General features: G+C 61.8%; 3 protein-coding genes across 3 annotated transcripts in view; all 3 read right to left on the reverse strand.

Moving 5' to 3' along the window:
- Positions 1–3738, reverse strand: part of LOC128827400 (glutamate receptor ionotropic, kainate 5-like) — a 19796-nt gene extending 16058 nt beyond the window's left edge. Inside the window, exon 1 of the mRNA XM_054011247.1 lies at positions 3290–3738. The gene's annotated coding sequence lies outside the window, so the exon portion shown is untranslated. The remainder of the gene's footprint in view (positions 1–3289) is intronic.
- Positions 3739–8685: 4947 nt separating this feature from the next.
- ZNF574 (zinc finger protein 574) lies at positions 8686–13791 on the reverse strand. The gene is given in 4 exon segments (XM_054010413.1): positions 8686–9808; positions 9810–10432; positions 10435–11834; positions 13754–13791. Coding segments are annotated over 3 exon segments (2514 nt in total). The 5' UTR covers positions 11822–11834; positions 13754–13791; the 3' UTR covers positions 8686–9304.
- Positions 13792–25798: 12007 nt separating this feature from the next.
- On the reverse strand, positions 25799–58006 carry POU2F2 (POU class 2 homeobox 2). Its single transcript, XM_054010414.1, has 16 exons — positions 57790–58006; positions 54756–54821; positions 54531–54565; positions 54196–54252; positions 53050–53163; positions 52550–52747; positions 51772–51877; positions 51291–51382; positions 48576–48737; positions 47294–47435; positions 45959–46107; positions 30840–31016; positions 29190–29256; positions 28696–28867; positions 28342–28415; positions 25799–26943 (listed from the first exon to the last, which is right to left on the reverse strand). The coding sequence occupies exons 1-16, from the start codon at positions 57815–57817 to the stop codon at positions 26600–26602; spliced, it is 1983 nt and encodes a 660-aa protein (XP_053866389.1). The 5' UTR covers positions 57818–58006; the 3' UTR covers positions 25799–26599.
- Positions 58007–69181: the final 11175 nt, after the last annotated feature.

Raw genomic sequence — 69181 nt, forward strand, 5'->3', positions numbered from 1 at the left:
GCTCCCCCCCCCGCACCGCTCCCCGTTTGTGCCAAGTCAGCAGTGTCCTCGCGCCACCTTCACCTTGAGCACGACGTTGCTTCCCGCAGCCTGGCTGGGCGCGAGCGCAGGGGGGGAGCCAGACGCCCCCCACGGGGCAAAGGGGCAGGGGGGACGACCAGGCCTGAACCCTGAGCAGCACCAACAACTTCCCGGCCCCTGGCTGGGCACTGCTGGGGGGAAGCTCGCAGCACCAGGGTCCCCAGGGAGGGGGCGTCTCAGTGCCGTTGGAGGGGGGAGCTGGGACAGCGTCAGTTGCACAGGGACGGGGCCGTGTCTCAGGGCCAGGGTCCCAGGGGTGGATTTGGGGGGACGGGGCTGCATCTCGGGGCTGGGTTCCCGGAGGTGGATTCGGGGGGACGGGGTGGGGTTCCCAGGGCAGGGGATTCGAGGGGTCGGGGCCGCATCTCAGGGCCGGGTTCCCGGGGGAGGGGATTCATGGGGACAGGGCCGCATCTCGGGGACGGGTTCGGGGGGGATTCGGGGCGACGGGGCCGCATCTTGGGGCCAGGTTCCCGGGGGGAGGGTTCGGGGGGATGGGGCCGCGTCTCGATGCCGGGTTCCCAGGGGGCAGATTCAGGGGGATGGGGCCGCGTCTCGGGGCCGTGTCTCGGGGGGGATTCAGGGAGACGGGGCCGCATCTTGGGGCCGGGTTCCTGGAGAGGGGTTGAGGGGACGGGGACGGGTCTCGGGGCCAGGTTCTGGGGGGGGGGGGGGGGGGTTGGAGGGCTGGGGCGATGGGATGGGGCCAATCACCCATCCCTCCATGGTCCAGGAGTGGGGGGATGGGAATCCAACCCAGTCACGTGACCCCTTGATGCCCCACCAGCTGCATGGGGGAGGGGAGGGAGAAGGGGGCGGGGTCTCAGATAGCGTTGCCTGGAGACACCAGCTTCCTTCCTAGCCGTGTCCTGTTGCCCGGCAACAGCTACCGGCTGCCACAAAAGGTATCAACATCTGAGCAGGGAGATGGGGCTGCGAGCTTCCCCCCAGCAGTGCCCCAGCCAGGGCCCCCGGCGCTGCGAGCTTCCCCCCAGCAGTGCCCCCAGCCAGGGCCCTTGGCGCTGCGAGCTTCACCCCAGCAGTGCCCCAGCCAGGGCCCCTGGTGCTGCGAGCTTCACCCCAGCAGTGCTCTGAGCCGGGACCCTGGCGCTGCGAGCTTCACCCCAGAAGTGCCCCCAGCTGGGGACCCTGGTGCTGCGAGCTTCCCCCAGCAGTGCCCTCAGCAGTTAACTCACCCCCTGAACCCTCAGCACTCAGCCCCAAGGAACTGCCAGTCTGGAGACACAGCCCGTCTCCCCCCCGCCCAACACCATATCCCAGTCCCCCCCGCGCCGAAAACCCAACACCCAGACCGGGCCATGCCCCTCCCCCCCCCATAGCCCAGCTCCTGGCTAGCGACTCGGCACCAAGCCCTCCTGCCCAGGCCGCGCCAGGGAGCCGGGGGATGCTAACGTGGGGGGCACCTCTGTGCCCCCTGCAGCTGCGGGTGAGCGAGGCCTCGATCTCAGGGCTCGGAGGCAGGAGAGAGACACGGAATTGGGGGGCCACCAGGGGCCTGGGGCGATGAATATGTAGAGGGGCCCTCTTGGGGGGGAGCAAGAGGGTTTGAGTGCTGGGGGCTGCCGAGAGGGGGGAGGCCCTAGGAGAGAGGGGGCTGAGGGGTGGGGGCACATGGGGGACCCTGCGTGTGTGGGGGGTGGTTAGTCAAAGGCACCCCTCCCCCTCCCAGAGCGGGGGCAGGATGAGCATACAGACAGCCCCCTCCCCCCCGTTACCCCTCCCAGGCCCAGGGGGAAGGTGGCTCGGGCCTGTGGCCGAAGGGGGCCGGCTGATGCCCGGGGTGGGGGGATTCTGGTGAGACCCAGCAAACTCGATTCACACATGGACCCACTGAGCAGCTAGAGGGTCCCAGAGCTCACCCCGCCCCCCAGCGGGGACAGACCCCAGCCCCATTCCCTGTCCCCCTGAGCCAGCCAGTCCCCCCCGGGGCCGGATCGGGGCCGGGGCCCCCCAACGAGGACAGACCCCAGCCCCATTCCCTGCCCCCCTGAGCCAGCCAGTCCTCCCCGCCAGGGCCAGATCGGGGCCGGGGTCCCCCAGTGGGGACAGGCCCCAGCCCCATTCCCTGCCCCCCTGAGCCAGCCAGTCCCCCCCGGGTCGGATTGGGGCCGGGGTCCCCCAGTGGGGACAGGCCCCAGCCCCATTCCCTGCCCCCCTGAGCCAGCCAGTCCCCCCTGGGCCGGATTGGGGCCGGGGTCCCCCAGTGGGGACAGGCCCCAGACCCATTCCCTGTCCCCCGTGAGCCAGCCAGTCCCCCCCGGGTCGGATCGGGGCTGGGGTCCCCCAGTGGGGACAGGCCCCAGCCCCATTCCCTGTCCCCCGTGAGCCAGCCAATCCCCCCCGGGCCGGATTGGGGCCGGGGTCCCCCAGTGGGGACAGGCCCCAGACCCATTCCCTGTCCCCCGTGAGCCAGCCAGTCCCCCCCGGGTCGGATCGGGGCTGGGGTCCCCCAGTGGGGACAGGCCCCAGCCCCATTCCCTGTCCCCCGTGAGCCAGCCAATCCCCCCCGGGCCGGATTGGGGCCGGGGTCCCCCAGTGGGGACAGGCCCCAGCCCCATTCCCTGTCCCCCGTGAGCCAGCCAATCCCCCCCGGGCCGGATTGGGGCCGGGGTCCCCCAGTGGGGACAGGCCCCAGCCCCATTCCCTGTCCCCCGTGAGCCAGCCAGGCCCCCCCCGGGCCGCATCGGGGCCGGGGGCCCCCAGCTGGGAAAGACCCCGTGCCCTCCCCCCCGCTTCGTGTGCTCAGCCCTGGGTTTGGGGCTAACGGGGGGCACCGGAGGTCCCCCCAGCGGAAGGGGGTGATGGGGACAGGCCGGGGGGGGTAGGCCGAGCTGGGGGCGCCGAGGACGGAGCAGAGAGAAAAGGGGGGGCCGGGGTCTAGCGAAGGCGGGGGGGACAGCGGGCCCGGAGCAGAGCCGGGGGGGGGGGCGCAGGATACAGCCAGGGCCAGACGGGCCCAGCCCCGCGGTCTCTGCCCCTTGTCTCCCGCCCCCCCATCGCCGCCAGAGACCAGACGGGGTTCCCCTCCCCTCCCCCAGCTCCCCCCGCACCCCAATCCCCCCCATACCGCCCCCGGCCTCACATACGCGTGCGCAGAGCTTCGGCACAGGCCACGCCAAAGTGCGGGGGGGGCACGGAGCTGCCCCCCCCGGCGCCCCCAAACAGGCAGGAAAGTAGCGAGACTTACGGAATCCGTGATCGGCGCGGGGCCCCCCCCGCTCTGGCTGCCTCGCGGCCCCCCCCCCGGCTCGGGGTGGGGCCCCCGCTGCCCGTCCGGGGCCCCCCAAGTCCGCAATCCGGGGAGCCCGGGCAGCGGCGAGACGCGCGGGGGGCGCAGTGAGGGGGGCTCAGGCGTCAGCGCCCCGCGTTTTGCAGGGGGGGGGTGAGAACTGCCGGTAGAAGAGAAAACGCCCCATGTCCGTCTGTCTGTCCGGGGGGGGCGTCCCGAATCTCCCTCGACCGCCGCCCCCGCTCGCCCTCCTGGGGGGGCCGGACACCCCCCCCGATCGCAGCCCCGGCCTTGATCTCCGGGGGGAGGGTTCAAATCCCGATTTTCCGCCGGGGGGGGCGATGCAGAGGATGCGGGGGGAGCGGGGGGGGCGCTTCAGGAGCCCTCAATCAGCCGAGGCCGGCGCATCGCGGCGACGGTGGGGGGGGGGGGGGCGGAGATGGAGGGGGGCGGAGAGAGGGGGAGGGGGCGGGGATGGAGAAAAGGGGGGATGGGGGCGGCCGGACCCTCCGTCGGGGGCGGGGCCTTACGGTGGGGGGGTGAATGAGGGGGTGGAGAGACTCCCCCTTTGCACGGGGTCGGGGGGCGGCCGGGGGCTGCTGGGGGGACGCGGGGCCGGGCTGGGGTCTGGGGGGTTCAGGGGGACGGGAGGTTGCTAGGGGCGGCGGGGGGGCTGCTGGGGGGGGCGGCTAGCGGGGGGGCGGGCGCGGGGGGGGAGGGGGGGTCTCCTCATTGAGATTCGCTGCGGCGCTCGCGGGCGCGAGCTGAATCCTAATGAGGCCCCGCAGCGACCCGGCCCGGCGGGGGGGGGGCGGGGGCGGGGCTGTGGCGGGGGGAGGAGGGAGGGTGATTGGGGGGCGGGGGGTTCTCTGGGAACCGCTGGGGTGGGGGAAATGGCTTCAATCGCCACCAGCTCCCCTCGGGCAGGCAGGATACAGGGAGCTGGGGGCACTGCTGTGGGGAAGCTCGCAGCACCAGGGCACTGCTGTGGGGAACCTCGCAGCACCAGAGGCCCTGGCTGGGCACTACTGTGGAGAAGCTCGCAGCACCAGGGCACTGCTGTGGGGAAGCTCGCAGCACCAGTGGCCCCGGCTGGGCACTGCTATGGGGAAGCTCGCAGCGCCAGAGGCCCCGGCTGGGCACTGCTATGGGGAAGCTCAATACACTGAGATCCAAGACCAGCAGCAGGAATGTGGGGCTAGGGCCTTGGGGTGCAGCTCCCATGGAGGGTTGGGGGGAGACTGTCCTTGCTCAGAGCCACCCAGAAAGACGTGCCCCTAGGCCAGCTGGAGTAGGTCAGGGAGTGTGGGTCAGAGTGGGGGGGCTGGGAGCCAGGACTCCTAGGTTCTATCCCAGCTCTGGGAGGGGAGTGGGGGCTGGTGGGTTAGAGCAGGGGGGCTGGGAGCCAGGACTCCTGGGTTCTCTCCCCGGCTCTGGGAGGGGAGTGGGGGCTGGTGGGTTAGAGCAGGTGGGGCTGGGAGCCAGGACTCCTGGGTTCTCTCTGGGGGGTCTGGTCCATTCTCCCCAGGGGATCCGCCGCCCGCCTCCTTTCTAGCCCAGGCTCTACCAGGCCTGCACCCAACAGCTCTTTGGCAAATGTGCACAAGAAGTGGAGGGCAAAATGTGAGGATGCAGCCACCTCTGGGGCGGGGCGCGAGGATTGTTTATACAGAGCCCCCTCGCTTGGCACTGAGATGCAGCCACCTCTGGGGCAGGGCGCAGGGGCCGTTTAGTAGCCAGCCCATGCAGCAGTTGGGGACAAGAAGTGAGGGGGGACCCAGTCCCCTGCAGGAGTCCAGTGGGGAGTGAGGGGGGCAGATGGAAAGACCCGGGGGGGGGCAGGCCTGGGTGCCGGGTCAGCTCCTGACTCTGGGTCTCAGGAGCCTGGTTTGGGGGCTCCTACGACACCCCTGGGGGATGGTCAGTGGGTGAGAACCGGGAGCGAGTGTGTCAGGCACTCGCACACGAGCCCCCAGCGACTCCAGAGGGGCTGGCACCAGGGGCCTGAAGCAGGGGCAGGGAGGGGATCCCCTGGGCATGTCAGGGCATGTGCACACGTCTCCCCCATGGGCATTCCTGGGGGGAGCCCCCTCCATGCAGCAGCCGCTGGGGCAAATGTCTCTGCGCCACCCCAGACACAACTGCCCCCTGCCCTGCCCCTCCCCCCATCTGGTGCCCCTTCAGCTAGAAAATGGGGTGTCAGTGTATCAAGATCCCCCCGAGAATGACCCATTGGCTTTGGAGCCTCGTGCAAATCCCTGTGTGAGCCCCAGGCTATGCCAAGGGCGAGGTTGCGTTGTGTGTGCACGTTGCATTAGAACATTTGCTAGGGGGACTGTGCATTGCACTAGTGTGTGAACAAAGGGTGAGGCTGTCTTGTGCACAGGAGTCATCGTAGCATGTTTGCAGCAGCCAGAGGTTGTGTGTGTTGCACTAGTAGGTGTCCAGCAGGCTGTAGAGGTGTGCAATGCACTAGTGTCTGTGTGCAGCAGACTGAGGGTGTGCACATTGCACTAGTGGGTGTGCACATGTGGGTGTGTGCCGCACTAGCAGACGTGCAGCTGGCGGGGGAAGGGGGCAGCTATCAGTGAACAGGTGAGGTGGGGATACGGGTAAGTGTGTAAGAGCAGGCACAATGCTGGTACACAGGTGTGCACCGCCACTAGCCGTGCAGGTGAGCATGTGGCTGGGTGGCGAGGGGGCACATGGGGCCACACGAGGGGCACTGCAGAGCCCGCAGCCAGCCTGGCCCTGAACTAACATGGGTGGAGCTCGCCGGTGCCTGCCATGGCTCCCCCCAGCCCCCCCTTGGCCAGCGGCTAAGCCGGGGAATCCCCCTGTGACAAAGTGGGGGGGGCTTGTTTTCGGTGGGGTTTCAATGGTTTGCATGCAGAGGGGGTGGGACTCAGTGTCCCTGGGTGTTACTAGTTTAACGAGGGGAGGGGAGAGGGAGTTCGTTGGGACACAGGACCGGAGAGGGAACTTGGGACCCAGCCAATGGTCTGGAGGACCGACACCCCAGCGACCGGTGACCCGATGACCTGAGGACCCAGCTCAGAAGTCACAGCCGGTTCTGGCCAGTGGGGGGACAATGGGCTGCGGGGAGAGGACCCCGGGGACCTGACCAGCCGGTTCCAGCCAGAGGGGGCAGAGGACAGAAGAGGGGAGAGGGGACCAGGCGACCCTGTTTCCCTGGAGAGAAGACAATGGACAGAGGTGGGGGCTGGGGCCAGGGATCTCAGATGCCCAGCGGGGAGCAGGGAGGCTCTGGGCTGGAGAGGAGGGACCAGGCAGAGCCCCCCTGGATGCAGGGAGACTGGGATGTGCTGGGCTGAGGGAGGCCAGGCCTGAGGCTGGAGAGTTTCCTGTGCTGTGTTCAACGCTCAATAAACCTCCTGTATTACGCTGGCTGAGAGTCACTCCGGGCTAGAGAACGGGGTGGGGAGGGCATCGTCCCTTCGGGGGTGGAGGCCCCGGGGGTCCAGAGCGAGTGGACTCCCTGAGGGGGCCCACGGCAGAGACAGACGTGCTAAGGCTCAGAGAGGTGCGGCTCCAGGAGGTGGAGGGGCCTGACCCCGAGAGAGAGTGGACCCCCGAGAAGGGCTGTCGCACTGAAAGGAGCACCCCCCACGGGGCCACGAGTGGGCCCGACCTGGGAGTCTGTGACACCCACACCGCCCATGGCCAACACCTCAGCCCCCGTCACAGTGTGGCCGGCGCTCCCCGACCAAGCCCTCGGCCCCCCCGGTTTGGTACCCACACAGGCAGAGAGAGCCTGGGGAATGCCCGAGGGGGCAAGCCAGGTGGTGCCGTGGGGGTGTCAGTGGGAAAGATGGTTAGTGACAGCTGGGTGGCGGGGGTTGTATCTCCGAGGGTTGTGTCACCATGTCAGATGGTTAGTGACAGCTGGGCAGCGGGGGTTGTATCTCCGAGGGTTGTGTCACCACGTGAGATGGTTAGTGACAGCTGGGCGGCGGGGGTTGTATCTCCGAGGGTTGTGTCACCACATGAGATGGTTAGTGACAGCTGGGTGGCGGGGGTTGTCACCAGGGGTGTGTTAGATGCAGTGTGATGCATCAGTGGATATTGCAGTGCATCAGGGTGTTGTCACTGCAGGTTGTCAGCGTGAGATGGTGACAGGTGGGCGGTGGGTGTTGTGTCAACACAGGAGGCATGTGTAGTGCCATGGGGGGGAGGCTCCAACCCACCCAAAGCCACGTGACCCCCTAATGTACAAGACCCCTCCCAGGCCTGGGTCCCTCGCCCGGGAAACAGCCCCCTGCCAGGACACCACCCACACCCCACACACACACACTCCTGTCCAGGTGGGGAAAGGGGGAGGGGCACAGGTGGGGGGCGGGGAAGCAGGTAGGGAATGAACCATTGCCCCTGCCCCCCACCCCCGGCCAGTGTGGAACAGCCCCACCTGGTGGCCACAGGAGGGACGGCGCGAGGGGACAGGCAGACACAGGGGAGACATTGCCCGTGGCGCCCTGTGCCCGGCCCCTCCGCATTCCCCCGTCCGACGAGGGTCTCATTCGTACCGAGCGCCAGGGAAGGGCAGGATCTGCTCTAGCCATCGTTCTGTCCAAGGCCATGAGTCGTGCGTGGGGCCGAGGGAGCGTGTCTGCAACTGGGGGGGACCCACGCCCAGGAGGGCGTCAAGCACCCGATCAGCGCAGGGGAGCTGCAAACAAGGGCTTTACAAAGCTGTGGGGGGCTGCGGGCGCATCACGCGGGGGGGGGGACGCCGGAGCCCCCCCAGGACAGGTCTGGGCTGGTGTTTGTCAGGCACCTCGACTGAGGGTGGAAAACGGGGACAGCGGCACCGTGCGTTGGCCTTTCTCCTCCCGGCCTGCGCCGGAGGCCAGAGCTGAGCCGCGGAGCCTGGGCCCAGGCTGAAGGGGGAAGCCGGCGTGTGACGAGCTGGAACATCCCGCGGGGCGAGAAGTGTTCGATATCGACTGCGCACCCACCGTTCCTTGGCTCTGGGAACCAGCTGTGGGCCGACCACTTACAACCGCACAGCGTACAGTCCCTGCTGTGCTTAATAACCCCGCTCCAGCGGCTGCCCAAACCCGGCGTGTGGCGCAATCTCAGCTCAGGGGACAAAGACTGGGCCGTGACCTCGCCCCATTGTGGGAGGGGCAGCGGGAACCCCAACACCCCCGAACAGGACACCCCCCGACCCTCTAACAGCCCTATAGAGCCCCTAACCCAACACCCCCTCCACCTGCCCTTGGATCCCTCCTGCTCCAGCCCCCCAGGACCCAACCCCCCCCCCCAGCTCAGCAACATGGGTTGTTTTCTAGTCCATCCCCCACCCCAGAACAGTCTCTCCACGCTGATTGTTTACTCAGTGTTTAATTGTAACACGGATACCAAAATGCCCCCCAGGGAGGGGTCCAGTTAGCAAAAGTAGGGGGGGCTGTTATTTATGTTGGGGGGATGGCTGGCGGGGGGGGGGGTCAATAGAAAAAGTGAGCTACTTCCAGTCCAAGCTCAGCTACTCGGGGAGAGGGGTGCAGTTGCCACAGCGTGGCATCGGGGATGGGGCCAGGTTCATGGGGGGGAGGGGTGTTTCTGGAGCTGCAGCCACATGGCGGGGGGACGCAGCCCCCGGGGGCAGCCAGAGAAGCAAATGGAAGTGCCCTTGTGATGAGTGTGGCCACGAGGGGGAGCCAGAGAGGGCAGCGCCGTGGCTGGGAGGAGCCGCGTGGCCCCGGGCGCAGGGACGTGGCCGCGAGGGGAAGCCAGAGGGGGCAGCGCCGTGGCTGGGAGGAGCCGTGTGGCCCCGGGAGCAGGGACATGGCCACGAGTGGGAGCTGGAGAAGCAGCTGTCGCCACGTGTGACCCAGCCATGGCTAGAACAGAAGCTGTGTGGCCACCAGCCAAGAGCTTGGGCACGAGCCGGGAGGAGGGGGGGGGAGGGGAGGGGAAGGCTCTGTCCACGCCATGGCCCTCTCTCCTGGCTCAGACCCCTCCCAGCTGAATGTTCTCCAGGCGGCTGCCCGGGACGCCCTCGGGCTCGGCGGCCACGGCGGGGTAGATCTCGATCGTCTCCATGATGGTCAGGGTGTTGCCGTAGTCCGGGGCGGCGGCGGCCGCCTCGGCCAGGGCCTCCTGCTCGTTCTGCAGGCGCTGCTGCTGGTGTAGCTTGCGGTGCTTCCACAGGTTGGAGAAGGAGCGATAGGCCTTGCCGCAGTCGGCGCAGTGGTAGGGGCGCTCGCCGGTGTGGATGCGCCGGTGCTCGGCCAGCCGCACAGCGATGGTGAAGGCCTTGCCACACTCCTCGCATTTGAAGGGCTTCTCGCCGGTGTGCAGGCGCCGGTGGTCCTTGAGGTGGGTGGACTGCCGGAAGGCCTTGCCGCAGTCCGGGCAGGGGTAGGGCCGCTCCCCGGTGTGGATGCGCCGGTGAACCTGCAGCGAGGTCTCGGTGCTGAACAGCTTCTTGCACTCGGCGCATTCGAAGCTCTTGGGGCAGGCGGCGCGGCGGGGCGGGGGGGGGTGGCGGCGGCGGGGCGGGGGCCTCTTCCTCTGGGGCGGCCACGGCACCCCCATCATGGAGGAGCTCGTGGGCACGGAGCCGGGCGGCCGAGCTGACCTTCTTCCCGCAGGTGGGGCACTCGAAGCGCCGGCTCACCTTGCCGCACTTGTGCTCGCGGAGCTGCAGGGCCGTGACGAAGGCGGCGCCGCAGCCAGCGCAGACCTGGGGCTCCCGCCCGGCGTGGCTCAGCTGGTGCACGTCCAGCAGGCGCCGGAGCAGGAAGGAGCGCCCGCACTCCTGGCACTTGTAGGGGTACTCGCCCGTGTGGTGGTAGCGGTGCATGAGCAGGCGGTAGGGCCGGTGGAAGTTGATGCCGCACTCCTGGCACTTGTAGGGGTAGTGGCGGCTGTGCACGAAGAGGTGCTGCTGCAGGGTGGAGGACTGGGTGAAGGCCTTCTGGCAGATCTCGCAGCGGTAGGGGCGCTCGCCCGTGTGGGTCAGCCGGTGGCGCAGCAGGTTGGCCTGGGAGTTGAAGCTCTTGCCGCACTCCTTGCAGTGGAAGGGGCGCTCGCCCGTGTGGGTCAGCAGGTGGTTGCGGACGTGCGACTTCTTTGGCACTTGTGGCGCCGCTCCAGCTTGTGCACGAAGCGCTGGTGCCGCACCAGCTGCAGGTGCTTGGAGAAGACCTTGCTGCACATCAGGCAGCGGAAGCTGGGCCCGTTGGCCTCCGCGTTCTCCACCGAGTAGATGATGGCCAGCGGCACAACGTCGTCCGGCTTCTTGGGCGCCGGCGGGGCGGGCGGGGGCTCGGGCGGGGCGGGCAGGGGCGGCTCTGGAGGGGGGGGCGGCAGGGGGCCGTGGGAGCGGCGGTGGTACAGGAACTTGGTCATGTTGAGAAAGGCCTTGCCGCAGGCGCAGCGGTGCAGGGGGTTGGGGGAGTGGCCGCGCCGGTGGGCCAGCAGCACGGCCTCGGTGTCGAAGGCCAGGCCGCAGTCCATGCACAGGTAGCGCGACTCGCCGCTGTGCTCGCTCCGGTGCTGCCGCAGGGCCAGCGGGGTGGCCAGCACCTTGCTGCAGAGCGGGCACTGGAAGGCGCCCTGCCGGTGGCACTGCAGGTGCAGCTGGAGCTGGTGCGCCGAGGGGAAGGGCTGCTGGCACTCGGCGCACCAGGGCTCCTGGCCGCCCCGCTTGGGCCGGCGCGGCGCGGCCGCCACCTCCTCAGGCCCGTTCTTCAGCTCGTAGCTGTGGTCGCTGGCGGTGATGCTGGGCTCCGAGGGGGCGGGCGCGGCTCCGTTCAGCACGCCCGCCGGCGCCGGTTGGGGGGGCTCCGCCGGGCAGGCGGGTGGCTCTGCCAGCTCCCCGGCGGGCGCAGCGCCCAGGTGCGTGGCCTGGTGCTCCAGGAAGTCCTTGGGCGTCTGGAAGAGCTGCAAGCACTCGCCGCATTCGTAGAGCAGCAGCTGCACAGCGCAGCCGTCCGCCCCCGCCGCTGCCGCTGCCGCCTCCTCCGGCTTGCGGTACGAGTGCTCCAGGTCCACCAGCGCCTGGCTCTGGCCGGTGGGGGCCGCCTCGGGGGCGGGGAGCTCCGGGGGGGCGCGGTGGGCCTGCCGGTGAGCTAGCCACACCTCCTGGCTGAGGAACAGCGCCTTGCACTCCACGCACTCGTAGTGGATCTGGCTGGAGGCCGGCAGCTTGGCGGGCGTCTCCGGCTCCTGGCTCAGCCGCTTGAGGTGCAGCTCCTGGTGCTCCAGGAGCTCGCCGGGCGAGAGCAGCAGCTGCCCGCACTCCAGGCACTGGTACTGGCTGTTCTCCTGCACGGCCAGCGCCTGGTACAGCCCGGCCTCGGCCTCGCCTGCCAGCCCCACCACCTCATACTGCTGCTCCGGGCCCAGGTGGGTCTGCTGGTGCAGCAGCGCCTCCTCCAGGGAGCCATAGAGCTGGCTGCACTCCGAGCAGACGTAGCGGTGCTCCACGTACAGCAGCGTCTCCTCGGCCGGCTCCGCCATGCCGGGGCCTCACCTGCCGGGGGGGGAGAGACGGGGTCAGAGAGAGGGGCTCTGGGGGGGGGGGGTGACAGATGGGGGAGCGGGGGGAGCTCCCAGGGGGGCTCCGGGGGGGGTGAGAGATGGGGAAGCGGGAGGGGCTCCCGGGGGTGATACACGGGGGGGTGGGGGGGGGCTCGGGGGGGTTGACACACGGGGGGGTGACAAATGGGGGAGGAAGGGGGGGCTTGCTGGGGGGTGAGAGATGGGGGAGCGGGGGGGAGCTCCCGGGGGGTGACACACGGGGGGGTGGGGGGCTCCCGGGGGGGCTCCGGGGGGGTGAGAGATGGGGGAGCGGGGGGAGCTCCCGGGGGGTGACACACAGGGGGGTGGGGGGCTCCCAGGGGGGCTCCGGGGGGGTGAGAGATGGGGGGAGCGGGGGGGAGCTCCCAGGGGGGTGACACACGGGGGGGTGGGGGGTTCCGGGGGGGCCCCGGGGGGGTGAGAAATGGGGGAGCAGGAGGGGCTCCCGGGGGGTGACACACGGGGGGGGCTCCCGGGGGGATGAGAGATGGGGGAGCAGGGGGGGCTCCCGGGGGGTGACACATGGGGGGGTGGGGGGGTTCCGGGGGGGGCCCCGGGGGGGTGAGAGATGGGGGAGCAGGAGGGGCTCCCGGGGGGTGACACACGGGGGGGTGGGGGGTTCCGGGGGGGGCCCCGGGGGGGTGAGAGATGGGGGAGCAGGGAGGGCTCCCGGGGGGTGACACACGGGGGGGGTGGGGGGTTCCGGGGGGGCCCCGGGGGGGTGAGAGATGGGGGAGCAGGAGGGGCTCCCGGGGGGTGACACACGGGGGGGGCTCCCGGGGGGGTGACACACGGGGGGGTTCCGGGGGGGTGACACACGGGGGGCTCCCGGGGGGGCCCGGGGGGGGCCCGGGGGGGTGACACACGGGGGGGTCCGGGGGGGGGTGACACACGGGGGGGCTCCCGGGGGGGGCCCGGGGGGGGTGACACACGGGGGGGTGACACACGGGGGGGTCCGGGGGGGTGACACACGGGGGGGTTCCGGGGGGGTGACACACGGGGGGGCTCCCGGGGGGGGCCCGGGGGGGGTGACACACGGGGGGTTCCGGGGGGGTGACACACGGGGGGGCTCCCGGGGGGGGCCGGGGGGGTGACACACGGGGGGGTTCCGGGGGGGGCCCGGGGGGGGTGACACATGGGGGGGTTCCGGGGGGGGGCCCGGGGGGGTGACACACGGGGGGGTTCCGGGGGGGTGACACACGGGGGGGGGTCCGGGGGGGGGCCGGGGGGGTGACACACGGGGGGGGTCCGGGGGGGGCCCGGGGGGGTGACACACGGGGGGGGTCCGGGGGGGGGGCCGGGGGGGTGACACACGGGGGGGGGCCCGGGGGGGTGACACACGGGGGGGGTCCGGGGGGGGGCCCGGGGGGGTCCGGGGGGGTGACACACGGGGGGGTTCCGGGGGGGGGCCCGGGGGGGGTGACACACGGGGGGGGTCCGGGGGGGTGACACACGGGGGGGGTCCGGGGGGGGGCCCGGGGGGGTCCGGGGGGGTGACACACGGGGGGGTGACACACGGGGGGGGCCCGGGGGGGTGACACACGGGGGGGTTCCGGGGGGGGCCCGGGGGGGGTGACACACGGGGGGGGTCCGGGGGGGTGACACACGGGGGGGGGTCCGGGGGGGCCCGGGGGGGTGACACACGGGGGGGGTCCGGGGGGGGGCCCGGGGGGGTGACACACGGGGGGGGTCCGGGGGGGGTCGGGCTGCGGGTCCCCCCGAGGCTCCTGCCCCGCCTCACGCTCACGGGGGGGATCTGCCCCCCCCGGCCCCGCCCCCCAGGCGGGGGCTCTGGCGCCTCGCGGGGGGGCCGGAGTCACACGGAGCGGAGCCCCCCCCGCGCTGCCCCTCCCCCGCGCGGCCGCGTCTCACCTCCTGGCAGGCCCCGCTCGCTCTCGCTCTCGCTCTCGCTGTCACCCCGGAACAAGCCGCCTGTCCATTGGCCCAGCGCTGCCGGCCAATCGCGAGGCGCGTTACTTAGCGCCCGGCCAATCAACGCGCCCGGCCCGCAGGCACCGCCCCCTCCCGCGGGGACCCGCATAGGGCGGTTTCGCAATGACGTTAGGCCCGAGTCAAAGCGAGGCTGCTCCGCCATGTTGGCGAGAGAGCGGGGGGGGGAGCCCGTTGGGTCAAACCAATGTGAAGGGGGCAGAATGGGATTGGATCGAACCATAAGGAGAATGAGAGGGGGATTGGCTCAAACCAATGAGAGGGGCCAGAGCGGCCAGAGGGGGATTGGAAGATACAGCAATAAATCCCCTGGGAACAGGGGGTGGGGGAGAAAAGCCCCCGATGCAGGGGGGGGGCTCCTCAGCCACCAGGGGGGCCAGTGCTCCCGAGCCTGGGACCTGAGGCTGCGGGGAACCAGGACTCCTGGGTTCTCTCTCCAGGGAGGGGGGGGGTCTGTTGGTTAGAGCAGGGGGGGCTGGGAGCCAGGACTCCTGGGTTCTCTCCCCGGCTCTGGGAGGGGGGGCTGGTGGTTAGAGCAGGAGGGGGCTGGGAGCCAGGACTCCTGGGTTCTCTCCCCGGCTCTGGGAGGGGGGGGGGGCTGGGAGCCAGGACTCCTGGGTTCTCTCCCCGGCTCTGGGAGGGGGGGCTGGTGGTTAGAGCAGGAGGGGGCTGGGAGCCAGGACTCCTGGGTTCTCTCCCCGGCTCTGGGAGGGGGGGGGGCTGGGAGCCAGGACTCCTGGGTTCTCTCCCTGGCTCTGGGAGGGGGGGCTGGTGGTTAGAGCAGGGCGGGGGCTGGGAGCCAGGACTCCTGGGTTCTCTCCCTGGCTCTGGGATGGGGGGCTGGTGGTTAGAGCAGGGGGGGGGCTGGGAGCCAGGACTCCTGGGTTCTCTCCCCGGCTCGGGATAGGGCAAGCTGGTGTGATTTGAAGCCCTCTGTATCCCAGAGCGACCCCCTCCCCGGCTGGGCATGGGGGTGGGGCTGGTCCCTGCGTGCCCCTCCTACCCCCCCCCCGCCAGGGGAAGAGGGCGGAGCTCCTGTCCCTAGGCAGTGGGCGTGGCTCCTAGAGACCAGCTCAAGCCCTGCCCCCAGGGATCGGAGGCCTCGGGCCCGAGGGGGAGGGGGAGGGGGCAGGGTGTGGGGGGACCACGGGGGCTGGGGGTGAAAGGAGACAGAGACCTGTGACCTTGGGGCGGGGGTTGTTGGGGGGTGGGGCTCAGGGGGCATGGCCTGGGTGGTGCCAGACACCTGTTCTCAGGGGCGTGGTCAGGAGGTGCAGCCAGACACCTGGACTCCAGACACCTGGACTCGGGGGCGTGGCCTGGGGTGGAGCCAGACACCTGTTCTCTGGGGCGTGGCCTGGGGTGGAGCCAGACACCTGTTCTCGGGGGCGTGGCCTGGGCTGCAGTCACCTGTACTCGGGGGCGTGGCCTGGGGTGGTTCTAGACACCTGTTCTCTGGGGCGTGGCCTGGGGTGGAGCCAGACACCTGTTCTCTGGGGCGTGGCCTGGGGTGGAGCCAGACACCTGTTCTCTGGGGCGTGGCCTGGGGTGGAGCCAGACACCTGTTCTCTGGGGCGTGGCCTGGGGTGGAGCCAGACACCTGTTCTCGGGGGCGTGGCCTGGGCTGCAGTCACCTGTACTCGGGGGCGTGGCCTGGGGTGGTTCTAGACACCTGTTCTCTGGGGCGTGGCCTGGGGTGCAGACAGACACCTGTTCTCTGGGGCGTGGCCTGGGGTGGAGCCAGACACCTGTTCTCTGGGGCGTGGCCTGGGGTGCAGACAGACACCTGTTCTCTGGGGCGTGGCCTGGGGTGCAGACAGACAGACCCCCCTGGCAGAGAAATGGAGAGCGCCCTGGGCTCTGTACAGAGCTGTATTTCCAGGGGGCAGGAGGCGCAGACAGACAGGCGGACAGCAGCCAGACTCTGTACATTTCTTTATTTCCCCGTGGGCAACACACTCAGTTACAAAAATGTCATTAAAAGAAGCAAAAAAACCACGAACAACAAACGAGCTGGGAGATCGAATCACACAGACAGCACCCCACTCCCCCTGGAAGGGAGGGGCGCAGGGGAGCAGGAATGGGGATGCGGGGGACCAGAGGAAATGGGGGAGCGGGGAGCAGGAATAGGGGAACCGGGGGAGCAGGTTGTGGGGCTCTGGCAGGGAAGGGACTAGGAACAGCACAAGAGGGATGCTGGGGCTGAGGGCAGAAGGAGCTGGGGGGGGGAGCTGCAGGGACAGGGGGAGACCAAGGAGGTGGGAGTGGGGGGCACAGGGAAGTAGGGAACCATGGGGATGGGGGAGGGGCAGGAGGCTCAGGGGCTGGGGTGAGCAGGACACAGACATTGGGGGAATGGAGGGAAGGGAGAGAACCTCGCTCTGGCCTGCGGGGTTCAGCAGGGGATGCCACGACATGGCCTCCCTCCCAAGGCTCCAACTATGATCCCTGCAACTGCTCCAGATTCCCCCAGAGGAAACCTCGCGGCAGAGGCACAGCCTCTTACCACACAAGGGCGAGACAGAACCCAGGAGTCCTGGCTCCCAGCCCCCTGCTTTAACCACTACACACCCCCTCCCCTCCCCTCCCAGAGCCGGGGAGAGAACCCAGGAGTCCTGGCTTCAGCCCCCTGCTCTAATCACTACACCCCACTCCCCTTCCAGAGCCAGGGGGCGAACCCAGGAGTCCTGGCTCCCAGCCCCCCCTGCTCTAATCACTACACCCCACTCCCCTTCCAGAGCCAGGGGGCGAACCCAGGAGTCCTGGCTCCCAGCCCCCCCTGCTCTAATCACTACACCCCACTCCCCTTCCAGAGCCAGGGGGCGAACCCAGGAGTCCTGGCTCCCAGCCCCCCCTGCTCTAACCACTACACCCTCCTCCCCTCCCAGAGCCAGGGAGAGAACCCAGGAGTCCTGGCTCCCAGCCCCCTGCTCTATCCACTAGCCCCCATTCCCCTCCCAGAGCCAGAGAGAGAACCCAGGAGTCCTGGCTCCCAACCCCTCTCCACACGCCAACCAGGGACCATGGGTTCCTGACGTCAGGCCCTGAGCTGGGGGAGTGCTATTCTCCGGGGAGGGGGCAGAGCTCAGGGGCAAAGGAGGATGGGATGGGGGCAAAGGGCCCTTGGGCAGGGGCAGGAGAAAAGGGTGAGATTGTGAGACAGGCAGGACTGGCAGAGCAGAGGGGAGGGGCAAGAACAGAGGGGGTTGGGCGAGGGAGAGTGGGGGGAGGAAGAGAAGGGGGCAGGGCAGACAGTTGGGATGGGGGGAGAGACAGGGGAAGCCAGGAGAGGGGGCCCTGGGTCCCAGAGAAGATGAGGAAGGTGGCGGAGGAAGGAGGGGATGAGGGAGCCCCGTCACCACCACCCCCGCGCCCACCCTTCCCACCCCAACACAAGCCAGAGCAGGGCAGGGGCGAGAGACAGACGGACAGAACCACAGAGAACCCGGCACTCACTCCCGCGCTCAGCCCTGCCCCCGGCGAGGAGAAGGGAAGCTCAAATCCCCCCATTTCTGTTCTCGTCACCTTCATCCTCCCTCTTTGGATGTGGAGGGGGTGGAGAGGGGCTGGGGCCAGGGCCAGGGCTGGCGTGCAGCAAGTTTCTGGGATTTTTAAAGTATTTTTGTTGATTTTTTTTTTATTTTTTTTTAGCATTTTCGTCATTATTTTTCTGCATCCTTACTATGATTCTTTCCCCGTCTCTTCGGAAAGGGAGCAGGGCTGCGTGTGGTGAATGGAACATCTTTGGTTTTTACTTCTCCTAACTTCTACCCTGACGAAGCAATTCCCATTTCCTCAGGTGCCCGCGTTTGGCCTCGTCTGGGCGCAAATAACCTTTGGGTTCAAGCTGCGTTTAGGACGTAGAGGTTTTTCTTTAGTCAAAGCTGAGCGGAAGGTCTGCCCGGGAGGTAAGGGGTTCAATCTACACCAAGATTTGAAAAGCAATTTGGGTCCTGGCCTCATTCACACAGCACCAGCTCTGCACCACAAGCCGCGCTGCTCTCACCACTGGGACATTTTCAAAAGCACCCAAATCTCCTAGGAACATAAACCTGTCGCAACTCCCATGCGAAGTCAATTCAAGAGCGACTAAGATCCACTCCAGAGCAAACCCGGTTCCCAACAAAGGAATTACTCCAAGTGAAGGACAGTGATTTAGAAACTCATGTAGGCATTTCCAGAGTGAATTCCACTAAACTGAATTCAGTCCACTTTAATTCTGAATAGCAGCATCCACACAAGAATTTTAACTAATCCACTTTAAATTCACACCTTTAGTTAATTCGGATTAATTTGCCTGGATGTCCCCATGTAGACAAACTAAATCCATATAAATGTGAGGGGTCTGCATTGTTCTACTAAAGTTAAATGCACTCTTTCGACTGTCTACAAAACCTGCTGCATGGGAAATGCACTGATTTACCAAAATAGGTTTCTAAAGCAATCTAGTTAAATGAGTATACATCTCTTCTTTGGAGTTAAACCTGCCTGAAACAGGTTCATCTTAAATCAATACCAAACCAGCTGAATTCAGTACCAAACTGGGTGAATTCAGTATCAATCCAGCTGAATTCAGTACCAAACCAGGTGAATTCAGTATCAATCCAGCTGAATTCAGTACCAAACTGGGCAAATTCAGTACCAAACCCGGTGAATTCAGTGCCAAACCAGCTGAACTCAGTGCCAAACCAGGCAAATTCAGTGCCAAACCAGCTGAACTCAGTGCCAAACCAGGCAAATTCAGTACCAAACCAGCTGAACTCAGTGCCAAACCGGGGAAATTCAGTGCCAAACCAGGCTAATTCAGTGCCAAACCAGCTGAACTCAGTGCCAAACCAGGCGAATTCAGTGCCAAACCAGGTGAATTCAGTACCAAACCTGGTGAATTCAGTACTAAACCGGGTGAATTCAGTACCAAACTGGCTGAATTCAGCACCAAAATGGCTGATTTCATTACCAAACCAGCTGAACTCAGTACCAAACCAGGCAAATTCAGTGCCAAACCGGGTGATTTCAGTACCAAACCAGCTGAACTCAGTACCAAACCGGGCGAATTCAGTGCCAAACCGGGCGAATTCAGTGCCATATCAACCCCAAGGCCTTATCCCCAGGGGGAAATTTTTTCACTGTGACTTCAGTGTTTTCAGCATTAACGTCTCAGCACCCCCGCACAACGGAGCTCTTTCTGCCCCTCCAGTGACACGCCAGCTACTTTGGAAGCCAGCCAAGGCTGAACTTGTCTATATGGGGAATCTGACCCAAACAGCTACGGCACTGCAGCTCCCCATGTGGAGTCTCTGATTCAGGTTTAACTGAAGCCACTTTCAAAGGGATACAGCTGCCCCTGGAAAGAGGGACATTTACCCAAGTCTGCACACACGGAGCTAATCCGGAATAGCGTGAGCGCCTCCCATTCACACCCTACTTTAGTCCAGACTAGGTCCCCTGCCACACGCCTTCCATAGGTGCAAGTCGTTTAAAAGCAATTTGGTTCAAACCAGGCACTGTCCTGAAAGGCTACACGGAAATGGGCTTAAATCCATGTTCCGTCAGAGTTTCTGGGTTAAGATAAATGGAGCTGAAAATTGATCTAAGAGAGTTTGACTAGGGGGTTGTCTACATGGGGACCCTCAATGTTAATCTGAATGAATTTTTAAAGGGGATCAGTTGAAGTCCATTAAACCCCTTGTGCGATGCTCTCATTCCAAACATAAGTGGGCTTCATTTGGTTTAGTTTAATTCACTTCTAAAATTAATGCACTTTACATGCTTAATTCACTTCCCAAACTAATCCATTTTAAAGGCTTAATTTGCTTCCCAAATTAATGCACTTCAGCTAATCCATTTTACATTCACACCTTTTGTTAATTCAGATTAACTTTCCTGGGTATCCCCATGTAGACAGACCCTAATTTTCTTTGAACCTCCCTAGTTTTGGCTAACCCGGGGCAATCTGTGTGAGGACTAATCCTTGGTATAAATGGAAGTAAGGCTCGTGTCTCTTTCTCTAGCTCGGGTCCTGGCCCTGACCAGACAAAGACTCGACTCGCGTGGGACTCACGTTTGTGTGCGTTAAGCTAAGTCAGGCCTTGGCACTTGCAGGGGGTGGGGCCCGAGCCCCTGGTGAGACGGAGGCCCCCCAGGCAGCCCTTAGAACATCACTGAGGCCAGCGGTGCCTTGGCATTTTTGTCTAAAAACAAGCAGTCAAGGAGGGAGGTTATTTCTCAGGGACCTTTTAAATTGCCATCGATTGCGGAGGGTTGGGTGGGAGGAAGTGCCACATCCCCCGCCCCCCGCCGGGCAGAAAAGCCCCCCGCACCGTGCAGCTACAGGGGGAGAAATTGGCGGGGGGAGGGTGTAACACCCCCCCACCAACATCCAGGAGGCTGCTCTGGTATAAGACTTTGGTATCTCTTCTTCTGCCCCGATGTGAAAAAGGAAGTCCCACCCTGTAGAGAACAGGAAGTCCAACCCCTCAGAGAACAGCAAGTCCTGCCTGACACAAAGAGGAAGTCCTGCCCTGTGAAGAACAGGAAGTCCTGCCCTGCTGTCAGTATTCTCCGCTACGGTGAATGGGACGTCCTTGCCATTGTGGAACAGGAAGCCCTAGCATGCCAAAGAAATCTCAGTTTCTGTGCCAAGGAGGAAGTCCCACCCTGCCACCTCTGCTTTGCTCTTACCCTCTCCCACCTGGTTCTCAATCATGTTGCCCAGAGGCACCTTCGCCCCGCCCCAGGGACTCCTTTCCCCACACACAACAAACGCTGGTGGCTGCCACGCTCACACAAGCCATTTTCTCCAGCACCCCCTTTGAACGCAAGCCCCTCGGACAACCACCTCCACGGTCCAGCCCCACATCCAGGGTGAACCGGAGAGTGCAGGTTTACAACCATGAGAACTAAAGCTAGAACAATCCGCACAGCAGGCTGGGAGCGCTAGGCCAGCCAGGAGAACTCTTTGTTACCTACATCCAGGAGGACCTGGAGCAGCTTGGGAAAACTCTGAGGCCTCGTTGTTACCTGGAGGGCAACCTGGAATGGCAAGTGTCACCTAGAGCCACCCAGCATTTCTTGGAACATTTGATGTGACTCAGGGGTTCTGTTAGTACTTGGAGACTCAAGCGTAACCTAGAATGATGAGTCACCTAGAATGCCCAAACCGAGACACAATACTAAGCTTGACCTGAAGAGCTCAGAACTGCTTAAAGAATAGAGAGTAATCTAGAACACCAAGCATCACCTAGAACATTCAGCACATAGCCAAGAACAGCTCGATATCTTAGAGCGCTACTTAAAGAATCAAGTGTCATCTAGAACACCCCCAATGGTTTTGAACATCTGGAGTAACATATACCTTGCAGTTCTGCTTGGAGAACTCAGGTCCTAGCTGGAATATCAAGTGTCACCTAGAATGCACAACATGACCCAGAACAGCTGGAGTGATCTAGAGTCTCTAATAAAACACAGAAAACTTATGAGTAATTTGGAACACCAAGAGTCACCTAGAACATCCAGTGCATGGCCCAGAACAGCTAGCATGACCTGGAGATTTCAGAGTTGCTTAGAGAATCAAGAATGACCACGAAAATCAAGTGTCACCTAGAACATCCAGCATGTGTGCTAGTTCATGCCAGAAGCCCAGGACATGGCACATCACAGAGCAATCCTCAGTGTAGGAGGCATCTTGGATCAGCAAACACTGAGTGATTCAAAGTCCTTTATGGCTCCATTGACCCAGTTCTAGCATGAGAATTGTACAGCGGCCAAAAATTTTCCCTCCCTTCTTTCCTCCTCACACAGAAACCGCGGGTGAGTTTCAGGGGGAAGAGTTGTATTTCTGGAGGGGGGCTTTGGCACTACGAATGCAGATCCCCTTCCTCCCCCCACACCTGCTGACAGGGTCCCGATCCCCTTTAACTCGTCTTTGGTTGCAAGATTTTTTTTTTAATTAAAAACTTTTTTTTAAAAAATGACAACAGGAAAAACAATCCCCACCTCCACAGAACAGAATATAAAAAAGTCACTCAGAATATCTGTTACATTGTTATTATTAATTTTTCAAGTCACTTCTAAGTCCCACAGTTACAAATAAATTAACAAGACAGGATCAGACCCTGGAAGATTAAAACTTAAAACGTTTAAACACTAGGAACTGACTACCTTTGGCAACGTCATCGCGATTTTCCACCCCTCCTGGGTCAGTTACTGTGAGAGGGCGGTGGCGGGGAAGGGTTTGGATGCTGGCACTGCCCTCTCATAGTGTCCAGATTTGGCATCTCCCTGGCTCACAGACCAGTGGCAGATGCTTCTCCCAATCCACATGGGGAGGGGGGTACCGCAAAGCACCGTCATCCTGGGGTGTTACTTGGGATCCCCAACCTGACGTGGCTGAGTCTGGACAGGGGCTGTCTAGGTTGGGGGATGGACTGGTGGCCTTGGGGGCATCCTCCCTCCCCTGTCAAGATTCCTCCAGCCCTGCACCCGCACCACCCCCCCCAAACAAAAAGGAAAACCCACGAAGGAAAGGAAATGGAGGGTCGCTCCTGGGGGCTCCGCGGGACGATGGGAGAGGTCGCCGCTCCCCTCCCCCGTCCGGCACACACCCTAATAAAGCATTTCTATTTGGTTTATCTTTAAAGTAGATGAGGTATATGGCAGGCTATCTCCAGAGAACCTTGCGGTGGGTTTCACGGCACCGTGGGGAGGAGGGGATCCCCAGCCCAGCCCCTCCCTGCCGCCCCCCCAGTCCTGACTGGGTTGCCAGCACAGAGGTGTCTACGTAAATATTTGGTTTCACAGCTGTAATTTAAAGCTTGTTTGGATACTTATTCTCAACCCCCTCTCTGGGGAGGGGCACTGGGGGGCTGGCTCAGGGGAAGTGGGGGGGCCACGGATGCATTTCATAGGGATTCATGAGCCTCCCATCATAGACACAGACAATCTCTGGCAAGAGGTTCAGTTATGGAACTGATGGGAACCATCATCATCTCGCAGAGAGATAGTGGGAGAGCCAGGGAGAGAACCCAGGAGTCCTGGCTCCCAGCCCCCTGCTCTAACGCACCCCACCCCACTCCACTCCCCTTCCAGAACCGGGGAGAGAACCCAGGAGTCCTGGCTCCCAGCTCCCCTGCTCTAACCCACTAGACCCCCTATGAAATGCAGTCCCAGTGGAGGGGTTACCCCATGGCTCGGGTTAGCCATGGACAGACTCACAGACACCATAGAAATCCCATGGCCCCCTGCTCCCCCCACGACAGCCAGCCCACTTGCCCTCTTTCACTCCTCTTCCCTGTTAGGTTTTGGGGTCGCCCCCGGCCAATGCCGAGTACCCAACACTCCCTGTTCCGCTCCTGGAGATAGGGTCATTTTTGGTCTAAAATCCTTTTTTTTTTTTAAACAATTTTTGGTTTTTTGGGTTTTTTTTTTTTTGTCATCTCAAACTTTTTGCGTTTGGGTTTTTTTGTTTTGTTTTTTTTTGTTTTTTTCGTTTTTGTCGTTTTTTATATATACAGTAAGAAGCAATAAAGCAGAACATAGAATTTCTCTCTATAAAAAAAAGGGAAGAGTTCCCTCTCCCTCTCCCCCCCACCCTGAAACCAAAAATATTCCCAAAGGAAAGAAAGAAGAGAGTTCACTAAAACAGTTACATTCCACCTAGAAAACTTGTTCAGGCAGCACGTCCGGGAGAGACCAGCCACCCCAAACGCTGTTCCTCTCCCATCGAGATGAGAACTGCAACTCCGGGGGCTGGCTCCCTTCCCTCACGCACCTTACAGGGTGAAAAAACAGCGGTTTCAAGTCTGGTTTTTTTGTTTGGTTGTTGTTGGGGTTTTTTGGTATTTTCTGTGTTTAAACCCAGGTGTTTCGGTCAGTTTCTTTGTAAAGCAAAGTTTCACAGTATGTTCATTTTGTGTTGTCTCAAACCCACCTGAACTCTATGAACACAGCTAAAAGCAGGAGCTAAAATGAGGTCAAGATTCTTTTTTTTCCTTTAAAGAAAGGTTTGTTTGTTTTCAATGTTTTTTTTTTAAACTTTTCCATTCTGTTCTTTAGTTGCCGGATGGCGTTTTCTCATGGCTAACTTCCTTCTCTGAAAGGAGCAAGACTTTGGTTCGCAGGCGTTGAAAAAACAAAACAAAACAAAACAATCACGCACGAAAATTAATCCAACTAAAAAAGAAACCACCCAAAGAAAACGTTGTCTTTGTGTTTTAAAAAAATCAAACAATAGATCAGCGTTTCAAGAAGCCGTTTTAAAGCATTTCCGACCGTGGGGAAGGGCGCTCAGAACTCTCCGTTAGCCCCTATCCCAGTCTGGCGATTTGGTTTATTTGGAACTGGTTTTTTTGGTCCTTTTGTCACATAAACCAGGGCTTCTCAACGCCATGTCCATGAGGTATTTTTTTCAAGACAGAGAAAGAGCGTTAGGCCATCAGTCTAGTCAGAAAAAGTCGACATGCCCCTTTAGGTCCATTGTTTAAAATCCTTTCTTCTTCAATTCAAGGTTTTTTATTTGAGTTTTCTTGGTTCACTTCGTTATGAATTTTTTTGGTTCAAAGTTTTTTCTCGCATCCCGAGTCGTTGCGGTGAGAGCAAAAGTCTTCAGGCCGTTGTTTTGCTGTACACAGATCCAGCGATTTTTTGGTTTCTTTTGGACAATGTAAAGAAAGCTGAAATTCCCGTTTTTCTTTGTCTATTTTGTTTGTCAGGCACTGAAATATGATTTTTGTTTCAGAACATAGATATAAAAATAAGAATAAACCATCATATGTCCTTCCCCTGCTTCAGAAAACTAACCCCAGAGATACCCGCGCTGAACTGACAACCCAAAAAACGGAACGGAAAAAGACTGGTAGAAAAAATTCAATTAGCAAATAATAGTTTCATCTGTTAAAAAAAAATCTCTGCTTCATTGCTGCCTGCCCTGGGAGGGGTAAAGGCTCAGGTTTATTCTGAGAGACGAGGTCCCAATCCTGCAAAGAGCTGAGCACGTGAGTCGCTTGCGGCACTCTGAGTAGCCCGGTTGACAGCACCGGATCTACGCAAAGTGTGGAAGCGTCCCCACCCGCCAGAGTCTTGGCAAGGTCGGGAGCCGGGGCTTGCATGAAGACCGTGCAGCGGTTTAAGCAGAGGGGTGAGTTTAAAGCGATTTAGCCAGATGGCTGCAAAGCCCCATCGGCTGCGCCGATTCCAGGCTAAATCAGGCTTATTTGGGTTTCGCTAGATTCAGAGCAGCTTGAAGTGCACCGCGGACACATGGCGGGGTCACGCTAGGGTTCCTGCTAAGCTACGCAGGGTCGTTGAGTCCCTCAGCTCCAACAGCTGCCCAACTGGAGGTTGGTTACAGATCTCTCGGAAAGGCACGCAGGCTGGATCCACCATGGCGTAGCCCCCGCCACCCAGGGGTGTGCGCCCCGATGGTTAGTCCCTCGCACTGCTAATCATTGGGCCTTACTGGAATTTGTCCAGCTTTAATTTGGTTCTTGCTCTGCTTTTCTCCGCTAGGTTAAAGATTTTCTCCCCATGAAAGTACTTAGATGCTGTGATCACGTCACCTCCCCAGCTCCTTTCTGAGAAGCTGCTGAAGTCTCTCACTACCAGGCGTTTTCACCAGCCTGCAGCTCCCTGTCTGACTTGGAAAAGCAGAACCCCGCGGGTAGGTCGTGCAGACCGGGGCGGGTCGGTTAAACTGAAGCACAGCGTCCCCATGCAGACCCGGCAGATCCGAAAACCCCTTCGGAAACCTCCTCCCAAGCGCTACGGAAAAGCCACCCTCCCGCCCGGTTAGTTCTTTACAAAAATAAAAGCAAATTGAAAAAATAGAGATTTATCAAATCGAAAGCAAAAGCGAGTTTGTTAAGAGCGTGACTCTGACGTGAAAAGAGTCTCCCACCCGTCCCCCGCTAGCCCCCTTCCCAGATGGCAAATAAAAATCAATTATAATAAATAAAAGGTTTCAAAAGACATTCGACCGGACACAGAGGTTAGAAAAGTTTGTAAAAAGCCTTTGGGTGAAGCTAGGACTGGTCATGGGTTGGGGTTTTTTGGTGTGAGATTTTTTTTTTTCATATTATTTCCCCTATTTCTTCTTCCTGTGCAATCAAAAAAACCCACCTATTTTTTCTTATGTTTCCCCCCAAAAAATGTCCAAGAAACACTCAGAGAAAAATCAAATAAAAGGAATTCCAAAAACCAACTCCGCTGGCCGAAGAGTGACTTGAGTCACCCGTCTGGCCAGCCCCCAGCTTTCAACAAACGGTAAATAAAAGGCGAGATTGCCATTGAAAAAACGAGATCTCAAATGAAACAAAACAAAACAAAACACCGCAATCCAATCTGGGTTCTTTGCCTTCTGCTTTCGGCGCCTTCGGCGTCATGAGCCGCAAGATTTTCTCCAGGCCCATCAGAGCTGGAGATCTGATTTTTTCCCCTCGCTTCCTCGAGGAAAGTTCCAATTCTGCTCCAGCGTCGTGACCCCAGGAGCTGGGGCTCTGGGGAAAGCAGCAGCTCCCACGACAGACTGCGGCCAGGACTGTTTCTTGGGCGTGTGTCGGAGGGAATAAGAAATTCAAAGCACGGCCACGAATCGCCAATGCCGGGGGAATTCAGTTTTGGTTTCTCCGGCTCTTGTCCCTTGGTTCGGCTACTTTGGGTTATTTTTGGTTGATTTCTTCATTTGGCTGCTGCTGATAGTTTTGTTTTGCTTTCACGCGTCTCTTGCCGCCTTCCCTCCTTCTGCGGCACCGGCGGGCAGCGCCCTGCCGCCCCTCACTCTGTCTTGCTGTCCGGCTCGGAGGCTGCCAGCCCGGCGTGGCCCGGGGGCGGCCCGGCCGCCTCGCTGGAGGAGCTGCAAGAGGAGCAGGTGGAGGAGGAGGAGGAGGAGGAGGAGGAGGTGAGGCTGGGGGATTTGCTGGACAGGGAGGCGGCCACGGCGGCCGAGACCAGCCCCACTCCCCCCGGGGTGGCACTCAGCAGGGGCAGCCCTGCGTGGTTCAGGAAGAGCGGCGAGGTGACAATGCTCTGGCTCCCCGGGGTGCTGGCCGTAGTGCCCAGGACCAAGTTACCGCTGGCGTCAAGACTGGTAATGGGCAGGGTTCCACCACTGGCCAACGCTGCGGAGAGATTGGCGGATTAGCTGGAGAGGCCACCCCCCATTCCCTGCCCCCCTGAGCCAGCCAGTCCCCCGCCCTGGGGCTGGATGGGAGCCGGCGCCCCCTCGAGGGGACAGGCCCTGTGCCCCATTCCTCACCCTGCCCCCCAACCAGCCACCCCTCCTGCCCTGGGGTCGGCACTCCCTAGAGGGGAAAGGCCTTGTGCCCCATGTCCTGCCCCCCTGAGCCAGCCAGTCCCTGGCGTTGGATCAAAGCCAGCACTCCCTAGAGGGGAAAGGCCCCGTGCCCCGTTCCCGCCCCCCGAGCCAGCCCGTCCCTGGGGCCGGATTGGAGACGGCACCCCCTAGAGGGGAAAGGCCCCGTGCCCCGTTCCCGCCCCCCGAGCCAGCCCGTCCCTGGGGCCGGATTGGAGACGGCGCCCCCTAGAGGGGAAAGGCCCTGCATCACATTCCTCACCCTGCCCCCCAAGCAGTGAGCCCCCAGCTCCAGGGCCGGATGGGCAGCGTGTATGACACAGAACAGACACAGTGTGCGAGGGGCGTTAGTGAGTGGATGGGATGGATGGTTACTGGTCACTACGGCGCCGGCGACAGGCCATGGATGGGATGAGGGGACCCAGACTGAATGAGCAGGCGGGAGTGTCTGGGGTGCCGCCGGCCGGCCTCGCACACTCCTTGCACACTCAACTGCCAGGACGACACGCACATCTGGCCCCACAGCTCTCTCCCCGCATGCACACTACCGAGCCTTACACACCTGGATCTCTGCACACGTCCGCCCTTCTTGCACGCACACTCCCGATCCTCACACACACACGGATCTCCGCACACGTCCCTCCTCCTTGCACGCACACTCCCAATCCTCTCACACACACAGATCTCTGCACAAGTCCGTCCTCCTCACACGGATCTCTGCACATGTCCGTCCTCCACACATGCACACTCCCAATCCCCCCCCCCCCAGATCTCTGCACACGTCCACCCTCCTCGCACACACACGGATCTCTGCACACGTCCGTCCTCCACACATGCACACTCCCAATCCACACACACACACAGATCTCTGCACACGTCCACCCTCCTCGCACGCATACTCCCGATCCTCACACACACACACGGATCTCTGCAAACATCCGCCTTCCCCGCACGCACACTCCTGATACACACACCTCCCAGATCTCTGCTTTCCCAGGATTCCTTGCACGCTCACAAAGGCAGTATTTTAACTCACACTCACACCCGGCCTGTCACTTTTGTGCTCCTACACACGCTAATCCCCCGTTCCTCCCAGACAGACCTGGCTCCAGACATGCTCCTAAACCCCCACACTCACACCCAGGCATGTCCGCCCTGGCCGGCCGGCAGAGCAGATGGTGGCATGCCTGCTCGCGCCACGAACCTTGGATGGTGGCCAGCGGGTTGGTGGCCATTAGCGCCGGGTTTAACCCCGCGTTCACCCCTAGCACTGTGCTTCTGAAAATCAAACCAGACGCAGGAGGTTAGGCCGGGGAACCCCCCCAACACCCTCCCCATGGCACTGGCCCTCCGTGGCCAGGGGGCACAAGCACCCCACATCACTGGTTAGAGGTGCGTATGCCACACGCCCTGGCTCCAGGCCCCTCGGCGAGGGTGCCACCCCCCACCATGGCACCGGATGTACCTGCCCCCTTAGGGGCGGAGTTACTGTGCCAACCTGGGGCAATGTCATCCCTCCCACCCCCTTCAGTCCCTGTCACAGCCCCCCACCGCTTACCCCGTGCTGGGATTCAGGCCCGACAGGCTGATGGCCGCGTGGCTGCTGGTCTGGGGGCTGGGGTTGGTGTTGTTGGTGGGGGGCGGCGTGGCGGAATTGATGGCGGGGGGCCCCCCGCCCGCCCCCGTCCGGCTGGGGGTCAGGGAGCCGACCGCCGAGGATAAGGTAGTCACTGCAAGAGAAAAGTGGGGGCGGACGGGGGGGGGATCAGGAGCGGCTCATCCCCACGGTCCTTGTTTGTATAGGCCCTATGCAAACACAGCGCCTTGGTCTGCCCCCCTTAGCGGAGTTTAGGTAGGTCCTATGTAAACACTGGCCTTCAAGTACTCATTCAATCTACTCCCTGTTGACAGTGCCTCTGCTGGCTCAGTCTCCCCCCACTGAACCGGCCCCATTTCTCTAGGTCCTACATAAATCAAGTGCCTCAGTCTCACTGCTGGCTGGGCAGGGGCCCGTTTGTGCAGGTCCTGCGTAAACAAGGGGGAAGGACGCACCTGTTGTGCTCAGACTGCTGGAGGCCTGGGAGAGCGGGAGACTCACGCCGGGGCCCGGACTCGTCACCTGGGCAGAGAGAGACGGAGCGTCGGGGTCACGAGGCGCCCACCTCTGGGGTGAGTTGTGGGGAACTCCCCATGCGCAGGGTCGGTACATACCATGGGAGAGCTGTACGGGGGGGTGGTGCATACTATGTGGCGGCTGTGCGGGGGCACATACCGGGATGATACCATGTGGGAGCTGTACAGAGAGGGTAGTTCATACCATGTGGGGATAGTACCATGGGGGGGAGGAACATACTATATGGGGACTGGGGGGGGTACATACCATGTGGGGCCCATGGGGGGGTCAGTACATAGAGTGTGAGGGCTATATCTGGGGTGGTAGGAGCCATACCCGGAGGGGGGGTCGGTACATACCACGTGGGGGCGGTAATGGGGGGAGTCTATACATACAGCCTGGTGAAGGCCCTACTGTGGAGGTCAGTATGTACCTTGTAGGAGCCATGGGGGGGGGAAGAGTCAGTATATACCATATGGGGGCCGTTCCTGGGGCGGGGGGGGTCGGTATGTACCATGTGGGGCCATACCCAGGGGGTTGGTATGAACCATGTGGGGGCCATACCTGGGGGTGTCAGTACGTACCATGCAAAGGCAGTACTTAGGGGGAGGGGGGGTAATAGGATCCTATATAAGAAAAAGACCCCAAAATCGGGACTGTCCCTATAAAATCGGGACATCTGGTCACCCTAGGGTCGGTACGTACTATGTGGGAGCTGTACCCAGGGGTGTCGGTACGTACTATGTGGGGACTGTACCCAGGGGGTTGGTATGTACCATGTGTGGGCCATACCTGGGGGGTCGGTACGTACTATGTGGGAGCCATACCCGGAGGGTCAGTACATACCATGTGGGGGCTGTACCCGGGGTGTTGGTATATACCATGTAGGGGCTGTACCCAGGGGGGGTTGGTACGTACCATGTGGGGGCCGTAACTGGGGTGTTGGTATGTACCATGTGGGGGCTGTACCCAGGGGGGGTTGGTACGTACCATGTGGGGGCCGTAACTGGGGTGTCGGTATGTACCATGTGGGGACCATACCCAGGGGGTTAGTATGTACCATGTGAGGGCCGTACCTGGGTGAGTCGGTACGTACCATGTGGGGGCCGTACCCGGGGTGTCGGTACGTACCATGTGGGGGCTGTACCCAGGGGGGTCGGTACGTACCATGTGGGGGCCGTACCCGGGGTGTCGGTACGTACCATGTGGGGGCCGTACCCGGGGTGTCAGTACGTACCATGTGGGGACCATACCCAGGGGGGTCGTACGTACCATGTGGGGGCCGTACCCGGGGTGTCGGTATGTACCATGTGGGGGCCGTATCCGGGGTGTCGGTACGTACCATGTGGGGGCCGTACCCAGGGGGTTAGTATGTACCATGTGAGGGCCGTACCTGGGTGAGTCGGTACGTACCATGTGGGGGCCGTACCCGGGTGTCGGTACGTACCATGTGGGGGCTGTACCCAGGGGGGTCGGTACGTACCATGTGGGGGCCGTACCCGGGGTGTCGGTACGTACCATGTGGGGGCCGTACCCGGGGTGTCGGTACGTACCATGTGGGGGCTGTACCCAGGGGGGTCGGTACGTACCATGTGCGGGCCGTACCCGGGGGGCTTGCCCTGGGCGGGCAGCATGGGGGTGCTGCTGCAGGGGTTGATGCGTTTCTCCTTCTGGCGGCGGTTGCAGAACCAGACACGGATCACCTCCTTCTCCATGTTCAGCTGCTCTGCGATCAGCAGGATCTCCTCTGAGGTAGGCTTCTGGTTCTGGGGCAGCGACATAAGAACAGAAGAGCGGCCGTACCGGGTCAGACCAAGGGTCCCTGTAGCCCAGAGTCCTGTCTGCCAACGTGGCCAATGCCCGGTGCCCCGAGGGAACGACCAGAACAGGGAACCATCCAGTGATCCATCCCGTCGCCCATTCCCAGCTCCTGGCAGAGACTAGGGACCCCATCCCTGCCCAGCCTGGCTAATAGCCATTGACGGACCCATCCCCCATGAACTTATCCAGTTCTCTTTTGAACCCTGTTATAGTCATGGTCTTCACAACATCCTCTGGCAAGGAGTTCCACAGGTTGTGCGTTGTGTGAAGAAATACTTCCTTTTGTTTGTTTTAAACCTGCTGCCTGTTAATTTAATTGGGTGACCCCTAGTTCTTGTGTTATGAGGAGGGGTAAATAACACTTCCTTATTTACTCTCTCCACACCAGTCATGATTTTATAGACCTCTATCATATCCCCCCTTAGTCTCCTCTTTTCCAAGATGAAAAACCCCAGTCTTATTAAACTCTCCTCATACGGAAGCCGTTCCAGACCCCTAATCATTTTTGTAGCCCTTTCCTGAACCTTTTCCAGTTCCAATAGATCTTTTTTGAGATGGGGCAACCACATCTGCACACAGTATTCAAGGTGTGGGCGTAACATGGATTTATATAGAGGCAACGTGATATTTTCTGTCTTCTTATCTATCCCTTTCTTAATGATGCCCAACATCCTGTTCGCTTTTTTGGCTGCCGCTGCACATGGAGTGGATGTTTTCAGAGAACTCTCCACAGTGACTCCAAGATCTTTCCTGAGTGGTAACAGCTCATTTAGACCCCATCTTATATGTGTAGTTAGGATTATGGTTTCCAATGAGCATTACTTTGCACTTATGAACAGTGAATTTCATCTGCCATTTTGTTGCCCAGTCACCCAGTTTTGTGAGATCCTTTTGTAGCTCTTCGCAGTCTGCCTGGGACTTAACTCTCTTGAGTAGTTTTGTATCATCTGCAAATTTTGTCGACGTGGGGGATTTTCTTAACGGTTTGCATGAACATTGTGTGTGGCTCAGTTTCCCTGTGTGCTGCACAGGACCAGGTGTGACCTCGCCGAGTAGCCGGGACCCCGGACACCGGCCTGGAGATTGGGGACCCAGCGACTGGTGACCGGGGGGCCCAGCCCAGGTTGGGAGCAGCCAGTTCTGGACAGTGGGGGGCCAATGGGCTGAGGAGAGAGGGGCCCAGGGATCTGACCCGCCGGGTCCAGCCAGGGGGGAACAAAGGACGGCAGAGGGGCCAAGCGGCCTGTTCACCTGGGACTGAAGACAAAGGGCGGAGGAGGGGCGGGTGGGGGAGGGAATTTAGGGGGCTGGGCTGGAAGGAGGGGGCAGGGTGGGGCTGGGGACAAGGAGCAGCCGGACCCATGGGGACGGGACAGACCCAGCTGGCCGGGGCTGAGACTGGCCAGGCCCGAGGGCCCTGAGAACTGCCTGGGCTGGGTCCAGACGCTCAATACATCTCCTGTGTGACGCTGGCAGAGTCCCTGCAGCTACAGATCGGGGGGCGTTGCTCCCTCTGGGGGTGGGGAGATCGGGGGGGGTGTTGCTCCCTCTGGATGTGGGAAGGGTGGACGTGTGTAGAGATCCGTGTGTGTGTGTGAGGATCGGGAGTGTGCAGAGATATGTGAGGTGTGTGTATCAGGAGTGTGCGTGCAGGGAGGGCGGACGTGTGCAGAGATCCGTGCTCTGTATCAGAGCGAGGGGACTCCCCAAGGGGCCCACGGCAGAGCCAGGCTGCTGGGGGCTCAGGGGTGCGGGCCCAGGAGGTGGCAGGGCCAAGGGCCTGACCCCACAGGGAGAGCGCACCCCGAGACAGGCTGTCACCCTGAAGGGGGTTCCTCCCAGGGGCCGCAGGAAGCCGGGGAGTCTGGGACAGCTTGGGGTCCCTGCCCCGGTGGGTTGGATTGGGATGCACAGCGACGGAGCTGGAACCCACCGAGGCGTCCCGGGGTGGGACTCAGGGGAATCCGGAGGTGGAGGAGAGGCCAAGGGTGGTCGCTGCAGACAGAGAGGGCAGGGGTGCAGGGCCCAGAGACACAGGAAATCTTGGCCCAGGGTTAATGTGGCGGAGCGGAGACAGCGGGTCGAGCTGTGTCTAGCCCTGGGGAGGAAGCAGCCACCCACAAGCCCTGGGGGCAGAGCTGGCCAGGGAGGGAGGGTGCAGACGGGTTCCCACCCCAAGCCCAGAGGATACATCTGCTTGTACCCCTGGGCTCAGGCCCCTCGTAGCCCAGTGGGACCGACGGGGTGGTCAGGGGGGAGAGATCCTGGACTGAGACTCTTGCCAGTGTGGGGTGACCCCCCAGCTGCTGAAGGCTGCGTGACGTGGGAGGAGGTTCCCACACTGCAGCCATTCGCCCAGCGACACCGGCGGGATGGGGGGGCTGGTAGCTGGGGTCCTGCAGCAGAGCCGCTGGGAAGGATCTGGACCCAGTGTCAGGAGGGGGCAGTAGCCAGTGAGCTGGGGAACAGCCCAGCCCCGAGGGGATCCCTGCCCCCAGAGCACAAGGGAGGAGCTGCCGGCCCGGTTACCTGCCGGTCTGTAGCCAGACCCCTGGGGCGGATGGAGGTGGGTCCAGGGGCAGGGGGACCCGGGCAGGGAGGTGACGCACCGGACCAGGCAGTGCCCAATGCATGCCTCACCCTGATGGGTGTGCTCGGCTACATCGGAAATGGGGGGCCAAGGGGGCCCCAAAGAGGTTGGGGTGCCGGATCAGCTACCTGCAGAGATGGAGACCTGGCCAGACGGCGCCCTGGACATTGCCTGTGGCTGGAGCCAGGGCAGGCTGCTCGGCCCAGCACCGGGAGTCCACCCAGCAGAGGGCTGGAATCTCCAACTGGGGGGGCAGGGGACTGGAGACAGGGCTTAAGAGGGCTGAGACCGAGGCTTTGCCCCGAGGTGGGGAAACCAAGGCACAGTCAAAGGACTGGGGCCTCAAACCCAGCAGCTGAATTCCAGACCGAGCAGCAGGAGGGTCGCTCCTTGGAGAAGCTGAGGGCCCTGTGGACCACCATGTTGCAAGACCCCGGGCAGGACGGCAGGGAAAACTCCCTGGGAGAGAAGGGATCCGGTACCGGGAAAGGCCCCTGAGGGAAACCTGAACCGTGGGGGATCCGGAGGCAGCTGGTGGTCCCCCAGAAGTGCCGCCGGTGGCTACTGTGCCTGGCCCATGGTGTCCCCCTCTCGGGGCATCGGGCAGAGGCTGCTGCAGAACTTTTACTGGCCCCATCAGTGACGCCGTCCGGCAGTACTGCCGATCCTGTGACCCTTGCCAGAGGGTGGGGAAAGCAGCTCTGAGACCTTTACCCAGCATAGAGGAACCTTCCAGAAGGTGACCATGGACATTGTTGGGTCCCTCAGCAGGGTGACCCGGTCAGGGAAGAAATACATCCTGGTGGGGGTAGATTTCGCCACCCGCTACCCGGAGGCGGTGGCTCTGTCCTCCATCATGGCAGACACCGTGGCAGACGCGCTGGTGACCATCTTCAGCAGAGGGGGTCCCCCGGGAGGTCCTTACAGACCAGGACTCCAACGTCGGTCAGCCCCACTCCAGTGCCTGTGGGAGAAGTGTGGGGTCTGGCCCACCTGGGCCTCGGCGTATCACCCCCAGTCCAACGGGCTGGTGGAGTCAGAGATGTAATGGGACCCCGAAGATGATGCTGAAGACTTTCATGGACCGGCATCCACAGGATGGGGACTAGTATTTACCCCACCTGCTGGCCGCGTACAGGGAAGTGCCCCAGGAAGCCACAGGGGTCTCTCCTTTGTGGTTGCTGTATGGGAGGGAAGTAAGGGGACCCCTGGGCTTGGTGAGGGATGGATGGGAGGGGATGGAGAAACAGTGCTGGAGTATGGACTGACTTTCCGGGAAAGGCTCGCTGAGCTCAAGGGTCCAGCCAGAGAGAACCTAGCCAGGGACCAAGGGAAGCAGGTCTGGTACGACCGCTCAGCCTCTGGCACTGGGGACCAGGTGAGGGGCTCATCCCGGTGAGGAAGAATGAGCCGCGAGCTGCCTGGGACGGGCCCTTCGAGGTCATCAAGCAGCTAGATGAGGAGAACGATGTGGTGGAACGGCCCAGCCGGGCTCACAGCCACCGAGGGGACCAGGTCTACGTGCTGGAGCCGAACTGTGCCAGGGAGAGCTGGTCCTGGCCGCAGGGAGATGATCCCTTGATGGATCAATTCCCTGAGACAGGAGCAGGCCCTTCGCTGGAATCAGTTCCCCTCTCCAGCCAGTAACCCGTCTGGCAGGCGGAGATCCAGCCGGCCTGGGCTCACTGTCCACTGGGTGGAGCCGGGAGCCGGCCCTCCCGTCAGGTGTTCTCTGTTCAGAGTCCCTGGGAACACAGCCCAGGCCCTGGAGGGAGAGCTCAGGGCCATGCTGGCTTTAGGGGTGATCCAGCCACCCCCCAGCCCCGGGGGCTGGTCCCCAGGAAAGACGGGTCGATCAGATTCTGTGGGGACTATCGGAAGCTCAAGGCCATCACCATGTCCAATGCCTGCCCCATGCCTAGGCCTGATGAGATCCTAGACAAGTTGGGGGGGACTCGGTACCCCACCAAACGCTATCAGCAGGTACCTTTGGCTCCAGATGCCAGACAAAAATAGGCTCTCACTGCCCCTGGTCCTACCTTTTGGCCTCAGGGGGGCTGTCAGTGCTGGGTGGATCAGATGCTGGGGGGTGGGGAGGACTCTGCCCTTGCATATCCCAATGAGATCTGTGTGTTTCGCCAGACCTGGGAGGACCACGTGTCACAGGTGAAGAGGGGGTGAGTTGCCCCCAGGATGCAGGGCTGCCTGGAAAAGCTGAGCTGCACAAGGTGGGGAGCGGCTGCTGAAAGCCAGAGCCAGCCAAGGCGGGCGCGATCAGAGACTGGCCCATTCCCCAGACTAAGAACCAGGCCCAGGCCTTTATCGGGATGGGGGGGCTCTACCGGAGGTGTGTGCCCCACTTTAGCTCTGTGTCGGCCCCCATCACTGAGCTATGGGAGAAGGGGAGGCCAGACAAGCCGGTCTGGACCGGGCAGTGCCAGAGGGCTCTCCGGGCGCTGAAGGAGGATCTGGCCAAGGGCCCGGTGCTGGGAAACCCAGACTTTGACAAGCCCTTGATGGCGTTCACTGATGCCCCAGACCCGGGTGTGACGTTATTGACATAAACTGGGACCATATAGATCATTGTTGCAACCAAGGTCCTGTAGTGGCACCCAAATCTTGTATAAAGGGGGTCAAATGGGGTGTCTAGGACAAGGTTATGGTTGGCTGGTTATGATTATGCTGTCTATATGTGTGTATCAGTTTTGTAGTTGAAGTTATGAATATTGGCTCTATACTGTCTGTATGGCAAACTTATGCTATGCTGCTGGGTGACATCCCAGACAAGCTGAGATTAGCTCTGCCTAGCCTGCTTGATGGCCCATTAAGGACCATCAGCTATACAATGGACCCATTGAGAGAAGGTAGATACGCCTTGTACCTCAGCAAAGTATGCAGGGACTGGCCCATGTGACTCCAGACTCCATTTTGCTGTAATTTTCCACAGTAAGAACAAAGAGGTGATCTTACACCTGGAAAAGACTATATAAGGCTGATGCCTGATCTCCATCTGGTCTTCAATCCTGCTTCATACCTCTGGAGGAACTTTGCTACAAACTGAAGCTCTGAACAAAGGACTGAGGACCCATCCCAGCGGGGGATGTATCCCAGAGACTTGATTTGATCCTGCAGTTTATTCCATCGCTGCTGCAAGCCTGAACCAAGAACTTTGCCATTACTGTATGTAATTGATTCCATTTAACCAATTCTAACTCTCATCTCTATCTTTTTCCTTTTATGAATAAACCTTTAGATTTTAGATTCTAAAGGATCAGCAGCAGCGTGATTTGTGGGTAAGGTCTGACTTGTACATTGACCTGGGTCTGGGGCTTGGTCCTTTGGGATCAGGAGAACCTTTTTCTTTTACTGGGGTATTGGTTTTTTATAACCATTTGTCCCCATAACGAGTGGCACTGGTGGTAATACTGGGAAACTGGAGTGTCTAAGGAGATTGCTTGTGAGACTTGCGGTTAGCCAGTGGGGTGAGACCGAAGTCTTAGTCTGGCTGGTTTGGTTTGCCTTAGAGGTGGAAAAACCCCGGCCTTGGGCTGTAACTGCCCTATTTGAGCAATTTGTCCTGAGTTGGCACTCTCAGTTGGGTTCCGCCAGAACCGCATTGTCACAGTGGCGTAGTCGTGCTTGGATCCACAGAACCAGGTCAATTAAGCTTTGGGTCAGAACCCCACGCTATCCAAATTTGAATTTTGGGATTGAGAATTTTGTTGGTTAAAGAGCTGCTGCAATGGCTGAGCAAAGAGCATATGAGGGACTTGGCAAAAAAGCCCTGGAAAATTTGTGTTCAGAAAAGAGGATATGCTTTAGAAAGAAAGCTACAAAGGAAGAACTGAGAAATCTGTTAATAGCCAGTGATCAGGGGGCAAGAGCACAGCCCTTACCTGAGGCTGCAGAAGATGCAGAAAAAATTAGGATGCAAAGGGTGACAAGTAAACTGCAATTTGAGCATGAACAGAAGCTAGCAGATCTTCGATTGCTGGAGAAGCAAAAAATAGCAGAGTTAGAAAGAGAGAGAGAGAAAGAGGCTGCTGAGAGAGAGAAAGAGGCTGCTGAGAGAGAGAAAGAAGCTGATCAAAGAAAGAAGGAGGCTGATGAGAGAGAAGAGAGAGCTCGTAAGGGACGTCTAGAGCTGCTCGCTGCTGAGCAGGAGACTCACAGGATGGAACAGGAGACGGCCAGACTTCAGCTCCAAGTAATGGAAGAGCGGAGAAAGTCATCCCCACCTGGTACTCCACTTCCCCCGCACCATGAGAAAAACTGGGAAAGGATGTGTCCCATTTACAATGATACTGAGGATATAGAGGAGTTTTTGTCTACCTTTGAACGCCTCTGCAATCTGTACCAGATCCCTGAGGGTCAGCGAATGCCTGTCCTGCTGACCAGACTGACTGGCAAAGCCAGGGAGGTGTTTAATGACTTGGGGGAACAAGAAGCATTAAATTATGAGCGGTTTAAGGATTCTGTGTTAAGGCGGTTCAAGGTTACTCCTGAATCTTACAGAGTTAAGTTTAGAGAGTTTAAAATGTCTAAGGATTGTACTTTTGTAGAATGTGCTCATAAGCTGATGGGTTTTGTTAAAAAGTGGGTTATGGGAGCCAAGGTTCATGGGAGTTTTGAAAAACTGCTGGATTTAATAACTTTGGAACAGTTCTTAGACATTGTGCCGGACAATGTGAGAGCAGCTGTGTGTGACAGGGACCCTGAGTCAGTCCTACGGGCAGCAGAGATTGCGGATGCCCATACCCAAAACAGGGCTCGAGAAGGGTGTAAAACCCCGGGGAAAACTGATCACCATTCTCTCCAGTTCAAGAGGAGGGAAGGATTTAAAAATAAACCTGACTCTTCTAAAGGAGTTCAAGGGGGTCCGGGGGGTAGGAACTCACATCCCAGGACGGAACAGGTTACATGCTATCACTGTGGTATGCTGGGCCACATGAGACCAGACTGCCCGACAGTGAAGGGCGGCCCAAAACCAGCAACCCCAAATGCCACGGCCAATGCTAACCCTGTTGTTGTAAACTCACAGGCAAGCCACACAGAGACCAGCATTGGTGCCCTGTGTGCAAATGCTGTTTCTGTGGTCTCGGAAGAATTTGACCTTAAAACTCACATTAGAGCTAAATATGGGGGAAATAATGCAGAGTTTATTAGCAGTGCAGAAGTTAATGGAGTGAGGTGTATGGCATGGAGGGACACCGCAGCAGATATTACTCTGGTTAAAGCAAGTCTTGTCAGGAAGGAAGATTATTTGCCAGGTGAAGATGTAACTGTTGTAGCCTTATCTAAGTATTTTGTCAGGGTGCCTTTGGCTAAAATCCACCTGAAATGGAAGGGATTGGAGGGCACCATGGTTGTGGGAGTAAAAGACATAATCCCTAAGGATATTATGATTGGAAATGATATTAAAGCTATGGTCAGTCAAGTTAATACAAACCAGGCACAAGAGAGGATTGATCCTAAGGTTGTGCCTATGGAGGGTTTCTCCAAAAGTTTGTCTTTGGAAAGTAGCTGTTTGGCTGTGAATGAAGTTTCTGAATATCTATCTAATGTCTCAGAAGTAAATCTGGAATTAGATCAAGCGAAGGGAGAGGAGAACAAGGAGATTTTGGATGAGCCTAGGCAGTCTTGTGAGCTGATGGCTTTATCTAGTCAGCAGTTTGGGAAGGCAAGGAGAGTGGAAGATGAGTGTCCCTATACCTTATCTGTTTCCTGTGCGAAGAATAGTGACAGTGAAGGAAATGTGCCTGTGTCTGTCAGGGGTATTGACTTGCCTATGGAGGAAGCTACCCCAGTCTCCAAGCAGTTGTCTGTGAACAGCCCGGTGTGCTGGGACAAGGGAAATGAAATCCCAAATTATATGTCTAGTAAAGAAAAATGCGTCTCCAACTCTTTTGTCTGTGGAGCAGACAGAAGGTGCCTTTCGGCCTGTGATGGTTGAGAGTAATTTAGTTGTCTCAGAGTTGGTTCTGGATTCAACTAAAGCCCAGGAAGGGAATGGTCCTAAGTTTGCATCTGCTGGGGAGAATGGCACCGTAACTAGGTTGCATCCAGTTAGTGTCTTAGCAAAATCCCAGAGACCAGACAATTCTGATGCTTGTATTGGGCCTGTTGCTCATGTGTGGTTGGAGAAGGGTGTAACAACTCTGTCTGATCAGGGTGATACCCTAGCCAGGGCACAAGGAGAGCAGAGAGGTAATTTGGTTGTGTTACCTACGGACAGTTTAACAACTTGTAGCAAAAAGGAAAAAATTCCTAAGCTGGTGTGTGGCAAAGAGAAGGGAAGTACTTCTAACCTTTTATCTAGGAAGTCTATGGGTTCACCTGAAAGGGGATTGTGTAGAGATCTGCCTGATGGGCCAGAGGTGATCCTGAATGTAAGTAAGACCCAGACAGAGTCTGTTGTTGCTCAGGAAAGTGTGCCTTTAGAGCAAGCCCTAGGTGAAGAGGGTAAGGGCAGAATTTCTGTGAGGGGTGAATTGCTGCTTAGAAAAGCTCCTGGAGAAAGGAATCCTCATGGTACTCGGTGCAAGCAGTTCCCTGCAACTGAAGGGTGTGAGAGTGATTTAATCAAGGAAGTTTCAGTTCCTAGCAGCCAAAAATTGTCTGTTGTGAATGGATCCTCTGACTTTCCTTTTAAAAGATCCAGTGTGGGTAGCTTTGAGAAGGTCTCAGAGGAAGTAAAAGTTGTTAAGGAATTGAGGCATCCCTATAACCGAGTGGCTGTGTGGGGCCAACTTGTTGGGGAGACAATGGTGTTGGAACAGGAATGTCTCCTTTCTGATTCTTTAAATGAGCAGTTTGTGCTTCAGGGTTTGAGGACAGATTTGGTTACTGATGTGTCAGAGCAGAGCAGTTTTATGGCTAAATGCTTGAGGATGCGGGGGAGAGCAAGCAAACTCTCACCCGCAGACTCTTTGGATTTGTGTGGTATCTCTTTAAGACAGAGTCCAGCCTTGGAGATGATAGCAGTTACGAATATGAAAACTGGTGGACTGGCTCTGGTCTGGGGTAGTGCAAATTACTTGCCTGGCTGGGAAAGGAAGGACTTGCTAATAGCTGTTAGCACAGAGGGCCCACCCCATCAGCCAGTGAATTCTGTTAAGCAAGAGAAATCGGGGTTTGATCCTGCAGGACAAGGAGGAAAGAGAACACTGAATTTTGCAAAGGGAAGCCACAGGTTAACCCTAAAATGCCCAAACTCCAATGGTATTGAGCCAAAGGTATGGCATGACAAACATGACTGTAGATGGACACTTGCAATGAACTTGTTGTTATTGCTAAATTTTGTAATTAACAATGTGCCTAATCTTTTGGAGAATCCCTTGGACATGTTAAAAGGAATACATGAAAACACACGTTATGTTAAAAGGCCTTGTTACACTGGGGTTTCACAGGTAATGCCTATAAACAGTATGGGAACTTTTCACAGGGGAAAAGACATTCCAGACCTAATGTGCTGTATGAAAAGGAAGACGGAGGCACACTACCATATTGCTTTCATGGCTAAATGCCAAGATTCCTGGACTATGAAGAACATTAATATCTGCATTTATTCGATGTTAATGGGGTTCCAAACATTTGCCCGAGCTTGTATGGATAAAGTAGCAGTTTTCTTTAGCTCTTGGCAAGATCACACGAGACATACAGGGAGGATGCTGCCAGAGCAGATCCAATCCACTATTGTTCTAACTAAGTTTTACCTTGAGTTTGTAAAGAGGTTCAATCATGTGGTTGAACATGATTTTGATAAACCATTTCTGTTATACACGGGTACGGCTTCTAACCCAATACTAGCTGTAGTGAGACAGAACCCAGGATGGGGAGCTCTTGGGATGCAGTCAGTGATGTTTGTGTCATCCCTTCCTGCATCAATTTTGCGTTGGGGGTGTGACGTTATTGACATAAACTGGGACCGTATAGATCATTGTTGCAACCAAGGTCCTGTAGTGGCACCCAAATCTTGTGTAAAGGGGGTCAAATGGGGTGTCTAGGACAAGGTTATGGTTTGCTGGTTATGATGATGCTGTCTATATGTGTGTATCAGTTTTGTAGTCGAAGTTATGAATATTGGCTCTATACTGTCTGTATGGCAAACTTATGCTATGCTGCTGGGTGACATCCCAGACAAGCTGAGATTAGCTCTGCCTAGCCTGCTCGATGGCCCATTAAGGACCATCAGCTATACAATGGACCCATTGAGAGAAGGCAGATACGCCTTGTACCTCAGCAAAGTATGCAGGGACTGGCCCATGTGACTCCAGACTCCATTTTGCTGTAATTTTCGACAGTAAGAACAAAGAGGTGATCTTACACCTGGAAAAGACTATATAAGGCTGATGCCTCATCTCCATCTTGTCTTCAATCCTGCTTCTTACCTCTGGAGGGACTTTGCTACAAGCTGAAGCTCTGAACAAAGGACTGAGGACCCATCCCAGCTGGGGATGTATTCCAGAGACTTGATTTGAACCTGCAGTTTATTCCATCGCTGCTGCAAGCCATGAACCAAGAACTTTGCCATTACTGTATGTAATTGATTCCATTTAACCAATGAGAGATTTTAGATTCTAAAGGATTGGCAGTAGCGTGATTTGTGGGTAAGGTCTGACTTGTACATTGACCTGGGTCTGGGGCTTGGTCCTTTGGGATCAGGAGAACCTTTTTCTTTTACTGGGGTATTGGTTTTTTATAACCATTTGTCCCCATAACGTGTGGCACTGGTGGTAATACTGGGAAACTGGAGTGTCTAAGGAGATTGCTTGTGAGACTTGCGGTTAGCCAGTGGGGTGAGACCGAAGTCTTAGTCTGGCTGGTTTGGTTTGCCTTAGAGGTGGAAAAACCCCGGCCTTGGGCTGTAACTGCCCTATTTTAGCAATTTGTCCTGAGTTGGCGCTCTCAGTTGGGTTCCGCCAGAACCGCATTGTCACAGGTGAAGAGGGGGTGAGTTGCCCCCAGGATGCAGGGCTGCCTGGAAAAGCTGAGATGCACAAGGTGGGGAGCGGCTGCTGAAAGCCAGAGCCAGCCAAGGCGGGCGCGATCAGAGACTGGCCCATTCCCCAGACTAAGAACCAGGCCCAGGCCTTTATCGGGATGGGGGGGCTCTACCGGAGGTGTGTGCCCCACTTTAGCTCTGTGTCGGCCCCCATCACTGAGCTATGGGAGAAGGGGAGGCCAGACAAGCCGGTCTGGACCGGGCAGTGCCAGAGGGCTCTCCGGGCGCTGAAGGAGGATCTGGCCAAGGGCCCGGTGCTGGGAAACCCAGACTTTGACAAGCCCTTGATGGCGTTCACTGATGCCCCAGACCCGGGGCCGGCGCAGGCCAATGCAAAGGGGCAGAGACCCCCCATCGGGTACCTGAGCAGGAAGCTGCTGCCCCCCGGCAGGGCTATGGGGCACAGAGAAGCAGTACCTGGCCATGGGGTGCAGCCGGATCTCTTTGGGCGTCGCGTCGCGGTGTGCACCGACCACTCGCCTGCCGCGGCTGCACCCGATGAGAAGGGCCAACGTCGGAGTCTGTCCCTCCAGAGTATGAGATGTGGGGGGGCCAGTGTGATACCATCTCTCACTGGAAGAGTTAATTACCTCCCAGACTGACCCGATGTGAGGAACTGGGCCTGTTCTTACTGTGGTCTGTGAATGCTGACAGGGGAGTGTGGCTAGGATAGTCTGCATGGGGGATGGGAGACTGACCGACGGAGAATACCTGAGCGTGTAACATGAGAACCCAGGAAGGGGTTAGAGGCCAGGTGACACCTTGGCCCGGGAAACTGAACAAAGGCTGTGGGAGGGGTCGCTGAAGGGAGAGTTTCAGGAGCTGGCTGGTGAGATGGCTGGGAGGCAGACGGGGCTCTGACCTCCCAAGGGGGCTGTGGGGTCCTGGGACCCCAAGATGGACCTAACTGAGGGGGTCCTGTTGTCTGTGCCTGCAAGACCTGTCTTGGACTGTGTTCCTGTCGTCTAAATAAACCTTCTGCTTTACTGGCTGGCTGAGAGTCATGGTGAATCGCAGGAAGCCGGGGGGGCAGGGCCTGGTGTCCCCCCACACTCCGTGACAACTGACCCAGGGCCGAACTTTAGAGACTGGTTAGGAAGATCTGTAACTGAACAGAGCTGGGAAATGCAAGTCTGCATTGTTAGCGGTAGAAGGGTAGGTGTTTGCTCAGGGCTTGTGATGTCAGCAAACGAGTCTTGTCTATTGCTATAACTTTGATTCAAAGATCAAAAAAGGAATATTAACAGTTAGGAAGATATTTGAGGGAAATAGTATTATTGTCTCTATGTCTCTTTGAAGGTTGTGGTGACCTGTGTCTGAACTGTTCAATGGATTAATGACCCTGTGCTAATTGCCAGGATGTTTGGGAGAAGGAGAGTTAGGCCTATTGTTTTCTCAGGCCAAAAGGCTGCTGGAAATGTGTAAGAACCCTGGGCCACGATCCTGCTTCATCTCAGATCTGCTTTGGGTTTCAAGAGGGGGAAACCTTAAGCCACAAGGATTGAGATCCCCAGTCACTGACTGGAGCCGCCCTGAATATGGACATGGGACTATAACCTCTGGACTATTTCTAAAGGGACTTTTGGCAACTACAAGCTCATCTCTGCTGTGTCTGAACCTCAAGCATTGAATTCAAGTCTGTCTGTAGATTGATCTTTTAACCAACTCTCTCTCGCTTTTCTTTTTTAATTAGTATTAGTTTAGTTAATAAGAATTGACTATAGCGTGTATTGTGGGCCAGATCTAAGTTGTAATTGGACCTGGGTGTGTGGCTGATCCTTTGGGGTTGGAAGAACCTTTTCTTTTATATGATGAGATCAGATTTTCAATAATCATCATCACATCTGACAGGTGTGTCTGGACGGAGGCCTGAGGCTGGGCACTTTAAGGGAACTGCATTGGTTGGACTCTGAGTAACCAGTGAGGTTCTACAGAAGCTGTTTTGTGCTGGTTGGTAAATCTAAGTATTGGAAGATCCACCAGCGTCTGGGGTTTCTCTGCCCCGTTTTGTTTGCAGTTCACCCTGATTGAGTGACCTCAGCCGGCTCCCCCGGGCCAGGTTAAGGGGAGTGCCAATGTTCTAGCGGATGCGTTGTCCCGGAGAGGGGGCCTGAACTTCCCCAGGTCACCGGCTGGAGTGACCTGCTCAGTTCAGACTCGAAGGAGGGAGAGATGTGACGAAGTGGGGGATTTTCTTAGTGTTTTACATGAGCACTGTGTGTGCCTCAGTTTCCCTGTGTGCTGCTTGTGTAACGAGGTGGGGGGAGGGGTTTGTAATTGCAGGGGACCAGGTGTGACCTCGCCTAGCAGCCGGTACCCTGGACACCGGCCTGGAGATTGGGGACCCAGCGACTGGTGACCGGGGGCCCAGCCCAGCTCGGGAGCAGCCGGTTCTGGCCGGGAAGGGGGGGGGCAATGGGCTGAGGAGAGAGGGGCCCAGGGACCTGACCAGCCGGGTCCAGCCAGGGGGAACAAAGGACGGCAGAGAGGAGCCCAGCGGCCTGTTCACCTGGGATGGAAGACAAAGGGCGGAGGAGGGGCTGGTGGGGGGAGATGATATCAGATGATCGGCTAGACCAGGGGTCGGCAACCTTTCAGAAGTGGTGTGCCGAGTCTTCATTTATTCACTCTGATTTAAGTGGAACAGTAATACATTAACGTTTTTAGAAGGTCTCTTTCTAGAAGTCTATAATATAAAACTAAACTATGGTTGTATGTAAAGGAAATCAGGTTTTCACAATGTTTAAGCTTCATTTAAAATTCAATTAAAATGCAGAGCCCCCCCGGACCGGTGGCCAGGACCCGGGCAGTGCGAGTGCCACTGAAAATCAGCTCACGTGCCACCTTCGGGGAGGGCCCTTGTCAAAGGCTTTCTGGAAGCCCATGGACGCGATAGCCACTGGCTCCCCCTTGCCCACGTGCTTGTTGACCCCTCACAGAATTCTAGTAGATTGGTGAAGCGTGATTTCCCTTCACAAAAGTGGAGTTGACTCTTCCCCAACAAATCGTGTTCATCCATGTCTGACCATTCTGTTCTTTACTAGAGTTTCAACCAGTTTGCCCAGGACTGAAGTCAGGTTCACCGGCCTGGAATTGCCAGGATCGCCTCTGGGGCCTTTTTGCAAATTGGCGTCACATTAGCCACCCTCCAGCCAGCGATAGGTGACGTACCACCACTACAATTGGGGTCCCTCGCAAGGCAGCGGGGCAGGGGGGTCTCTCCCCGGGGGCCACAGGGGCGGGGGGGTCTCCGAGGGGGCCCCGGGAGCGGGGGGGTCTCAGAGGGGGCTCACCGCGAGAAAGCTCTTCTCCAGGGCGAAGCGCACGTTGGTCTCGATGCTGGTGCGTTTCTTGCGGCGCCGGCCTGGCAGCCCGTCAAACCCCAGGCTGGGGCTGCTCAGCTGGTTGGGGCTGGGGAGGGTCGAGTCCACCGACATGGTCTCTGGGGGCGGCACAGACCATTCACTCGGGCCCCCCCGTCCTGTCCCGGTCCCAACCCACCCGACGCACTCCCCTCCCAGAGCCAGGGGAGAACCCAGGAGTCCTGGCTCCCGGCCCCCCCTCCCCAACCCTACACCCACTCCCCCCCAGACCCAGGGGAGAACCCAGGAGTCCTGGCTCCCGGCCCCACTCCCCCAACCCTACACCCACTCCCCCCCAGAGCCAGGAGAGAACCCAGGAGTCCTGGCTCCCGGCCCCCCCTCCCCCAACCACTACACCCACTCCCCTCCCAGAGCCAGGGGAGAACCCAGGAGTCCTGGCTCCCAGCCCCCCCCCCCCCCAACCACTACACCCACTCCCCTCCCAGAGCCAGGAGAGAACCCAGGAGTCCTGTCTCCCAGCCCCCCTCCCCCAACCACTACACCCACTCCCCTCCCAGAGCCAGGGGAGAACCCAGGAGTCCTGGCTCCCAGCCCCACTCCCCCAACCCTACACCCACTCCCCCCCAGAGCCAGGGGAGAACCCAGGAGTCCTGGCTCCTGGCCCCACTCCCCCAACCCTACACCCACTCCCCCCCAGAGCCAGGAGAGAACCCAGGAGTCCTGGCTCCCGGCCCCCCCGTCCCCCAACCACTACACCCACTCCCCTCCCAGAGCCAGGGGAGAACCCAGGAGTCCTGGCTCCCAGCCCCCCCGCCCCCCAACCACTACACCCACTCCCCTCCCAGAGCCAGGGGAGAACCCAGGAGTCCTGGCTCCCAGTCCCCCCGCCCCCCAACCACTACACCCACTCCCCTCCCAGAGCCAGGGGAGAACCCAGGAGTCCTGGCTCCCAGCCCCCCTCCCCCAACCACTACACCCACTCCCCTCCCAGAGCCAGGGGAGAACCCAGGAGTCCTGGCTCCCGGCCCCGCTCCCCCCGACCACTATACCCACTCCCCTCCCAGAGCCAGGAGAGAACCCAGGAGTACTGGCTCCAAGTCCCGCCCTGACCCACCCCCAGGCCCCAACGCCCATAGACCCGGAAAACAGCAGCCCTCCAGACCAAAGCCTGCCCTCCCCGCCATGCATAACCTGTTACCCCCACCCCCGTGTTGCCCACCCACAAAGTCCCAGTGAAGACCCTCTGGGCCCCCCAGGCCTCCCTCCCAGAGGTCCCAGCTGCCCCCCATCTGCCCCGCAACTCACCAGCGTCATTCAGCCACTTCTCCAGCAGCGGCTTGAGCTTGCACATGTTCTTGAAGCTGAGGTTCAGGGCCTCGAAGCGGGAGATGGTCGTCTGGCTGAAGTCGTTGCCATAGAGTTTCCCCATGGCCAGCCCTACGTCGCCCTGCGGAGCGGGGGGGGGGGGGGGGGGTCACAGTCAGCAGCAGGGCAAGAGAGAACCCAGGAGTCCTGGCACCCAGCCCTCCCACTCTAACCACTAGGCCCACTGCCCTCCCAGAGTCAGGAAAGGACCCAGGAGTCCGACTCCCAGCCCCCCCTGCTCTAACCACTAGACCCCACTGCCTTCCCAGAGGAGGGAGAGAACCCAGAAGTCCGGCTCCCAGCCCCCCCATTCTAACCATTAGGCCCCCATCCCAGAGCCAGGCGAGGACCCAGCCGTCTGGCTCCCCATGCCCCGGCAGTGTAGATAAATTTCTGATCATTTTCATATGACTTTACATTGTGCCTCTTCATATAACCTTGTGGTGAGTCTACCCACGTGTGACCTCTGTTTTCATGGGACTTTGTATCAAAGCCTCATTTAGAAACTTTGCATTGCCCTTGGTATAATATTATAGCCCCTAAGGATAAAATAAGATAGAAGAAAAATTTCTTTTTGCTAGCAGTAGAACAAGAGCTCCCCCCCCCTTAATCAATTGCCCTGTTGAATGAATGAGGTGTGGATGAGCAAGGCATGGAAGGCAGCACCTCCAGACAGCCTCAACTGTTGGAGAGGGGCTGGGAGCCAGACCCAAGGACAATAAAACGTGTCAAGTGGGCTCATTAAAGACAAGCAGACATACTGATGGCCTCGGGGGTTAGAAGCAAGCACCTTCTTTTGGAAACACCCTCTTTGCAGCATTGGGACAACACTCAAAAGAAAGCAGCACAAAGGACCAATGGACGCAGACACAGAGTTTGAATCTGGTCTAGATTTGCATAAGAGAAAAGCTGCTATAAAAGTGAGGTGTCTTGCAGAGGACCCCGGGTCTCGTCTTGTCAACATGGGAGCATCGATCCGGATCGGCAGAAGCCCGGCTCCACCCCCTCCCCCATCTAACTCACCTGGCCAGTGAAGTTAAGGGGAGCAACTAATTGGTAACAACAAGACGGGGTGTGTTTGTGTGTGTGTGTGAGTGTAAGTGTAATATATTATATGCATATAATACAGTGTTAATGAATACATGTATTACTAATAAATGTGGCGTTTGCCTTATTCCCCCCGAAAAGATCCTGTGCAGGACTTTAAGTACAACAGCTGTACCTGCGTGAAGCCAAGCTTGATGCGTCGCTGTTTGAAGGTGCGGGCGAACTGCTCCAGTTCCTCCAGGTCGCTGGGCTCCTCGGGGTGCGCCGGCGGCTCCAGGCATTTCGGGGGCTGGGGGTGCGCGAGGTGGGACTCGGGGAGACCCGGCCGAGTCACTGGCTGGGGAGGACAGGGAGTCACTGGGGGGCACAGGAGACAGGGGGATCCATGCACCCCAGCAGCCAGCACAGACCTTGTGCCCCCTGCTGGATGGGGGGATGGACGGACAGATGGATGGTGTGGGGAGAGATGGATGGATGGACAGACGGATGGGGGTGATGGATGGACGGACAGACGGATGAGGGGGGTGGATGGACGGACAGACAGATGGGTGTGGGGGGGATGGATGGATAGACAGACGGATGGGGGTGATGGATGGATAGACAGACGGATGGGGGTGATGGATGGACGGACGGACGGATGGGGGGATGGATGGACGGACAGACAGATGGGTGTGGGGGGAGATGGATGGACAGACAGACGGATGGGGGGATGGATGGGCGGATAGACAGATGGATGGGGGTGGGGGTGATGGACGGATGGACAGACGGATGGGGGGGATGGATGGACGGACAAGTTCGGGAGGGTGATGAAGTGGGAATTTTGCATAATATTTTGGATGACTATTGTGTGTGCCTCGGTTTCCCCATGTGGTGCCTGGTTACTAGGTGCGGGGGGATTGTTTTCTCTGCACAGACCCAGAGACTGGGGTTGAGGATCTCTGAGGTCCTAGTGAGGCAGGGCTGTCCCCGGGGGTCCCAGGGGTGGGAGGTTTCCCCGGGGGTCCCAGGGGTGGGGGTCCCAGAAGACGATGACCCGGACACTTGGTACCGGGGCCGGGCCTCCGCAGGACGCCAGGCGGGGTGAGCAGCTGGAGTACGAAGGGCTGGGAGGGGCGGGGGGTGGCTGGACAGGGTCTCACGGGGGGGGGGGGGGGGGGGGGCAGGGCCGCCCCAGCTGGACTGTGCTGTAATTTCCCTTCTCCGGGGTCACTCCGGGCATTCGACCTGTGTCCGGACCCCCAAGAACCCGCCTCGGGGGTGGGGTCACGGCTCCCGCTGGGGGGGTGAGTCTCCCCCAATGTCCCACCCAGGGGAACGCGCTGCAGGGGGCTCCCGGCCTGGCCCAGGGGGCTGCAGGCTCCGAGGGTCAGCCCGGGCGCGGGGCTGACCCCAGTGACGTGAGCCCCAGGGGGTGGCGCAGGGAAGGGGTCCCCCAGGGACGGTCCCAGAGCCGGGCGAGAGCACCAGGCCTGGGGATCCGTGACAAATGGACAAACAGTTGGAGGTGTGGCGGGGGGGATGGACGGACAGACGGATGGGGTGGGGGGTGGACGGATGGATGGGGTGGGGGGCATGGAGAGACAGACAGATTGATGGGGTGGAGGGAGAACGGATGGACAGATGGATGGGGTTGGGGGGATGGACGGACAGATGGACGGATGGGGTGGGGGGGATGGACGGATGGATGGTAGTGGGGGGCATGGACAGACAGACAGATCGATGGGGTGGGGGGAGGACAGATGGACAGACGGATGGGGTTGGGGGTGATTGGACGGACGGACGGACAGATGGGGTGGGTGGATGGAAGGATAGACGGACGGATGGGGTGGGGGGTGGACAGATCGATGGGGGTGGGGGGCATGGACGGACAGACAGATCGATGGGGGTGGGGGGATGGACGGACAGACAGACAGATGGGGTGGGGGGGATGAACAGACAGACAGATCGATGGGGGTGGGAGGATGGACAGACGGACAGATCGATGAGGGTGGGGGGGGATGGATGGACGGACAGACAGATCGATGGGGGTGGGGGGATGGACAGACAGACAGACAGATGGGGTGGGGGTGATGAACAGACAGACAGATGGGGTGGGGGGGATGAACAGACAGACAGATCGATGGGGGTGGGGGGGAAGGACGGACGGACAGATCGATGGGGGTGGGGGGAAGGACGGACGGACAGATCGATGGGGGTGGGGGGGAAGGACGGACGGACAGATCGATGGGGGTGGGGGGGATGGATGGACGGACAGATCGATGGGGGTGGGGGGATGGACGGACAGACGGATGGACGGATGGGGGTGGAGGAGATGGACGGACAGACAGAGGATGGGTGGGGAGGATGGACAGACAGACAGATGGATGGGGGTGGGGGGATGGACGGATAGACAGATGGGGGGGATGGACACACGGACAGATCGATGGGGATGGGAGGGATGGACGGTCAGATGCACGGATGGGTGGGAGGATGGACAGACAGATCGATGGGGGTGGGGGGATGGATGGACAGACAGACAGATTGATGGGGGTGGGGGGGATGGACGGACAGACAGACAGATGGGGGGGGATGGACAGACGGACAGATCGATGGGGGTGAGGGAGATGGATGGACGGACAGACAGACGGATGGGGGTGGGGAAGATGGACGGACAGACAGACGGATGGGGGTGGGGAGGATGGACAGACAGACAGATCGATGGGGGTGGGGGGGGATGGATGGACAGACAGACAGACAGATCGATGGGGGTGGGGGGATGGACAGACAGACAGACAGATCGATGGGGGTGGGGGGATGGACGGACAGACAGACGGATGGGGTGGGGGGATGGACGGACAGACGGATGGAGGGGAGGTGGATACCAGCCCCTCTTCCCCCCCGGCTGGCTCACCTGTGCAGGCAGCCCGGCGCGGGGGGGGGGTTGGCAGGAGCCCCCCCGGCTTTGCTGAGGTAGCTGAAAGAGATTTGGTGTCGGGAGCAGCCCTGCAGGAGAGGAGAGCGAGTGAGCCCGGGCGCCCAGCCCCCGCGACACGCCTGCCTCTGGGGGTTGGGGGGCTGGGCATACAGGGACCCTCGCCCGGGCAGAGATGCCGCCCCTCTGGGGTGGTGCATGGGAGCCGAGGCTGGAGGGCTCCGTGGCCGAATGCTGGAGTGCCTGGTGGGGAGAGGCTGCGGGACGTGCCTGGGTGGGAGGCAGGGGCTGGGGGTCCGTGCCCGGCTGAGGGGGCAGGGCGCTGGAGGGGCCTGGTGGGGAGAGGCTGGCAGGCCGTGCCCGGCAGGGGAGGCAGGAGGCTGGGGGGCAGGGCGCGCGGGGGGAGCTGGGGGGCAGGGGCGCGGGGGAGCTGGGGGGCAGGGCGCTGCCAGGGCTGTACCTTGCTGTCCTTGCTGGGCCTGTGGCAGTAGGAACTGGGCGGGCGGCTGGAGATGGTGCCCAGGGACAAGCACCAGCTGCTGGAGCTGAAGGAGCTGCTGGATGTCCTGGGGGACAGAGAGAGGGTCAGGGGGGAGATGGGGGGCAGGGGCCTGGCGCCGTGTGGGGCTCAGAGCCACAGCAGCCCCGGTGCACAGAAAGTGACGGCTCTCCCCACCTATGGTGCGCAGTGCCCGGTGCAGTGCAGTGACACACACATCCCCGCAATGCCCAGTGCAGTGCAGTGACATCCCCGCAGTGCCCGGTGCAGTGACACACACATCCCCACAGTGCCCAGTGCAGTGCAGTGACATTCCTACAGTGCCCGGTACGGTGCAGTGACACCCCCCCCCCGCAGTGCCCAGTGCAGTGACACACTCATCCCCGCAGTGCCCGATGCAGTGCAGTAACATCCCCCACAGAGCCCAGCAGGATGCAGTGACACACACACCCCATGCGTGGTGCGATGCAGAGACACGTGGTCCCAGCAGGATGCAGTGACCCTCCCCATGGTGCCCAGCACGATGCAGTGAGCACCTACAATGCCAAGCCCAGTGCAGTGACGCTCCGTGGTGCCCAGTGCGATGCAGCGACCCCCCCGCAGTGCCCAGAGGGATGCAGCGACCCCCCCCACAGTGCCCAGAGCGATGCAGTGACAGCCTGCAATGCCAAGCCCAGTGCAGTGATGCCGGATGGTGCCCCAGAGCGATGCAGCGCCCCCCGCGGGGCCCGTCCCTTACCTGCGCGGTGAGCTGGATGGGCTGCGACAGAGCCAGCTGGGGCGTTTGCGGCTGGCTCTGGGGCGCCTCGCCCCCCGGCGGCTGGCTGGCGGCGTTGGCTGCAGCGGCCGCGTTGGATTGCTGCACGGCGGCCGCCAGGAGCTGTGCCTGAGCCTGCTGCAGGAGGAGCTGCTGCTGGGCGGGCATCAGGGCCGTCAGCTGGGGGCCGGGCAAGCCGGGGCGCAGGGGGCGCGGGCGGGGGAGGGGGGCAGAGAGGGGGAAGCAGCAGGTTAGTCCCAGCGCGTCCCCCCAATAGCGCCAGCGAGCGGCAAAGCAGCCCCCACCCCTGTTAGCGCAAGGGCACCAGCCTGGGACCCCCCCCTCACCCCACACTGGGGCCAGATGGGAGCCAGCGCCCCCTGCAGGGGAAAGGCCCCGTGCCCTGTTTCCTGCCCCCTGAGCCAGCCCCACCCCCCACCCCAGGGCCATCACCCCCCTCACCCCCGTGGGCCCCCACTCACCCCGGCCAGCTGGCTGCCGGCTAACATGAGCTGGGCCTGGGGCAGGTGCGGCTGCTGGGCCGGGGGGGGCCGGTGCTGGAGCTGGAGGCAGGGCGTGGGGTCCTCCGCCTTGATCTGGGGGAGAGGAGAGACGGGTCAGGGGGCAGGGCCCTGGGGGGGCAGAGCGGGGCATTGGCAGGGGGTCAAGGGTCACAACAGGGGCCTAGTATGGGGGGGGTCAGACGAGGCCTGGTGCGGGGGTTAGAGCGGAGGGATCAGGAGTCAGAGGGGGGCATGGCGGGGGGTCAGGGGTCACAGGGAGACCTGGTGGGGGCTCAGATTGGGGCGTCAGGAGTCAGGGGGGGTCAGGGGTCACAGGGAGGCCTGGTTGGGGGTCAGAATGGGAGGGTCAGAAGGCAGAGGGGGCCTGGCAGAGGGGTTGGAGTGGAGGGATCGGGGGTCAGAGGGGGGGTCAGGGATCACAGGGAGGCCTGGTGGGGGGGTCAGAAGTCAGGGCGGGCCTGGCAGAGGGGTTAGAGTGAAGGGGTTGGGGGTCAGAGGGGGGTTAGGGGTCACAGGGAGGCCTGATGGGGGTCAGAGTGGGGGGGTCAGGGGTCAGAGAGGGGCCTGGTGGGGGGGTCAGAGTGGTGGGGGGTCGGGGGTCAGAGGGGGCCTGGCTGGGGGGGAGGCTTTTGGCCCCGGGCCAGCCTGGGCCGTTCTCACGCTGATCTCTCCCTCCCCCGACGGAGCCAGACTCACCCCCCCTTGGAAACTCTGAGGTGCTGGGTGGGGAGATCCCCTCCCCCAGCCCCGCCGGCATGAGGGGCCATCTGGGGGGCAGGGCTGGGGAGCTGCGATGGGGGACAGGACCAGGGATACCGGGGGGGGGTTCAGCTCCCCAGTTTGTGGAGGAGGGCTGGCGGGGGGGTGGGGCGCTCGCTCGCGTGTTCTCCCGTCCCCCCCACCCGCCCGCTGAGCCGCTTCCTGTTTTGCTGCCGCCCCGGGGGCCCCGGGATTTCCCCCCACCCCCACCCCCCTGAGTCATCGCCCGCAGGCAGCCAACCGAGCGAAAACAGGAACGGGGGGGGGGGGGTGAAAACCCCTGGGAACCAGGCATGGCCCCCGCCAGGCACAGCCCCCCACCGCCCCCCCAGGCACGGCTCTTACCTTGGGGCTGGGGCCGGTGGGGGCCGGGGAGAATGGGGCTGGTTTGTTCTGCTGGGTCTGCGACAGATGGGGGGACCTCGAGTCAGTGGGGGAATAGGGACCCTCCTGTGCCCCCATTCCCCCCAAAACCCCACTGTGCTCCCCCCACCTGCACCGTGCTCCCCACGACCCCAGTGCGCCCCCCCCCCCACCGTGATCCCCTAGCCCTGCATGGTCCCCGTACGCCCCCAACTCCACTGCTCCCCCAGCCCCCCACCTCTCCGGACCCTGCCACGCTCCCCCCGACACCGGGCTCTCCCTCGGCCCCCCCCCCCGAACTCCCCCTTCTCACTCACCTGGTGGTTTGTGTCGGGACCGTTTCGTTCTGTGTCTGGAACAAGAGAGAAAATGAACCTTCGTCTCCTGCCTCCCCAAGCGGGATCAAACCCTCACAGCCCCCCGCCCCACTGGCCCCCCCAAACCAGGGCACCCACAGGGCCTGCTAAGGGCCTCATCCCCGACCCCCTTTGCCGGCTCTGTGGGGGGCAGAGGGGCAGCCCCCAGCAGGGTTTTGGGGGTACCTGTGTGCTCCCCATGTGGCTCCACTCGTGCCTTCTCCAGCTCCAGTGGCTTAGACATTCTTATTTCTAGAGAGAGAGATGGGCAGCGATGAATAACCGGGCCAGGGACCCAGGCGTCCTGGCTCCCCCCTCCCACTCCCCTAACCTCCCAGAGCCAGGAGAGAACCCAGGCGTCCTGGCTCCCGGCCCCCTCCTCCCCACGCTGTTGGCTGCTCAGTGACAAGGCCCGAGATTGTGTCCGGGTGGGGGGCCGGCCAGGTGGGGGCTGGGTCCCTTCGCTGCGGTGGGGCACAGAATTGGCCCCGATCCAGCCCCGGGGCGGGGAGGGAGGGGATGGGACATGGGGCCTGTCCCCTCCAGGGGGTGCCAGCCCTGGCGGGGGGGGGACGACATGGGCCCTTTCCCCTCCACCACTTGGTGCTCTCAGGCTGGGGCTCCCCCCTCCCACAGATGGAAACCTGAAGCCTACCCCCCCCCATCAGATTCCCTCCCCAGCCCCTCCCCCGCTAACTCACATTGGGGGTGACCCACAACCCAGCCAACTCCCCCCTCCGCCCAACCCTGCTCCCCCCTACGCTACCCTCCCCCCAGGAATTACCTCCAGGGTGAGAATTTAACCCCTGCCTGTCCACGCTGCCTGCTCGCCCTCCGGCCAGTCCGAGGGGGTCCCTGCCCCCCAGGCCGCAGACACGGCCCCCCAGCTCCTGCCTGCTCGCCTGGCTTTGCAGCCCCGGGACCAAGTGGGCCCGGAGCCCAGGCTGCCAGGAGCCGCTCGCTGCCTCATTTGCATGAGGGACTGAGTCACCGGCACAAACCCCGAAACAGGCGGGCGGGGGCGGCTCCAGGCTGGGGATCCTGGGGACTGGGGGGACAGGGGGCGGGACCATGTCTGGTGCCGGGGGCTGGGGTACAGCAGGGGGATGGGCTGCATCCAAGTGCCAGGGGGTGGGGTACGCCAGGGGGTGGGGTATGCTGGGGGGCTGGACTGTGTCCAGGTGCTGGGGGGCAGGGTACGCCGGGGGGCAGGGTACACCAGGGGGTGGGGTATGCTGGGGGGCTGGACTGTGTCCAGGTGCTGGGGGGCAGGGTACGCCAGGGGGCAGGGTACGCCAGGGGGTGGGGTATGCTGGGGGGCTGGACTGTGCCCAGGTGCTGGGGGGCAGGGTATGCCAGGGGGTGGGGTATGCTGGGGGGCTGGGCTGTGTCCAGGTGCTGGGGGGGCAGGGTACGCCAGGGGGTGGGGTATGCTGGGGGGCTGGGCTGTGTCCAGGTGCTGGGGGGCAGGGTACGCCGGGGGGCTGGACTGTGCCCAGGTGCTGGGGGGCAGGGTATGCCAGGGGGTGGGGTATGCTGGGGGGCTGGGCTGTGTCCAGGTGCTGGGGGGGCAGGGTACGCCAGGGGGTGGGGTATGCTGGGGGGCTGGGCTGTGTCCAGGTGCTGGGGGGCAGGGTACGCCGGGGGGCTGGACTGTGTCCAGGTGCTGGGGGGCAGGGTACGCCGGGGGGCCTGTCCCACAGGCCATGGCCTGACATTCCCGAGCTGTGACAGCCTCAACCCCCCATCCCCCATCGTCTCGCTCTCTGGGCCCCGTCAGCGTCCTCCACTCCCTGGGGCCGCCCGGGGGCCAGGATCGTCCCCCCCAGCCCTGCCTGATTTCAGCCTTCGGACTCCAGGCCCGGCATGAGCCTGCTGCAGCCCCTGCGCCCCCCACCCAGCCCCTCTCCCTCACGGCTCTGCCCTGCGGAACTGCCTGCCACTGCGCGGGGGGCCCAGCTGGGGTGGGGGGGCAATGGGGGAGTCCTGCCTCCCCACCCCCCCGGACACAAGCCTGTCTGTCCCTGTTGCCCTGGGCTGGGGGGCTGGGCGCTATTGTGTGTCAGCGCCCGGCCGGGCTGGGGGGCTGGGCACTGCTGTGTGTGAGCGCCCGGCCGGGCTGGGGGGCTGGGCACTGCTGTGCGTGAGCGCCCGGCCGGGCTGGGGGGCTGGGCCCTGCTGTGCGTGAGCTCCCGGCCGGGCTGGGGGGCTGGGCACTGCTGTGTGTGAGCTCCCGGCCGGGCTGGGGGGCTGGGCACTGCTGTGCGTGAGCGCCCGGCCGGGCTGGGGGGCTGGGCCCTGCTGTGCGTGAGCTCCCGGCCGGGCTGGGGGGCTGGGCACTGCTGTGTGTGAGCGCCCGGCCGGGCTGGGGGGCTGGGCCCTGCTGTGCGTGAGCGCCCGGCCGGGCTGGGGGGCTGGGCACTGCTGTGTGTGAGCGCCCGGCCGGGCTGGGGGGCTGGGCCCTGCTGTGCGTGAGCGCCCGGCCGGGCTGGGGGGCTGGGCACTGCTGTGCGTGAGCGCCCGGCCGGGCTGGGGGGCTGGGCCTGGCAAAGCCCCCCCAGCACTTTCACTTCTCCTATTTGTTTCCCTTTCGCATTTTTAGCCGGTTTAAAAAAGCCTCCGATTTACTGAAACCCAGGCTAAAAATACCCCATGGAACCAGACGGCCCCCCACAGGCAATGCCCTCCCCACAGTCAGCCCCCCACGGCCAGTCCCCCATAGCCAGCGTCCCACCCCACGGCCAGCGCTCCACAGGCAGGGCCCCCCCCACAGTCAGCCCCCCACAGCCGGAGCCCCCACCCCACAGCCAGTCCCCCACAGCCAGCGTCCCACCCCACGGTCAGCGCCCCACGGGCAGGGCCCCCCCACAGTCAGCCCCCCATGGCCAGCGCCCCCACCCCACAGCCAGCACCCCCACGGCCAGTGCCCCCACCCCACGGCCAGCCTCCCATGGCCAGCGCCCCCACCCCACAGTCAGCACCCCACAGCCAGCACCCCCACAGCCAGTGACCCCCATAGCCAGTGCTTCCCCACCACATGGCCAGTCTCCCCCCACGGCCAGTGCCCCACACCCCACAACCAGCCCTGCCCTGCTCCCCACAGCACCCCCTGCTGGGAGTCCCCCGAGCCCATGAACAGAGCCAGACGCAGAGGGAACCCAGGCAGGGGGAACTGACCCACCCCCCAGCCCTGCCCCCTGCTCCTCTCCCCACCCCCTACCTGGCATCCACCTGTCGGGGTTCACCATGGCGGGGGGAGCTCGGCTGCCTGGGCCCGGCAGCGTGTTGCCCGGCGGGGCGAGGAGGGGTGTGACGGGGAGGGGCAGAGCAGGGGGGAGTTCCCAGCCCCCCCCCAAGGAGGAGAGAGGGAAGGAGCACGTGGGGGGGCAGGGGGAACGCGGGCAACAGGAAGCAGCTGGGAGGAAATTGCAGGGGAGGCGAGGGGTGAGGAAAACACCCCCATGCGACGAGCTCCTGGCACAGACACAGGCACGCCCAGCGTGCGACGAGCTCCTGGCACAGACACAGGCACGCCCAGCGTGCGACAGAGCTCCTGGCACAGACACAGGCATGCCCAGCGTGCGACGAGCTCCTGGCACAGACACAGGCACGCTCAGCGTGCGACAGGGCTCCTGGCACAGACACAGGCACGCCCAGCGTGCGACAGGGCTCCTGGCACAGACACAGGCACACCCAGCGTGCGACAGGGCTCCTGGCACAGACACACGTACACCCGCGTGCGACAGGGCTCCTGGCACAGACACAGACACGCCCAGCGTGCGACAGGGCCCACAGCACAGACACAGGCACACCCAGCGTGCGACAGGGCCCACAGCACAGACACAGGCACGCCCAGCGTGCGACAGGGCTCCTGGCACAGACACACGTACACCCGCGTGCGACAGGGCTCCTGGCACAGACACAGGCACGCTCAGCGTGCGACAGGGCTCCTGGCACAGACACAGGCACGCTCAGCGTGCGACAGGGCTCCTGGCACAGACACAGGCAGGCCCAGAGTGCGACAGGGCTCCTGGCACAGACACAGACACGCCCAGCGTGCAACAGGGCCCACAGCACAGTCACAGGCACGCCCAGCGTGCGACAGGGCTCCTGGCACAGTCACAGGCACGCCCAGCGTGCGACAGGGCTCATGGCACAGACACAGATACGCCCAGCGTGCGACAGGGCCCACAGCACACACGTACACCCGCATGCGACTGAGCTCCTGGCACAGACACAGGCACACCCAGCGTGCAACAGGGCCCACAGCACACACGTACACCCACATGCAACAGAGCTCACATACACCCGTGTGCGACAGAGCTCCTGGCACAGACACAGGCACGCCCACGTGCGACAGAGATCCTGGCACAGACACACGTACACCTGCATGCGACAGAGCTCCTGGCACAGACACACATACACCCGCGTGCAACAGGGCTCCTGGCACAGACACAGCACACCCAGCGTGCGACAGGGCCCACAGCACAGACACACGTACACCTGCGTGCGACAGGGCTCCTGGCACAGACACACGTACACCCGCGTGCGACGGAGCTCCTGGCACAGACACACGTACACCCATGTGCGAGAGGGCACACAGCACACACGTACACCCACGTGCAACAGAGCTCACATACACCCGCGTGCGACAGAGCTCCTGGCACAGACACATGTACACCCACGTGCGACAGAGCTCCTGGCACAGACACATGCACACCTGGCATGCAACAGGGCCCCTGAAAGAGACACAAATACACTTGGTGTGCGACAGGTCCCGTCGCACAGAAGCACATACCAAGCGTGCGATGGGGCCCCGACACGGACACATGCCCACCCTGCGTGCGACGGGGCTCCCAACAAGGACACACGCCCACCCAGCGTGCGATGGGGCCCCGACACGGACACATGCCCACCCCACGTGCAACAGGGCTCCTGACACGGACACACGCCCACCTCGCGTGCGACAGGGACCCAACACGGACACACGCCCACCCCGCGTGCGACGGGGCCCCTGGCTCTGACACACATAGTCTGCCCTGGGTCTGGCACTCACAGCAACCACTCAGGCAGCACCTGCGCCTCAGCTTCTGTCCACCAGGGGGCAGCAGAACCCCGTGAACATTCACACCCACCCACCCCCAACCCGCCCCAGCCCCCCAACCCACCCCCTGGCCCTGCAGAGACGGGGTCACACCTGGCTCCGGCCCGGCAGGGCCTGCGGGTCAGGGGTGCGGGGCACCTCAGACTCCCCTGTTCCCATCTCTCAGTGAGCCCCCCCCAGCCTTATCCCTCCCCCATCCAGGGGTCAGCCTGGGGGGCTGGAAGCGGCTGGGGAGTCAGGGGGGCTGGCGGCTGTCGAGGTGGGGGGGCTGGGGGAGGCGTTGTGGGGGAGCATCAGAGGCTGTGGGGCCCATGGGCGCTATGGGCAGGCTGGGGGAGAGGTGCTGCAGGGTCTGGGGAGCATTGACAGGGGCTGGGGGCAGGGAGGAGGCCTGAGGGGGGTGTTGGTGGGGCTGTGCGGGACAAGAGGTGAGGGCGTGAGGATGCTCCCCGGGGATGGAGGGCCGGGGGTTAGGGGAAGGGCCGGGGGACGCTCCCCAGGGATGGGGGGCCGGGGGTTAGGGGAAGGGCCGGGGGACGCTCCCCGGGGATGGGGGGACGGGGGTTAGGGGAAGGGCCGGGGGACGCTCCCCGGGGATGGGGGGACGGGGGTTAGGGGAAGGGCCGGGGGACGCTCCCCGGGGATGGGGGGGACGGGGGTTAGGGGAAGGGCCGGGGGATGCTCCCCGGGGATGGGGGGGACGGGGGTAAGAGGGAAGGGCCGGGGGATGCTCCCCGGGGATGGGGGGACGGGAGCGATGGGGAAGGGCCGGGGGATGCTCCCCGGGGATGGGGGGCCGGGGGTTAGGGGGAAGGGCCGGGGGATGCTCCCCGGGGATGGGGGGCCGGGGGTTAGGGGAAGGGCCGGGGGATGCTCCCCGGGGATGGGGGGAAGGGGGAAGGGCCGGGAGATGCTCCCCGGGGATGGGGGGATGGGGGTAAGGGGGAAGGGCCGGGAGATGCTCCCCGGAGATGGGGGGACGGGGGCGATGGGAAAGGGCCGGGGCATGCTCCCCGGGGATGGGGGGGCCGGGGGCGATGGGAAAGGGCCGGTGGATGCTCCCTGGGGCTGGGGGGGCCGGAGGCGATGGGAAAGGGCCGGGAGATGCTCCCCGAGGATGGGGGGGTGGGGGCGATTGGAAAGGGCCGGGGGATGCTCCCTGGGGCTGGGGGGGCCGGGGGCGATGGGGAAGGGCCGGGGGATGCTCCCCGGGGATGGGGGGACGGGGGTTAGGGGGAAAGGGCCGGGGGATGCTCCCTGGGGCTGGGGGGATGGGGATTAGGAGGGAAGGGCCAGGGACACTCCCTGGAGATCGGAGTAGGGGCAGGAGCGGAGGACTGGGAGGAGGTGGGGCACAGGCGTAGGTGGGACCATGCCCAGGCATGGGGCTGGGCCTAGGCGTGGGTGAACGCAGGCTCTCCCCCAGCAGGGGGCGATGTGGGCGAGGGTGCGACCCGGCCCCTCGGCCTCACCCCAAGCTGGGCCAGACCCAGCGAAGGGGCCTGGCGGGGGACATCTTCCGTTTGCACATCTGTGTGCGTCTGCCTGCCCTCGCACACTCGCCTGTCTCTTCCCCTGGACTTGCACACTCGCCTGCCTCTTCCCCTGCCCTTGCACACTCACCTGCCTCTTCCCCTGGCCATACACACTCACCTATCCCTTCCCCTGGACTTGCACACTCACATGCATCTTTCCCTGGACGTGCACTCTCGCCTGCCTCTTCCCCTGCCCTTGCACACTCGCTTGCCTCTTCCCCTGGACTTGCACACTCATCTGCACCTTCCCCTGCCCTCGCACACTTGCCTGCCTCTTCCCCTGGCCATACACACTCACCTATCCCTTCCCCTGGCCTTGCACACTCATCTGCACCTCCTCCTGACCTCGCACACATATCCCTTTTCTGCCCCCTCAGTCTCCCCTCCCACAGCCCTGCCAGGGGGCACAGTGTGTGAGAGACCCAATATTGTAGGCCCCACACTAGTTCTCTGCACACAGAGGGCGCCATGCTGACATTTGCATTTCCAGTGCAAAGAATTCTCACCAGTACCAGGGTGGGGGCCCAAATTCACTGCGGGGGGAGCGGAGGCAGGGATGGGAGCAGCGGGGAAAGGCCAGGAAGATGGGGGGAGGGAGAAAACAGCAGGTGAATGATTGGCTGGGTGTGAAGGGGGGGACGGGAGGCAGCTGGGGGGGCTGTTCCTGAGGGGCATCGTCCATCAGCCCCAGTCGTGTCCCCCCGTCCCCCCGCCAGGGCTGCCGTGGGGAATGATTCAATGTCTCGGCTGCCGATCGATGAGCCGCGGGGGGGGCGGCAGGGGGGGCCGCCGGCTCTGACGAGCCAGCCCATTGCATGCCCCCCCCCCAGCGCCGTCTGCCTTCCTGAGCCCTCCAGCACCACAGGTCACGACTGCACAAGGCTCAGCGGTCTGCTCCCCCCCTTAGGGATCGAGGCCCAGAACTGGGGGGACTCACCCCCTGGTACAAGCCGGGAGAGAATTAAACCATCAGGAGAGGAGCAGGTTCAGCGCAGACACGCCAGCCGCATGGGGGGAGATGGAGAAAGAGCCAAAGGGAATGGGATTGCCCAAGGTCACACAGAAAGAGCGGGGAGAGAACCCAGGAGTCCTGGCTCCCAGCCCCCACTCCCCTCCCAGAGCCGGGGAGAGAAGCCAGGAGCCCTGGCTCCCAGCCCACCCTGTGCTAACCACTAGACCCCACTCCCCTCCCAGAGCCAGGGAGAGAACCCAGGAACCTGGCTCCCAGCCCCCCTCCCCCTCCCGCGCTAACCACCAGTCCCCTCCCAGACCCGGGGAGAGAACCCAGGAGTCCTGGCTCCCAGCCCCCTGCTCTAACCACTAGACCCCGCTGCTCTGCCAATACCCCTCAATCCCAACCCTAGCAGTGCACCACTGTGGGGAAGCTCAGAACGCCAAGGCCCCTGGCTCAGCTGGGGGGGGGGGTAGATGGTGATAAGGAGGCAGGAACGAGGGCTGCTCCCTCCCCCCCAGCCATCCCCTTTCACCCCCACAACTGGAGTCTCCACCCAGTCTCCGTGTGGCTCCCGGCCCCCCTCCCCCCACCCAATTTGGCCGATTGGCAGAGCTGTCCGTCAGCCCCGCGTCCCCGCTGCGAGAATGGACACTGTCCCCTCAGGGGGCCGGGAGTGGGGTCGGGGGGGTCACGGGAGCCCCCTCCCGTTACCAACACAAGGCTACAGACATGGGGGGCCACACAGCCCGGCCTGCTGCCTTTGGAGGCTGGGTGTGGGTGGCTGAGTCCTGGTGAACCCCCATCACGGGTCGGCCACTGAACAAGCATCAGATGGGGCCGGATGGGAGCTGCCCCCCCCCCCCCCCCCCGTGCCAGTCCCCACCCTGGGGCAGATTGGGGCGAGCGCCCCCTAGAGGGGAGAGGTCCTGTGCCCTGTTCCCTGCCCCCGGAGCTGGCTGGCCCATGGGGGAGGGTTTGGAGGCTGTGGGGGGGGGGCAGTGCAGACAGGGCCTCGGTGGTGCCCGTCCCAGCTGAGCTGACGCTAATTAAAACTCCATTAAACTTCATTAAGTGTCTCCACTTCCGACCTCATTAAATGCTGATGAGGAGAGAGACGCCCCCCCCACTCTCTCTCGCCCACCCCTGCCAGGCTGCTCTGACCTCTGGGCTCGGGGCCGAGGACAGGGTGGGGGGCGCCACCGAGGAGCCGGGCGATTGGCTGAGGAAAGGGATACCCCAAAGTGCAAACAGTTCAGTCCCTCACTCCTATGTCATCCAGCCCCGGAACCTTCCCACCCCCACTGTTCTAGTCATGGAACCTTCCAGCTCCAACATTCCAGCCCCGGAACCTTCCAGCCCCGAACCTTCCCACCCTCACTGTTCTAGTCATGGAACTTTCCAGCTCCAACATTCCAGCCCCGGAACCTTCTCACCCCCACTGTTCTAGTCATGGAACCTTCCAGCTCCAACATTCCAGCCCCGGAACCTTCCAGCCCCGAACCTTCCCACCCTCACTGTTCTAGTCATGGAACTTTCCAGCTCCAACATTCCAGCCTCGGAACCTTTCAGCCCCGGAACCTTCCCACCCTCACTGTTCTAGTCATGGAACTTTCCAGCTCCAACATTCCAGCCCCGGAAACTTTCAGCCCCGGAACCTTTCAGCCCCGGAACCTTCTCACCCCCACGGTTCTAGTCATGGAACTTTCCAGCTCCAACATTCCAGCCCCGGAATCTTCCAGCCTTGGAACCTTCCCACCCTCACTGTTCTAGTCATGGAACTTTCCAGCTCCAACATTCCAGCCCCGGAATCTTCCAGCCCCGGAACCTTCCCACCCTCACTGTTCTAGTCATGGAACCTTCCAGCTCCAACATTCCAGACCCGGAATCTTCCCACCTCCAACGTTCCAGACCTGGAACCTTTCCACCCCCACTTTTCTAGTCATGGAGTCTTCCAGCCCCAACGTTCCAGCCCCGGAACCTTCCCATCCCCAATGTTCTAGTCATGGAATCTTCCAGCCCCAATGTTGCAGCCCCAAATCTTCCCACCCCCAAAATTCCATCCCCAGAATCTTCCAACCCCAATGTTCCAGACCCGGAATCTTTCCACCTCCAATGTTCCAACTCCGGAGACGTCCCACACCCAACGTCCCAGACCCAGAACTTTCCCACCCCCACCATCCCAGTCATGGACCCTTCTCACCATCTCGTGTCTGGTCTCCCAGCCTGCTCTGTCCTGACCCCCCACCCCCGGCCCCAGGACCCCCTTTGGCCAGAACTCCCCTCACTTGCCCCCAGTCCAGTCCCTGTCCCATTCCCTCCCCCTGCATCTCAGCCCCCCATGGCCCAGCGCTCCCCCTGCCGTCCCTCTGCGTCCTCCCACACTCCCTCGTTCCCCATGCACCGGGTCCCCCCCCTCCCTCGGTGTCCTTCCGCACTCCCTCGTTCCCCACACACCAGGTCCCCCCCTCTCTCCCTCCCTCGGCGTCCTTCCACACTCCCTCATTCCCCATGCACCGGGTCCCCCCCTCTCTCCCTCGGTGTCCTTCCACACTCCCTCGTTCCCCACCCACCGGGTCCCATTCTCCCTCTCTCAGCGTCCTTCCACACTCCCTCGTTCCCCACACACCAGGTCCACCCCCTCTCCCTCCCTCAGCGTCCTTCCACACTCCCTCGTTCCCCATGCACCGGGTCCCCCCCCTCCCTCAGCGTCCTTCCACACTCCCTCGTTCCCCACTCACCAGGTCCCCCCCCTCTCTCCCTCCCTCGGCGTCCTTCCACACTCCCTCGTTCCCCATGTACCGGATCTCACTCTCCCTCCCTCAGCGTCCTTCCACACTCCCTCGTTCCCCACACACCGGGTCCCCCCCTCTCTCCCTCCCTCTGCATCCTTCCACACTCCCTCGCTCCCCACGCACCGGGTCCCACTCTCCCTCCCTCAGCGTCCTTCCGCACTCCCTCATTCCTAACACACCAGGTCCCCCTCTCCCTCTGCGTCCTTCCACACACCCTCGCTCCCCACGCACCGGGTCCCCCCCTCTCTCCCTCCCTCAGCGTCCTTCCACACTCTCTCGTTCCCCACCCACCAGGTCCCCCTTTATCTCCCTCCCTCTGCGTCCTTCCACACTCCCTCCTTCCCCACGCACCGGGTCCCCCCGCCCTCGGCGTCCTTCCACACTCCCTCGTTCCCCACGCACCAGGTCCCACTCTCCCTCCCTCTGCGTCCTTCTACACTCCCTCGTTCCCCACACACCGGGTCCCCCTCTCCCTCCCTCTGTGTCCTTCCACACTCCCTCATTCCCCTCGCACTGGGTCCCCCTCTCCCTCCCTCTTCGTCCTTCCACACTCCCTCGTTCCCCAGACACCAGGTCCCCCTCTCCCTCCCTTGGTGTCCTTCCAGATTCCCTCGTTCCCCACCCACCGGGTCCTCCCCTCTCTCCCTCTGCGTCCTTCCACACTCCCTCCTTCCCCACGCACCGGGTCCCTCCGCCCTCGGCGTCCTTCCACACTCCCTCGTTCCCCACGCACCAGGTCCCACTCTCCCTCCCTCTGCATCCTTCTACACTCCCTCGTTCCCCACACACCGGGTCCCCCTCTCCCTCCCTCTGTGTCCTTCCACACTCCCTCATTCCCCTCACACTGGGTCCCCCTCTCCCTCCCTCTTCGTCCTTCCACACTCCCTCGTTCCCCACACACCAGGTCCCCCTCTCCCTCCCTTGGTGTCCTTCCAGATTCCCTCGTTCCCCACCCACCGGGTCCTCCCCTCTCTCCCTCGGTGTCCTTCCGCACTCCCTCGTTCCCCACCCACCGGGTCCTCCTCTCCCTCCCTCGATGTCCTTCCACACTCCCTCGTTCCCCATGCACCGGGTCCCCCCCTCTCTCCCTCGGTGTCCTTCCACACTCCTTCATTCCCCACACACCAGGTCCCACTCTCCCTCCCTCAGCGTCCTTCCACACTCCCTCATTCCCCACGCACCAGGTCCCCCCCCCTCCCTCCCTCTGCGTCCTTCCACACTCCCTCGTTCCCCACACACCGGGTCCCCCTCTCCCTCCCTCTGTGTCCTTCCACACTCCCTCGTTCCCCACACACCGGGTCCCCCCCTCTCTCCCTCCCTCTGCGTCCTTCCACACTCCCTCGTTCCCCACACACCGGGTCCCCCTCTCCCTCCCTCTGCGTCCTTCCACACTCCCTCGTTCCCCACACACTAGGTCCCCCCCTCTCTCCCTCCCTCTGCGTCCTTCCACACTCCCTTGTTCCCCACACACCGGGTCCCACTCTCTCTCCCTCGGTGTCCTTCACACTCCCTCGTTCCCCACACACCAGGTCCCCCCCCTCCCTCCCTCCCTCTGCGTCCTTCCACACTCCCTCGTTCCCCACACACTAGGTCCCCCCCTCTCTCCCTCCCTCTGCGTCCTTCCACACTCCCTCGCTCCCCACACACCGAGTCCCACTCTCCCTCCCTCTGCGTCCTTCCACACTCCCTCATTCCCCACCCACCGGGTCCCCCTCTCTCCCTCGGCGTCCTTCCACACTCCCTCGTTCCCCACTCACCATGTCCCCCCCTCTCTCCCTCCCTCTGCGTCCTTCCACACTCCCTCGTTCCCCTCGAACTGGGTCCCCCTCTCCCTCCCTCTTCGTCCTTCCACACTCCCTCGTTCCCCACACACCAGGTCCCCCTCTCCCTCCCTCTGTGTCCTTTCACACTCCCTCGTTCCCCACCCACCGGGTCTCCCCCTCCCCGGCCCCGGATCGATCGCAGCCGGCGGGTCGATGGCTGCGCTGTTACGCTCGGGATCGATCCCGCCGGAGCCGAGCCGAGCCAGGCCGGGCCGAGCCGGGCCGGGCCCGCTCCCCTCCCCCCACAACGTACCGGGCGGCGGGAGGCCCCCGGGCGAGCGCCGGGCAGCGGCGCGGACACGTCCGTGGAGCCGGCGCGAGTGACAAGGCGCCTCCGCCCCCGGAGCGGGGGGGAAAAGCAGCGACACCCCCCCCCCCCGCGAACACGCGTGGGGCCGGCTGGACAGCGGCTGGCGGGGGGGGGCCGCCCAGGTCCGCAAGGAGCAGTTGGGGGTTGCCGAGCTGTGTGGGTGGGGTGTCCCCGTGGGGGGGCGGGGGCTGTCCAGGGACCCACACACACGCACGGGGCCCCGATCCAGCCCCCTCCCCCGGCCTGTGTGTCGCTTCCCCCAGCATCTCCCCGACAGGCTCCACAATGCGAATCCCCCCCCGCCCCCTGTCCACGTCCCCTCTGTGACCCCCTCACGCCACTGATACGTCCTCCCCCCGGGTACCCTCCCTGCCCCCCCGTTTCCGCAGCCCTGCGGCGCCTCCGCCCCTGTTCCCCCCACAGCCAGCCCCCCCGCGCTGTGATCACAGCCCCACACACACACCGGCCACAGAGACGCAACGACCTGCCGTCCCTCGGAAACCCCCGCGCCGGGGTCCCTGCACCCCCTAGGCCAGTCCGCCCAGACAAAAGCAATTACCTGGGTGCTACCACGGGGGGCAGCGAACGGGGCGGGGGGGTTGCAGACTCCCCCCGCCTGACACCCCCCTGCCTGACACCCCCATCCCCCCGCCTGACACCCCCCTGCCTGACACCCCCTGTGACGGAGCAGGGAGCAGGGCAGATTTGACCTGGGAATGTTGCAGGGGGGTTGCAGTGGGGATGTGGGACTTCCCTTGAAGGAAGCTACCTGAGCTGTAACCTGAGCCAGGAACGGGGGTGGGGAGAATTAACACCTTCTGCCCGGGAGACTGAACAAAGGAGAGGAGCAGCGGGAGGAGTTGGGGAGTTTAGTTTGCGGTTGGGGCTGGGTGGTGCAACGCAGGGAACCCCAAGCTGGGGTCTAAGCTCCCTGAACCTCCCCGAGGGACCTAATTGAGGGGGTCTGGTCGTACCTACACGCTCTGCTTGAGACTGTGTTCCTGTCCTTAAATAAACCTTCTGCTTTACTGGCTGGTTGAGAGTCGCAGTGAATCTTGGGAAGAGGGGTGCAGGGCCCTGACTCCCCCACACTCCGCAACAACTGGTGGCAGCGGCGGGATCTACTGCACCCCGTGGACGGCGCTTCCTGCAGTAAGTGACTGGGGAGCAGTAAAACGAAGGGGGATTGACGGGGACCAGGCCGGCTGAAGAGTGGGAGAGAGACGGTTATTACCCCTGGGAGTGTGTGACCAGCGAGAAGGACTTTTGCAGTAACAGGGTCCCCCGGGGGGATCGCAGCGAGTGGTCCCAGGGGCGGAGGAGTCTGCAGCTCGACCCTGGCAGAGAGGTGGTGACCTCGAGAAGGGCTGGCACACTAGGGGGCCCCCTGGGAACTGTGGGGAGCTGTGAGCACACAGGCCGGTGAGTGGCCAGCAGGAAGATGTATGCCAAGCGGCTTAAGAGCGACCTGGTGGAGCTGTGCAAGCAGAGGGGGCTGCGCATTGGGAGGCTCACCAAAGAACAGCTCATTGCCCAGCTGGAGGCGGAAGATCGAGCAAATGAACTGCTCCCTGTGTCTCAGGGAAGCAGCCTGGCAAATGCAGCGCAGGCACCAGTGTCTGTCCCAGCTGGGAGTGGTCAGCCGGCTGCTGAGGGCTTCCCAAGACCCCTCCTTCCTATGCCTAGGGGAAGGGGGGGGAGGAGCCCAGCAAATACCGAAGGCGCCGTGGCCCCCCCCGGCCAGCAGAGGATCCTCCCGGCGACGTTCGGCATCCGTGGAGCGAAATTGGCTGGAATGGGAGAAAGAGCTAAAACTGAGAGAGCTGGAGGATCGTGAACAACAGAGACAGCATGAACGGGAGGAGAAAGAGAGACAGAGACAGGAGAATGAGAGACAGAGACAGCATGACCTGGAACTGGCGAGATTGAAGGGCAGTGAACCCCCGGCTGCGGTGAGTGAGGGGGGACCCAGGACTGCACGGAGCTTTGATAAGTGCATCATGGCCCCATACAAGGAGGGGGAGGACATGGATGACTTCCTGGAGGCCTTTGAGACGGCCTGCGAGCTGCACCGGGTTGATCCCGCGGACAGA

This window comes from Malaclemys terrapin, chromosome 21 (assembly GCF_027887155.1).
Source record: "Malaclemys terrapin pileata isolate rMalTer1 chromosome 21, rMalTer1.hap1, whole genome shotgun sequence".
NCBI classification, from domain to species: domain Eukaryota; kingdom Metazoa; phylum Chordata; order Testudines; family Emydidae; genus Malaclemys; species Malaclemys terrapin.

What these genes read in the sequence shown, in the direction of transcription:
- POU2F2 (XM_054010414.1), bottom strand. Translation starts at nt 57,817, where the DNA reads ATGGTGAACCCCGACAGGTGGATGCCAG. An exon ending in TCAAGCTTGGCTTCACGCAG is followed by an intron (nt 47,436 to 48,575) that starts GTACAGCTGTTG and finishes CCCGCTCCGCAG; the next exon opens with GGCGACGTAGGGCTGGCCAT. An exon ending in CCGGGTACGGCCCGCACATG is followed by an intron (nt 29,257 to 30,839) that starts GTACGTACCGAC and finishes CTCTCTGCCCAG; the next exon opens with GTGACGAGTCCGGGCCCCGG.